This window comes from Telmatherina bonti, assembly GCF_933228915.1.
Source record: "Telmatherina bonti genome assembly, chromosome: 17".
Lineage (NCBI taxonomy): Eukaryota > Metazoa > Chordata > Actinopteri > Atheriniformes > Telmatherinidae > Telmatherina > Telmatherina bonti.
Window position 1 is genome coordinate 9,360,610 of NC_136615.1, and position 72,089 is coordinate 9,432,698.

Sequence of the window (72,089 nt, forward strand, 5' to 3'; positions counted from 1 at the left end):
AATGTTATTTCCAACTTCAAAAATATGAACAAAATGGACATCTACACTTTTTTTTAAAACTATGTTGTACATGTTTCTGATTAGTAAAAACAAACAAAAAACTAGACGATGTTATGTCTCATAATTTTGTAATGTATATTGGGCAACCAGCTCGATTAAAATCATTGCATTTACCTTTTTTTTTTTTATATTACGTCATTAGGTGTCAAAGTTTAGTCCAGAGATCTTTTCTCAGAAATGAAGAGCGATCACTCTTCGTTCATGGGAGTCATTCATTAGTACCATGATTTTGAGTTAGATATATACCATTCTAATAACAGAGATGTTCAATATTTACTACTCCTGAAATAATCTTTAATCTTTTTTTTTTTTTTTTTTACGCACAAATGAATTAATAATCAGTTGTTTCAGTACTTTTGACAGGGCAAAATGGCGACCAAGCGCATGTTTTGAGTTCATGTTACAGCAAAGCAGTAAGACATCATTTTGATAGACGATCTTTATTTTACAGACATGGCGTCGGACAACGGACTAGCCGCTCTGGTAGGATTTCAAACTGGATCTAAAACCATTTTGTTATGATTCAATATCATTTCTGTCAACAAGCACCTCAAATTAAGCGTCTGAAACGAGCCTAACACAACAAAATACACGAAAGTTGATGTTTTACGACAGCATGGCGGTAGTTAGCATATGCGGCTAACGGTAGCTAGCTGGAAAGATAAACACGTGGGGAGGCTGAAGCGTGGATAAACATCTGTGAAGAGTCACGTGTCCTTAATGTCATCCTCTAATATATTATATCAATACTTAGTGCTTATTTAAACCATTAACCGGTTTTGTTGTTTAGACTGTTGTAATGTAATCAGCTGTTTCCAGAACCTGAACTCATCTATTGTTGTTTTATTAATCACAATAAAGGTGACAATAGATCAGATTGATCACAGGTATATGAGGGAGTATATGTAAACATATGCTTGCTTAACCTCTGTTCTGATCACATAAATACAATGATTATACTTTATATATTTAGGTGCCAGTGAAGGAGGGCAAAAAAAAACAGTTTTTCCCCTCTGAACACTAATAATACCTGAGCTGGACATTTTGTAACTCCAATCACTTAAATAAGTCATGTCACATCACTTCATCTATTGCACTACTAATTTGCACGGTTGTTTGGATGCCACTGTTCATACTGTACATATCTGCATGTCTACATACAAAATTACTTTTACCTTTACTTTTATTATATATTTTTTAACAAAAAGTGTACGTGTATATGTTAATTTCTCTGCATGCCCTTACCTTATTTGTAAAATAGTTGTAAAATAGCTGTATTTCTACATTTATACTATTATTCAGTGTTTTTACTATTATTTTTTATCATTCACCAAAACAAGTTCCTAGTCTGTGAATTGTTCAAAGAAAATGGCAATAAAAGTCTTTCTGATTCTAAAACGAGGCTCCAGACGCTGCAGGTGTAAACATGTTGTGTTTGTGTGTTTACAGGGAGTGGAGGGAGCCTCAGCAGCTGCACATGCTCTGTCTCTGCCAGCAGAAGCTTATGGAAATGATGTAAGTGCACATCATCATCATCATCATCATCAGATGTTCAGCCTTATCAGAAGACAAAAAGAGAAGCTGCTGCACTCTGATAAAAGTGATGTTTTTCATCTCGGGCCATGTGTTGCATCATGTGATGTTCTGAATATTTCAACAGATATTTAATAAATTGGTTCAGCGCCGTTTTAATGAATCCAGACCTTTGTGTTTACTTTCAGCCCCGGCTTGAAGTCATGTGGGCGATGAAGGCCTATAACCACGCTGAGGTTTACTTCAATGTAATGTACCGGTTTGTTGTAGTTTACACACACACACACACACATGTCCACATCTGCGGGTTTTACGGTCAAGCGAGCCATGAAGGCACCTACCGTAAAGTAAACAATAGTTTATTCCATCCATGCATCATGAGTTGAGACATGGAGTGCTGCTACAGACAACATGCTGACATGTTAAACAACCGTATCAGAGAACCCAAAACATGGAGCAACAACATGTAAAAATACAATAGGTTGCCATAGAAACGTCTTTGCTTACCTGTTTGTGATGCAAGTATGGAGACAGCAGATCCGTTTAGGAAGCTCATGTCCATTTCACAAAGAGATGGTGCAGGACCTGCGTGTCTTTAAACAGGAGAATAACGACGACGCGGTGATTTGTACCCTGAGGCAACACTTTGTTGTGAAGTAGCATTGTATGAATAAAGTTGAATTTAATTGAAAAGTTACTCCAGGTCTCTTTTTTCCATTTTCTATTATGTGAGGCGCTGGAGCATCCCATAACACAACAACAAAAAAACTCCTTTTTTTGTCTAAATTGTTTCCAAAACAAACACTTGAACCAATCGCAGATGCACTAAGTACTACTGGAAGTTACCGTAGGCGCCTACATGGCGGCGGTGACCCTGATGCACAGTTGGTGACGTGAAATTCCCATTCCCTACAGGCCCATCAGTGGAAATGCTTTGAATCTCCTGAGCTGAAAGGGAAGTTTTGGTCTGATCCGTCTTCTTCTCCTCACACTCCGAACCCTCTCAGAGGAACTTTATCGTAGTTTCTTTTGGTGATCTTCAGGATTAATTCTCCAGGTTTCCTAAAAGACTTTCCAGAACGCTTCCATGGATGTTGGCTGCTTTGTGTCCGCTCTGCATCAGTCACATTCAGGTCCAGTCTCCCTCCATCAGACCTATTAGCACTGGTTTTCAGGCCGTTCTGGCTTCATGTGCCTTTTCTCCATGTTCCCCTTCCTTAAGAACGGCTTCTTGACAGCCACGTTTCCATGGAGACCATTTCAGATGAGGCTTCGGATCAACTGAATGCCCAGATGCATCTGTTAGGTCCTGGTTCAGGTCTTGGTTGCATTTGGATTTCTCAAGAACATCCTTTTCTGATGATTCAGGTCACTTCTTCTTTTGTCCTTCACTTGTCCAGTTTCTTCTCGCCATCCTGAGATGTGCCACGTTTTCAGCCAGCAGGTGTTTGGGAATCGCCTTGTTGCTGCTTTATTACGATTTTTCATAAATGCAGCGGATGAAATGGGAACAAACTATGTGTCCTTCTGACAGGCTGCTAAGAGAACAGAGCTTACAGGGGTGTTATTCTGGTATTTGGAGTTTTCTGAGCTTTCTACAGTGTTACAGTGTTGAATCCTCATCAGACATGTGAATGACACCGTTTTTTATCTGAACGCATGTTTAAGTTTGAGTTCCAGCACTCTCTCCGTTTGGTTTCCATGGCGACGGAAAACGCGTCGTTATAGAGAGTTTTTTCTACTTGGAAATCCTTGTGACGTCCCGGGGGATAAGGTTCGGTGATTGGTTACCTTCTACTGGTTAACAAGGGCATGTACAAATACATCAGGCGGGTGGAAAACGTGGGATAAAGTTATTTCCAACTATGGCTGGTGAGTTTACCAAAGAGAGACATCCTGCTGCATTCGTTGCTGTGGGTTGCTGTTTTCCACTTCGTTTTCAGGCTCTGATTCAGGTTCCAACATGTAGGGCTGCATGCTATGTGTTGACATTGTATTTTGTTTTTTTTTTATTGAGTTCATATGAGCCTAATCCTTCTGTTTATGAGATGTTACAATGACGGCGAAAGCAGGTGCGGTGCGCGCTCCCGATGTAGTGCAGTGGCGGGAGGCGGGGCTTAATGCGGAAGAGTCTCAATCCACTCGTTTTGCCCGCAGGCTGATCTGACAGCCTACGGAGAGGGTCGGTCTGAAGTAAATAAAGCCATTTGTGACAATAACTCGATCAATCCCAGCCCTTCTGGTCTCAGAAATAAAAATAAATTAGCCTGAAATGCACATAATAGTTCCACTTTAAAAAACCAGTTTAAAATGGGTTGGTTGTCGGTTCTACTAGCACAACACTTTAGTTTGGAGCCTTTTTATGAATGAATGACTCACAGGTCAGTGTTAAGTAGCTTAAACAACAGTTTATCACTCTGAAAATGATCAGGTACAAGAACTGGACTTGGACTGGAAAAAAAAAAAGGAGAAAATGACCAAAGAAAATGTGAAAGACCCCCAGAAAGCCTGAAGAACTATTGATCGAGACCACTTTAAAATCTAAGAAAGTCTGTCAACTTGAAAGGAAAATCTAAGGAAGACGAAGGCTGGATCAGGACTTGCTGTAAAACTAAAGAACCTTTGATCACCTTTCAGTCTTTTATTTAAAGCATCATTAAATAATAAGCAGCACGACTGCAGTACGTATTTCCCACAAGTCCCGTTAGCTTCAACAATCTGGAAGCAGGTAAATGATCCACAGATTTCTTTCTTCTTTATCATCAGTTGTTCCAACTTTTCATCATTTCAAGCTTTTCAAACTGATAAAATGAGTTTTCAGCAGTCGAATCAGGTTTTTTCTTCTAATTAATTTCCCTTTTATCTTCTCTGTTTAGCAGCTCGTCACCTTCATTAACTCAAAAGTAGCATTTCCGCCTTAAAAACGCCATTTCCTCAACACTTTATCTGTAATGATAATCTGCAGCCTGACTGGTGAGGATTCCCGTCTTTTCTACTTGCAGCTCATTTCATCCGTCGAACCAAAGTTCCTGAAGCTGACGAAGCTGGACGACAAAATCTACTCCAGCTTCAGGGAAACCTTTAAAGAGCTGGACGTGAAGCAGCTGAAAGAAGACGACCTGAAGTCCGACGAGGCCAAAGAGGTCAGTTTGTTCCAGATTAACCCCAAACGTTGTGACGCAACAATAAAACTGAACTGCGCCTGCTTGTGTGTGCAGCGGTGGCGTCCGTTCTGCAACCAGTTTGAGGGCCTGGTGGAGGATTTTAACTACGGCACTCTGCTGCGCCTGGACTGTGAGAAGGACTACACCGAGGAGAACACCATATTTGGTGAGTCTGACCTTCAGATTGGAGGTTAACTTTGTTAGAAACGGTGATTAGATGTAGCTTCATTGTTGTTTTCAGCCACCAGGGTCCAGTTCTTCGCCATCGAGATCGCTCGCAACAGAGAAGGCTACAACGACGTCGTCTTCACATCTAAACGGTCAAAGAGCTAGTCTTCATAGAAAACCAGTAAAACCCCATCCAGCTGCAATCACCAGCAGCCAGAAGTCCCATTCTGCCAGTCCTGACGGTTCGTCTGTCATAAATCAAAGAGTCGAAGCATCCGAGAAAGAAAAAAGGCACAGAACCGCTCACAAAGCCGCTTTTTTGTATTTACTGTAAATTTCCCTTGTGCCTATTTTCAATGCTCGTGTATTTTAAGTTGCAATTTTTTTTGTGTTTACAGAAGGAATAAAAAGTCTTCTTCAAATCCCTTTTAATGTTTTCGTGTTTGAGTTGAACGTCGTCCTTGTAGCTGGTTTTTCCTCTGCCGTAACGGTACAGAAACAACTCAGAACAGGTTAGAAAAAAATCAACTCATCCGCCGTAAGAACGAAGCGTCTGCTGGACTGGAAGGGTTGTTTGTTGGTGTTTACAGACACGTATCTGGTGGAACAACACCTGCTCCTGCCAAGAGAAAACTGCATCAAATGTAGAAATGGGTAAAAGCTGCATGTAATACCACTAATGACCACTAGAGGTCATCAAAACATCCATCTGCTCAAACTGAGCGCTGCTGTCCTGCAGGGTTTCAATGTATCCCTGCTCCAACACACCTGGCTTTCTTTAAATGGATCCAACAGCCAATGAAGTTCTGCATAGTGAGTTATTAGTCTGAGTCGGGTGTGCTGGAAGAGGGATCCATGGAAAACCTGCAGGATTGTGGCCCTTGAGGACCAGAGCTGGACACCACTGCTCAAATATTTTCTCAGGTATAAATTAATGCAGGGTGGGCAACTCCCGTCGTCAAGGGCTGCAGTGCTGCATGTGCTTGCAGTTTCTTTGCTGCAGCACACCCAGCTCTTATCAATGACTAATTAGCAGACTAGTGCAGTTTAATGTCAAGCTCTGCTAATTAAGTCTGAATGTGTCAGGTGTGTTGCAGAAGAAACTCCGGACACTTGCAGGCTGTCATATGAGGCTCGCCCACATCTGCAATCTATTTAATCTATTTATGCTGAGCTGTACGTACGACTCTATATACATGTGTATACATATACACACATATGCATGTATATACTTACACAGTATAGATGCATGCATGTTTAAATCTATACATTATATCTATTTGTAATAAATGTACATGCATATGGAAGTATATAAGTTGACGTGTGTTCTTATGCATGCTCATTTGCATAAACTTGTTTATCAAAGGATGAAATAATTTAACTTTGTAAACATGTCTTGTCAAATGCATCAACATTTTTTTGGGAAAATAAAGTATATATTAGAAGTTCTGCACACATTTATCTAAAACCACTTCTAAGTAAAAGATGTGAAATAATCCACACTCTTTAAAACTAAATGTCTTCCATGCATCAGCTCATGCTTACATTAAAGCTGTGGCATGTTGCAGAGCGAACACGCGACAGAATAAAGAGCATGAGGAGATTGGCGCTGTAAAAATCAATGAGGTTTATTTGCAGTCACAATGCTTACACTATATGTAGCAGACATCCAAACAACTCAAACAGCTATTCACTCTATGGACCCAAAACATTCACATCAGGGACACAAACCAAAACTTAGGAACATCCGTGAGTGCTGACATGGTTAGAGATGAGCTAGTTGTCACAAACAGTTAGCAGCAACATCGTAGAGGAACACGTTGCTTAAAGACTCCTTTACACCGTCCGCTTCCGCCGAGGTTCTTCCCGGGTTTCACGCCCAACCGGACTCCTTCAGGCGATCCAAAGTCTCCATGCTGGTTTCCCTTCATGACTATTCTGAGTCTGTCCTGAATTCTGGCGCACACACACACACACACACACACCTTGGCTGTTTGAGCTCCATCGCAGGTTCACCATGAGACACCACCCACCCACACACACACACCAGGCAACAGAGAGCCACTCTACACACACACACACACACACACACACAAACAAACACAACAACGCACACACCAAAGGACTCCGCTGCAGGACCTAAAAGGGGGGGCCATCCCAAAACTGGTCCCAGGAATCCAGAGTGTAAACAAGATGGTGGAAACTGCACCGAGCCTACCAGAGGGGAAAATGTAGCCACGACCATGTTGCTTACACGTCGAGCGAGCAGCGGGCGCGCGCCGACCAGCGTGTTAAAGGAAAGTTCTGCTGTTTCTCCCCCCCCCCCCCAGCTGCAGGTCAAACCCACCCAGACAGAGATATGTGCATAATCACTGATCAATAAAAACAAAAACAAAACAGGGGAATCTTTAAGAAATAAACGTTGCATTTTTTATTTGTCTGGTTTTAGTCCTTCAGCTGCTCCTGGAGCACTTTGAAGACTTCATTCCTCCTCTGGAGCGGCGAGTCGGATGCATCAGCAGCAGCCAGAAACTTTAGATCTGCAGCTTGAAAGCAGCCGTTTTTATGCAAATGATCAGATATTGTAGAATTACTTAAAGATGTTGGACTGGTTGGTAGAAAAAGGTCAAATAAATCTGAACTTTAGGCGCATTAGATGTGTAAAAGTTTCATCTTAAATGTGTTTCTGCATCAGTCAGAAGTCTGGGAACATATTAGCTCCTGTGTGTCGGTAAACCTGATCCTTCCTGAATGTTTCTGTCACTTCTGGAATCCACTAATCAGTCTCATATGACTTTATAAGCCTTAAATATAAAGACGTTTATCCGACGCTTTTGAGACAGACGAGTGTTTCTGTGAAGGAGAAGAAAACGTGTTTTCTAACCTTCAGATGTAAGAATCTTTGACATGTGTGTGTGATCTGCCGTTTCTTAGATAAATAACAAGTTGAATAAATTGTGAATATCTGACCACATCAAGTTGACCTTTGCTGGTTTTTACGGGTTTTATTTAGTTTTACCGATTATTCTGTGTATTTGCTGATAACTGGTTTAATCAGGAAACATGCAACTCAGAACTAGTTATTAATCATGTGAAGAAGCTCAGATTAGTATTTATTTGACCTTTTACCTTTAAAAAAAACAAAAACAAAAAAACGATGAGTTTCTATTGGCTTTTTCTGGCTACATCTTGGCAGGCTGATATTTTAGGACCCACATTGCGACCCGGCGGGAGGAAACGCAGCAGAATTGTCCGTGAGAAGCGCCGCCAGCCTGCAGCTGCGGGACTATTTACATCACTTCAAGCAGAGACTTAGAAAAATGTACAACATGGGCGCTCGGACTCTCCCTTTCTGTTAGTGTGTGTACCTCTGCTTCCTGTTAACGGCGGCAGCTCTGCAGCAGGAGCGCTCACCCCCTTTCACCCCCCCCCCCCCCCCCCCCTTTGTTTTCCTCCCGTGGAAAGCTCGCTCCCCACGCAGACAGACAGTTTCCACTAACTCACTACACTGTAAAAAGCTCAATCACACGTGTTTTTTGTTTGTTTTCGTTTGTTTTTCTTCAACTCATCTTGGTGTTTTAAATTCCATCATTATAAACATTGTTCAAAATGTTACGAAAAGAAATGTACACTTGGTTTTTTTTTTCTGTGTGTGTTTTCTATACAAGGCAGGCAGAAGCGGATTACTACGTTTACCGGCGTTTGTCCCCCGTCGGCCTCCGTTTACAGCCGCAGCACTCGCGCCTTCTTCTTCTTCAGTGATTTTGAGTGCGTAGACATGCAACCCCCCCCTCCCCTCCTCCCCCCTCCTGTTAAAACAGCCAGACGAGTCACTCCAACGCAGACTGGCTTTAAAATAGATCTGTATATATTTATATATGCTTATATCAAAAAAGGAGGCGGGGAGTTGAACCAATGTTGTGTCGGGGTGGGGAGATGATCCCTAGGCATCCGGGCCCAAGGAGGGAGGGAGGGAAGGAGGGGGTTGGCGGATGCAGAGAAGGTGGAGGCTGTGAGACAGCGAAGGAGGGGTGAGGGAATGGGTGAGCTCCGTCTGCAGCTGGGTGAGACTCTGCTGTGTGGAATGTCAGCTCATCATGTCGTTGCTGTTGACGCCATACGTCGAGTTCTTCATGCTGTCGTTCACTTCCCTCCTGAACACCGACAGATTCTGCGTGAACCTGCGCACACACACACACACACACACACACACACACACACACACACACACAGCAGTTCACAGGTGAAGCATCGAGTGTGGAAACTCAAAGTCTACATCAGCACTGAAACGTGCTGAAACGAGGAGGCGGTGTGACTCCTCTGTGTGGGTCTCGGCTTCGATCATAAAGGAAATAAAACGAGACTTATTTGCATTTTCACAAACATAATAAATGTTTTACAAACCAGAAGCTGTGTAGTCATAGATTTTCATGCTCTGTAGAATAATTAAGTCAAGATTTCAACAGGAGAAATCTCGCTTTGGTCGCTGGGATAGGCTCCAGCTAATCGAAACAAACGGTTCAGAAAATGACCTGACCTGGTCTAAAGTGCCAAAAAGTTCCCATAAAACCATCTTTACTTGCATTTTTACAAACAGAATGAATGTTTTACAAATAAGAAGCTCATTCATTCATTCATTTTCTAAACCATTTAATCCAATTCAGGGTCGCGGGAAGCTGGAGCCTATCCCAGCCGGCTTTGGGCGACAGGCAGGGTACACCCTGGACAGCTCACCAGTCCATCGCAGGGCTTTATAGAATAAAGAAGCTAGAAATAAGAATATATAGAAATAAGAAGCTACGTATTAATAAATCTAGATCAGGGATCGTCATACCTGGTCCTTCAGGACCGGTGTTCTGCAGGTTTTCCATGTGACCCTGCTGCAACACACCTGACAAGCTCTGCACACGTCTGCTACACACACACTGATCTGAATCAGGTGTGTTGCAGCGGGGACGCTTGGAAAGCCTGCAGGACACCGACCCTGCGTTCCCTGTAGAATAACTCAGCCCAGATCTGAACCGTGATCTTGTGGTTTTTTAAGAGGACCGGGTCTGAAGTGTTCAAAGTTCCCCAAAAAACAGTGGAACGGCCCTTTGTGTAAATGACAAATCAGAAGCCAACTTCAGCTCCACCAAGCTGAACATTTCTTCCTCCCCTCCGTCAGTGTTCAAAAACTAAATGCTCTGCTCTATGCAGGGGCGGACTTCCCATTAGGCAGAACTAGGCGGTTGCCTAGGCTCCCAGTTCTTTAGGGCCCCATATAACTTGTCAAACACTTATGGTTATTTATTAATTAGTTACTTATTACTAACATAAATTATGTTTTTGATTAAAATGTATTTGCTAAACTGCCAGCAGAATGATTATTATATTATGTGGGCTGCATAAATGATGTTTTTCCACAAACTTATTATTTTAAATTAATTAATTTACTGTTGGGCAGTTGAAGCATTTCTTTTATATTTGCATCACTAGTTTTTCCTGTGACATGCAATTTGTTACATGATGCATTTTCCAGCAGGGCTTCCATGATACTAGAGTTTTGGCTTATAAATTCACTTTCAGTTTTATCACAAATATTACTACATATTATCATTATTTTGGGGACACTTGGTTTCCACTGAGCAGAAAGGGTCTGAAATATGTAACCAGCAATGAAAATAATATACATTAGTGGAGTAGAAAGTGCAATATTTACTGTAGGGCCCCATGCCTGCCTTTGCCTGGGGCCCCAAATCTCCTGAATCTGCCACTGGCTCTACGTGGACACGTTCTGCCGCGACGCGTGATGAGCAGCAGCACAGACGGCACGTCAGAAAATATGAGGCATCAAAGAAGCAGAACTATCTGCTTCTCCAAGACACTTAATCTGAACAAACGGTTCAGAAAATAAGAGGAAATCTTCAGCCAGACCAGGTCTAAAGTGCTCTGGATACCAAAAAGTTCCAATAAAACCATCTTTACTTGCATTTTCTCAAACAGAATGAATGTTTCACAAATAAGAAGCTACGTATGAACACTAACACCTTAATAAACATGTTTGATTGCAATATGCCCTCCCTACAGCTGACATAACTGATGTAACGTAGTCTACGTTTAGCATTTGTCAGTCATCTCTGCTCCAGCGTACCTGTGGTCTAGCCTTTTCCGAGGCCCGATCAACATCTGATTGGTTGATAATATGAGTGTGAACGCTGCGTTCCACTCGCCTCTCATACCATCAGTAGATAATTCAACATGACAACAGTCCGCATTAGCAACCTTTATTCCTTTAGCAAGCACTTTGCACACCGTAGCTCCTGAACAAGTTCTCAACCTTTTTATTTCTCTATTTCCTCTTTCATCAGCTGCTGTCTGTAGACGTGAACAGCGAGTTCACGTCCTGTCTGCAGCCTTGTTCAGGTCGCTTTTTAAACTGACCGCTGCTTGAAACAGACTTCAGAAAGTAGACAGAGGACTTCCAAGCATCAGGATTTAGTGAAACAACACAAACACTGAAGATAAAACCTCTAAAGATGTGTGTTTCTGATGGGAAGAGTTTTTTTTTAAGGTTCTGAAGTGGCTTCAGGATCAGTTCAGTCTGACTTGAAGATCTTGTTCCACACAGTCCAGACCAGCAGGTCAACTACAACCGTACCCAGCAGTGTGTGTTGTTGTAACACTGATCAAACAGTTAAACAGTAAAACTACGAGAAGAACGCCTGATAGAAGCAGGTCGTTTTAGTAAACGTTGTACTTAAAATCTGTTAACTGGAGAAGTAACAAAAAAACAGCCTTGCTAGTTTTAACTAGAGGATGATGATCGTTCAGTTTCTACCTGAGACACTCTCTTCCAGCTATTTTATAGTGATATTAATATGATGTCATATTTATATAATTTTCCATATTATATCCTATTAAATTTCCCTTTGGGGATTAATCAAGTGTTTTTTTTATTTAATTTATTATTATTTAATTTAATTTCATATCATATGATATTATTTAACATATTTTGATGCATTTAATTATCAAGTAATTATTAAGTTTGTCTTGGTGATGAAGAGTAAAAATGATGCAACTATATGGTTAAACAATACATTATATATAAATATGACAACATTTTGTATATATTATTAAGGAACAAGTTAAATAAATGGTCAAATATTATTAATATTAAAAGTAGTACAGCACGTCACTAAAAGTTAAATCATGTAAAAAAAAAATGTTTAAATGTTTTTTAATCACTAATAAAAATCCAAAACATGAAAAATTAACTATGTATTTAATTCAAAACAGCCATATTTTTGTTTTGTGTGTTTCTTGAAGCTGTAACCATGGTTACTGTGCAGAAAAACTCAACGTAACTACGTAAACCAATTTGTGGGCAGGGTCACTGGAGCTGACCAATCAGAGCACAGTGGGTCTCGTTGAGCTTCTCTAGTTTGTTTGACAGGAAACCGTAAAGACAGATAAAACAAATCCATCGATTCCTACAGAAAACTAGTAGACTAGTTGGGACGTGAAGGAATATAAGCAGGAATTACAGACGACACCATAAGGAATCAACGACCCACCTGTCCCGGTTTTTTGTGAGCAGATTTCTCTCTATCCCCTCCATCAAGTTCTCGAAACATAAGTGCATGGCTTGCTGCTTCTCAGGAGGCTGACTGTTGACGATGCTGTTTCTCAGGTCAGCAAAATACTGCAGACACACACAAACACACACACACACATTAACACGCAGGTAAGCGTTAGCCGTGAGCTGCGCCTGCAGGCCGGGTCTACCTTCTCGTTGAGCAGAATGAGGCCTAACAAAGGCCGCGACATCGACCACTGGTTCCTGCAGTCCTCGAAGATGATGATGTTCAACACGGTGGACAGCATCTGCGCCACACACACACACACACACACACACACAAAGCAGGTTTAGTCTCTGTTCTCTGCCTCCCACCCAGCACTAACGTCTAAGCTGAGTTCCACCTGCTGGATCATCTCCGGGTGCTGCTGCATGATGTGCAGGAAGCGGTCGTCCGTCGCCATGGGAGCCGGGCGCTTCTTGGTGGAGCGCGACAGCTGCTTGAACAGGTAGGTGACGATGTGGTCCAGACTGGAGCAGCAGCCTGTGCACACCATCGTGTCTGAAACACACACACACACACACACACACACACACACACAGAGATGTAGAAACCATGACAGGACACACAGACAAAAGTCGTCAACTGGCTTCCTGCTTTACCGAGCGCCGTGAGGCCTTCCGATATCGACGACAGGATGTACATGACCACGTGCGGCTCCAGGCTGGCGATGAAGTTCATGTGGTCCTGCGTCAGCACCTCCAGCAGGGAATAGAAGGACTGGCTGAGCTTCGGATAGTCCTGCAGACCAGAACCCACAAGTTACACCAACATCCAGCTTGTTGCGATTCCTCGGTGGGATTTCTGCGTTCCACCCGACGTTCTCGACAGATGCCAGATTTCCTGACACCTACATCCTTCCCAACGGGCTCTTTTCTGAAGCCTGCCATGCACAGTGGTCCGTATCTGCACACATCAGCCTTGCTTTGTGTCTGTTGCCATGTTTCATACAGGATATGTTTACTATTATGTGTCTGACTTTGTTTGTCCACTTATGTGTGACTGAACGGTAATTTTGTGTTTTAATTGATAAATAGTATTTTTGTTTTATCTTGTATCCTTAAAACTACATTTCACCCTCATGTACTTAAAATATTAAATGTAACTTTCACACTTTAAATCATGAACTTCACAGAAAATAAACTTCAACCAGTTTGTATTTTACCTCCCCTGCGCACCTTGTTTATTTATATGTTGAAATTATTTAAGTTATTTGAGACGGCAGATATGAATTAGCATCAGCGCTAACTGTGCAGGTTTACATTTTACATTTACAACTTATGTTCATTTATGTGCAGTACGTTCTGTGAATAATTATTTTTTAAAAAAATCCAATCTATACACTACCAATTAATTAATATGAATATATCATATTTTATAGTAATATTAATATAGTAATATTATGTCATATTTATATTATAATATTCCATATTATATCCAATTGAATTTCCCTTTGGGGATTAATCAAGTATCTTTTTTATTTAATTTATTATTATTTAATTTAATTTCATATCATATGATATTATTTAACATATTTTGATGCATTTAATTATCAAGTAATTATTAAGTTTGTCTTGGTGATGAAGAGTAAAAATGATGCAACTATATGGTTAAACAATACATTATATATAAATATGACAACATTTTGTATATATTATTAAGGAACAAGTTAAATAAATGGTCAAATATTATTAATATTAAAAGTAGTACAGCACGTCACTAAAAGTTAAATCATGTAAAAAAAAAATGTTTAAATGTTTTTTAATCACTAATAAAAATCCAAAACATGAAAAATTAACTATGTATTTAATTCAAAACAGCCATATTTTTGTTTTGTGTGTTTCTTGAAGCTGTAACCATGGTTACTGTGCAGAAAAACTCAACTTCAACGTAACTATGTAAACCAATTTGTGGGCGGGGCCACTGGAGCTGACCAATCAGAGCACAGTGGGTCTCGTCGAGCTTCTCTAGTTTGTTTGACAGGAAACCGTAAAGACAGATAAAACAAATCCATCGATTCCTGCTGAGCCTTGACGATTTCTGCTGCATTACCGGCAGGATTCAGCCTGAAGCGGGTCAGAAATCAGCTTTCAGCAGCACCACAAACCGCGGGGAGCAACGTACCAGTAAGTCGCTGTGAGGGATGGACAGCAGTAGTTTGATGAAGGTCTGCAAGGCGTTGTCCAGAGCATCGTCGCCGTACAGACGGAAGACCCCGAAGTTGACGTAGTTCCCGCTGAGCACCGCTTTCAACATGGCGAAGCACACGCTGACGCCCTTCAGCTTCACGCCGTACACCTGGTCCTTCGGCACTTCCCCAAGAGTCAGGATGCGATTACCTGGAAAAAATGACAAGTTTCACTTTAAGCTTCCAGGACAGGAGAAACAAAGTCTCAGAGGGTGAGAGGTGGGTTTCACGGGTCAGGTTAAGGTACCGTAGGTCGTGATCATCTTGCTGGTTTCTCTGAACAGCAGGATGCCGTTTGGTGATGACACGTCAAACTGAAGCCTCTGGGATCTGCCCAAACAGAAAGGAAGGACGTCGGAGGGACAAAGTGTTACATCTCTGCTACCAGAGAACACTGTGCTGGATTACAGTCTGATAGAGCCGTCCATTAACACCCTTTAACGCAGTAGTTCCCAAACTGGGGGGCCCAGGGTCATCACAAGGGGGGTTTTGGCACTGGACAAATTTGTAAATGTATCAATGATGAATGATGATAAATCAACAAGAGTAGAAAATATGAAGCAGCATATCTGCTCCTGCTTGACCAGGTAAAAGTCAAGTTATAGTAATAATCAATGAAGGGTAATGAAGAGACCACAGTCTTTAGCATGTATCAAAATAGTATATTCTAATATTATGAAGTATGAAGCCAAACAAGGTACAAGACCACTTGGGGATTTTTCATCATGAATACAAAGAAAATCCCGCAGGTTACTTTAGAAATAAACAATAAAATAAACTATCATAACTAGCAGAGCTGTTTTACTGAAGCAGCACCCGTCTCATTAAGAACTCTGCTCACCTGAAGGAGTTTAAAAGCAGAAGAATGGATCATAATACTGACACTGACGTGGTTTTAACTACAATACAGTCACTAAACCTCATGAAGTATTTCTTAGTACGTTTCTTTGGTTCATGTGACGGGATTGGGGGGGGGCTTGACAGTGTTGTCGTTGATGAAGTTTGGGAACCAGTGCTTTACCGGACGTTGTCAGATGTATTTATATCACCTGCTCTTTAGATCTTCCTTTGAACTGCAAGCAGAACTTCAGATTGGGGCATTAATCTTTAACAACACGCTGGAACAAAGAGCAACGCCGTGATCTGGCTCTACGGAAACTGTCTGGCTGTTCAGACATCACTTCATCAGCTGCAAAATGTTTAGGATCAGCTGAAGAGCAGGCAGGTCCACATGTTTGTTAAATCCTCTACTGTTGTGAATAAGCTGGGAAAAAGTCTGAGAGCGCCCTCTGCTGGAAGAGCAGGCAGACTGAAGCAAGCAGCGGCGTGGCGGAGCATGTCTACCTGTTATGAACGAGCTCAGCCATGAGTTTGAGGACAGGTGTGGTGCAGGCCGGGTCGTGGTACCAAAGCTCGATGGCTCGCTGCAGGATGGGCATGTATGCTGGATATCTACGGAGCAGGTTAAGGACACTTCTTCATGCATAATATCACAAATAAAACTTTTATTTATTGACATTTATTGACACATCAGAAGAAGGAGCGTCTGCTGAGGATACATCCAGTCGAACAGCATCATGAAGCTCGTCTTAGCGTTAAACGCGAACGCGATTCCTCGCAGGTCTCGGACCAAACCCACCAAAGTCCTCTGCAGGAGAAGAGAATGATTTAACTCGCTGGTGTGTGAGCACAACGTGTGTCAGTTTGAGCTTGTTAACGTGCATGTCTCACCTTTGCTTCCTGCTCGTTGAATGTGTTTGTACTCAGCATCTGAGCCACGGCTTCAAACGCAGCCGTCAGAGGCAGCATGAACTGTTCAAACTGGTCCTCGTCCTCACCTAAACGCAGGACGCACAATGGTTTTTACTGTATGGTTACTCCACCGGGGTTTTGTCACAGTGCGATCACATGAAGACATCACATGAAGACTACGTTGATGGCGTGGAGAGGTAACTGAACACTGTAAAGCTGTAAAACGTCCTTCTACGATACATTTAGACCGAGATGACATGAACCAAGCCAACCAGCTGCTGCCTTCATCACAAAAACACCTTCATCACACCTTCACCGGACGTTAGAAATGGCAGAACCTGAGCTGAATACTTAAACTGCAGGAGAGTACTGAGATGAATGCAGGTCTTGTCGGGACAACAAGCATTTATTACAGACTGAATGTGCACGGACTGGAGTAACACAGCTTGGATTAATCTTGATAAGAGCCAGTGTGGCAGCAGACTGGTGCCCTGCGTTTTCCTCTTCAGGGTTATGTTTTATGATGTGACCTCAGTCTTTTAGGGAAATGCGTCTAATTATGTGGTGGGTATTTAAACTTTTAAACATGCTACAGGAAAATATATTCCCCATTTTTTGGCTCTGAATGGTTTTATTGGACAGTTGCTTGAAAAGTAAGTAGGTCAGAGAAAGAGGGGGTGACCTTGAAACCTGAGCCAGCTGCATGGAAGACGTCTGGTCTTTGTGTACGAGCCGACTGCTCAACAAGCTGCAAACATCTGCCCTGTTTTGCTTTCTTTTAAATACACAATTGTGTCTCGTATCAGTAGTTTTTGGTAACAACAATGAAAGAATCTTGTTGAGGACAGCCTCCAGGTGCAGGTCAAACGCGGACGCCCTCGCTCTCTCGCTTCTCATTGGTCAGTAACTTTATTCTCAGCCTGATGCTTCTTCAGAAACAGATGCAGCTTTTTCTTTGGTTTTTAGAGCTGCACACATCTAAAAAAAAAAAAAAACTTTATTGATGCTTTATTCATCTTTAATCTGGCTCAGTGACCAGTAAACCCTTTAGCTGGACCCCACACACATATAAAGCAAATCCCCCCCCATATTACAAGTTTCACAACTGAATCAACTTCACTGTCAGATTCTGTGGTTGTGTTTCCTGCACCGAAACTAACAGTGAACAGCAGCAGCTATGGAGCAGAAGTTTTGTCCCGAGGCGTGATGATAAAAATCAATCAAAGCTGCAGCTCACCTACATCAGATTGCTCTTTAATGATCATCCTTCTTCAGGTTTATATTTACAATCTCTCCCGAGATGCAGCTGGGAGCAACAGACAAAGCTCCACCCTCTCCTGCTACCTCCTCTGTAAGATGTTCCCACCATGACGCCAGATGTTAATCTCAGAGCCATGTATTTATTAGAGCCATCTATTTTGATGTAAATTGTTTTATTATGTGAAGCACTTTCTGTTGTTTTTAAGCATGAAAAGTGCTATACAAATAAAGTTTGATTTGATGTAAAAGTTATGTTTATGTTGAACCATTTTTTATTTATATGTAATGTATTATTTATCCTGCTATGGAAACTTTTGCTAGGTTTTGTACAGTTTTAATGATATTTTTGTCTTTCTATGTCCTAGTTAAATTGCCTATTTTAAGCTCCTTTTAACGTCCTGCATTAGGACGGTGAAGAGAGCGTGCGCTGCAGTGCGTATGTTCAGTGGTTTTGTAAATGGAGCGGGACGAGGAGCTGCAGTTTTTCTGACCGTAAATAGAGGAAAAAATTTTTGTTTATATTTTGTTTGTTAAAGTAGTCGCCGTAGTTTTGTGGACGCAACACGTAAGGCTTTTTTTTTTTATTGCTTGTTTAATAAACGGAGATAATTTTTGTATCCGTTTGCTTAGTTTTTGTCACAAGTCAGAAACCTCACGTCCTGCAAGAACGGCCAGAACTGGTTCTGTTATGTTGAAGTTACGTTGCCACTATTCTAATAACTATGTAGACAACTGGAAGGTAACTGGGATATTTCATATCCGCAGTGTGTGTTCAGAAGAGTTTGGTTTAATTAAAAGGAGTTCCTTCAGCTGATCAGAGATCTGTTAGTTTGCATCAGTGAATGAATCCTCTGAGTCCCATTTACTTTGATTTTGACCCCTGATTTTATTTATTTGTATTATAGATTTTTTTAAATAAATCAGGTTAGGCTGAGCTTTATTCAGACTGGCTAGACATCAGCTTCTGCATTTACCTAAATCGACCATCAGCAGGCGTCCCAGTGCCGTGTAGAAGGTGGTCCGACACCTCATGTCGCTGAGGTTGGACTGGTTGTTTACTCCCAGGAAGGAGAAGTGTTCACTCTGTCAGACAAACAACAAAAACAACCATCTTACACAGATTGTCTTTCCAGCAAAAGCACAATTATCATAACCAGCTCAGATCTGGGTTATAATTAACAGCACAAGTGGAATTAAAGCTACATAAGTAATCTGGATTAAATGAGATGTTTGATGTTTAAATAAGGATGAAACGACACTGTAAATACTCACGGTGTGGTTGTTCAGCATGAACTGAACAGCACTGAGCTTCACCAGCTTCCTCACACTGCTGTACGTGCACAGATATGAAGTCAAGGAGAGTACGCGCACACCCACCAGCGAGCATCAGAAATACAAATGCATAATGAAAATGTTCTCCACCGTTTAGCATGTGATCAGCCCCTGCACACGACAAACTATTTAGATATTTACACCTTTTCCTTCAGGTGTTTCTGCCTTTTACAGCTATTTATCCTGCTATTCTTACAAAACCAACTTGTACATCAAAATCATCATTTTGCCATTATTCCAGCCATAAAGGACTATTTTATTCTTCATTTAAGACACAAAAGTGGTATTATCTTGCTTTCTGAGTCAAACTAGAGATCTCTTAGTAACATAGTAGCATAGTGTCATTTTTTACTATGAAAATAGTAAATGGCTGGATTGTAAAGTATCTGGTTGGGACATAAACACCTGGAAAACATTCACATATTACCCAAAAGACAAGTTAACCGTCACAATTTACCCCACAGAAATACACTTTACAGATCCTTAGAAACTGTTGATACTATAAGCGATAGCGAGCAGGGTTGCTGCTGATTTAGCAGCTTTTCAAGGGTTAAACTGCAGATGATGAAGAACAACATGAGGACACACAGACGACAAAAATCTAGGTCTTGAAACTTTATAAACTCTTCATCATTTTTATATTTTCAGTGTACAACTGATTAAAAATGTGTTTTTCAAACATTATCCACCACAAAAGCTCTGCTGCCTGTTTCAATTAAACTAAATCAACAAAGGATATCCTAGAGAGAGGTCATTCAGCAGCTGGAGTGTCTTGGAGGTGATTGGTTCACACTGGCCCCAGTACTTCAAGTTTGTAATGCTGAAAGAGGAAAATAAATAAATAAATCACTGATCTAAATGTGACCGTCTGAGTTGTAAATGATTAAAACTTGATTTTAGTCAAATTAAATGTAATTGTCGACATATTAATGTCCTCCTTTTCAAGAAAGAAATCGATTATCTATCTGCAGCCTCCCACTGGCTCCATCAGCAGCTGGAGTTTGATCCGTTACCATGGAGACCAGTAGCATCACATTCATCAAGACAGGCCCTTTGTCCAGATATGGTCCCATATTACCACTTCAACCAAATTTTAGTCATGTGACGGGGTTGTTGCCATGACAACAAGATCCATCAGCTGATGAAGATGAGCCGGACATTTTTTTATTCGATTAAATACACATTTTGTCTTTTTAAACTGAACTTTATTTTCTTGCATTTTGTCTGTTTTCAAACTCCAGATCACACCTACAGATTGTACAGTTTACAATCTCAAGTTAAAGTTTTGTTAATAAATCTTTTTTAACGAGATTAGTTTGGCCATTGATTACATCATCATTAGAAAACCAATATTTACCAATACAAGTAAATTAAGAGTTACTTGTCTCGTTATCATCATGTTAAAATCTTACCTGAAATGAAGACATAAGTAATCTGATTACTCACATTTTCCCTATAAAGACACTGAGTACCATCGTCTCGTCGTTCAGACCCAGCACTTCTGATAGTCGTCGATAAAGCTTAAAAACAAACATATAAACAATTTAAAAACAAATAAAAAAGGAAACAATTTACAAGATAAACATTACGAAACTTTTAATCAGAAACTTAATCATTTAAAGATCTCTAAAACGTCTGAATCAGACACAAGATGGACCCCGTTTAACTACGAGGAAGCCAACATCAGGAAATTCTGCCGACTTCCATCCTGGATGAGCCGAATAAAATCACAGCGTTTAGTTCTGTTTGTGAAAAACTGGTGGTCAGGGTTCAGAGGAGGACGTGATGTACAGTCACACACAACTACCGGGGTTATATTTCAGAGGGGATGAGCAGGACCACAAAGGGATAAGTTAATAGGAAGTAGGAACCACCCAACACGAACACGTCCAACAGCTCTGCTGATGCTGCTTTTTGTCTTTGGCTGAAATCACATTTCACCCGTACAGGCACAAACAGACTCTTTTGCTTCTGAGGTATGAAGCAACATCAGATTATCACCATGAAACGAAGCTTCGTGTCCCAATTTTAACTCAAAGGCTGCTTCAGTTCCACACGACCTCTTTTCAATTGAGCCAGACAGGCATGAAGTTCAACATGGAACGTGCTAACTGAGGCCTGGAGACGCTGAGCTGGAGCTCTTGGGTTTGTTGCAGTTTCTCTGATCCTGGACTAAACCTGCTGGGAATGGGATGTCCACTGGTTTACAGAGATGTTCACAGTGTTTACATGAAAAAATGTCTATTCTATTGAAATCCGTCTGACTAGAGATTCAGGGTTTGTGGACGGTAGATAAAGTGATCTGATCAGTTCATTTGCATGATGGACAGCTCTAATAATCCTTCTGACATGGCCAATGCTGACTAATGTGGAATAAAATTAAGATTTATGTTTTATTTTGAACATTTTGACCATCAAGAGGCTCGACGGTCCCTCAGTTCCCCATAAACATGTTTTATCTGACACAATCCATCATCATTTTCAAGCGCGCTGGAGCAGGTAAAGAGAATTTTCTGTCACCTGTGAGACTATTAAGGTCATCTTATCATTCATCTGCCACAGAAACAACTTCTTGCTGATCCGACTGGAAAAGATTTAAATCACTTGAAGCATTTTAATTCTGACTGGATGTTTGATAAGATCACAGGTGTCAAAGTCCAGTCCTAAGGACCAGTATCCTGCAGGTTTATGTTGTCTCCCTGCTCCAACATGCCTGACTGAAATGAATGAACAGGTTGGACCCATTTGATTTGAATCAGGTGTGTTGGTGCAAGGACACAACAAAAACCTGCAGGCTCTAGAGGACTGGAGTTTGACACTCCTGGATTAGATCTGATAATCAATCTGATTAGCGCCACCTGGCTGCTATTTAACCTCTGAACTCCTCTGGAAGCCACGAGGGTGGTCTTAAACTTGTTCCATCCTCCACGAGAAGTGAGAACTTTTTTCTTGTTCCCGAGGCTCTGAGAAGAAAATGACGTCATTTTCTTCTCGCGGACGTGTTTGAAGACAGTTCTCGATACATCGGGCTGGCAGAACTTTTTTCTTGCGGGGCTGCGAGAAGTATCGTGTGATTGGTCGGACATGTGGGGTGGGCGTGGTTAACACGGAGAAAGAATGAAGCAGAGTTGCTGTTTCCATGTTTTTGCTGTTGCAGGTAAAACGGATTGTTTTGATAAAACAGCTGATCGAGGTGGTGAGAAAGTACCAACATTTTTACATGTGGCATTAAAACACCCGCATGCACAATCTGCCCGACCGCGGACAAAGTTTCTTGTTAAATCTGAAACTAGAACTAGTAACTTTAGCAGCTTAGACATGCCTTTCTTTTCTCGCTCTCTTTTTCTCCCTTCATCTTCTTTTTTTTTCCCCTCTTCCCCTGCCAGGTCCAGCACGGCCATATTAAGACTGATGAAGATTGCAAAATAAAATAAAAAAATTTATAATAATAATAAAAATATTCAGACTATCAAGGGCAGCTATATACATGAGATGTCTCCCTTGACACAGCAAATCTGTCTGGCAAAAATATGGCACGCAGATTGCTGTTCTGTATGCTGAGATGCTGGAAAGGACAGGTTAAAAAAAACAAAGAAAAAAAAAACCTAGAAAAGCACTCAGAGAGCGGAAACCTCCACCAAGCACAATGTTAACGAATCCTTTTAAAACATTCCCGGATCCAAACGGTGATCCGGATCAGCACCAAAGTTTAATCAGTTCTTCATTTTTACATTTGCAACAACTCTTGAAACGTTTTATAAAAATCCGTCCGTAAACTTTTGAGTTATCTTGAGCACAAAGACGGCGGGAAAAACATAACCTGGCGCCAGAGGTAACAACCATTGCACATAAAGCAGACATCGCCCCCCGCACTGATCCCTCCCCACTGCAGACCTGCTTCTCCTGGAGGATGGATGGACCTGACGAAGAAGACGTTTTTTCTTGTTCTTGCAGCCTCGAGACTTCTCGTGGAGGATGGAACAAGCTTTAGTTGTCCGAATACAGATCATCATTCAGCTCAGTTTTGTCCAGTAAGTAATGAGATGGATGATATATCAAATGCTGCTCTGCTGAGGCTGTTTGTACCTTAGTTTAAGACCTGATAAAATTGTAATTATTATTATTATTTTATTATGTCCTGATAAGTAAAACCTACAAACTGAAAGAGGGAACTTTTCTTTCCACACAGACATTTATTTAGGCTTCAACTCTTCCACATGAATCCAAACTAAGTCGAACCTTTGAAGACTTCTCAGTGACTTTTCGTCTTAACTTAACCTCCTGCATTTGTGCTGTTGGACTGGTGGTAACTATGGTGGCCTATTTGGTACCGACTGACAGGTAATCGGGTTGTTTCTGTACTGAATCTACCAAACAACCGACACAGTTTCTACTTCACTCCACTTATCTGAGATGATCACATTTTGCAGCTTTGACCCCAAAGAAAGAGACACAAATCAGTCAGCGTGAACCACCCGACAGCACCGGCGATGCGTCTCTGAAAAAACTGCAGCATCAGCAGAAACTGAAGACAAAAGACCTGCTCGCTCGCATCAACTGGCCCCCCGTTGGCAGCAGACTGTGCAGGGTTACTGAGGGAGGGCGGAGCCCGCTCGGGGGCTTACCTTTGATGATTTCTGCACCTGGTCGCCAATGTAGATCTTTCTGAACTGTTCAAAGAAGCTGAGCATGGCGAGCTCCAGCCTCTCGTTGCCGGCCTGAGCGAGCCGAGAGTCTGTCAGGTTCATCAGCTGGAGCACCCTGAAGTAAACAAAATAAACTAATGTGAGTTACAGCCTCGTCTTTTTAGAGATTTTCAGGGAGTCTAATGGACAGTTTCTTACCGACAGACTAATTCTCCGTCCATGGCGTCCTGCTCGTCCGTACTGGCAAACGACACCCGTCCACCGATTACCGCCCCGATGATATAAACCAGCCATGTTAACCGACCTGCACGCAGAACAGAAGAAAACTGAGCCCTGCAACTCGTCCGTCGTTCCTCAACAACACATGACCGATGAGGAGACTTTACTCCTGGCGTACCTTCCTGCACAGTGATGTCAGCAGCGCTTGAGTTGGTGGACTGTAGCAGCTCCTGGTACGTCTGCGCTGCCTGGTCGAACAGCTGGACGAGCAGAGCGCACGTCTTCTCGTACTCGCACCTGCCGATGGTGGATAGCTGGTCTAACTGCTGCTGGACGAGGCCGGCGTCGTCCAGAGGGTCTTCTAACCCGTCTCTGCGGAGACAAAACAGACATTTGGTTTCCTCCCATCCGGTTCTTTATTTTCAGACTAACATAAAAAAAAAAAAAGAACAAGAATTACACATTTTAAAGTTTTCTGTATGTCCATATGTTTGTTACATAATTCCCTTATAGAGGTACGACACCGCTAACAGCTCAACCAGTTCCATGTTCCTGCCCAAACAGATGCAAAACGCAGATATCGAGTAGGGCTGCTCGATTATGACAAAAATTATAATCACGATTATTTTCACTGAATTTGAGATCTCGATTATTTAACACAATTATCCAATATTTATAAACAACGCTGCGCGTCGTGGTGTTCTAGACTCCGTGTCGTGCATTATAACCGTCTAATGCACGGTTCAGAGTTGTTTAATCCGCTTTAACTGCTTATATAGGAACTATTTTACGTTGGCCTGGATGTACGTTTTATACCAAACAACCGCTGTCAGGCTGCAGCACGTTTCTCTCATTCACCTGTTAAAATACAGCTGATCTGAACCAGCTGGTTAACGCCGGAGCCGACTGAGACTGGCCGCCTGGGAGTGCTTTAGGACGGGAGAGGCTCCCGCTGCTCCTTCCTTACAGTAACTGCAGAACAATATGTGCCTTCAAGTCAGTCGCCAAAACACCAGAAAAGTCTCTAATAACTCCAGTAAAAGCTGCTAGATTTGTCGTTTTTAACACAAAAAGTCTCCAGATTTAGCGAGAAAGTCTCCAAGTTGGCAACAGTGTCTGAATGAAAGCAAAGCGGCTGTGGGAGGAGTTTACAGCACAGCGCTGCAACGCCAGAGACGCTCGATTAGCAGCTGAAGACAGCAGGAGAGGAAACTGCAGAGAGAAAAATAATCACACCCTTTTATTTTTATGATTGTTGAAAACCCAGATCGTAGTTGAGATGAAAATCCGAATAATTGTCCAGCCCTAATATCGAACATTTCGTCCATGTTTTCATGCTTAACTAGGTCCCTGAAACAGACACAGTCCTCGTCCCAGTATAACTGCACAAGAGGGGAATTCACTTTTTGGTCAACATACGTTTGATTTTAATATCAAAAGTGGTGAAAACCTTTTAGTTAGTTAGAATTCAGCTCCTTCCAGCACTCAGAATACATCACAGACAAGAACGTCAGTCAAGCTAGCAGCAAACTGGCACTTTACTCTCTCTGTAACAGGTTGAACTGGTGTGTCTGAAGCTCCAGTGGGTCTTACCTGAGGATTACATGGACTGACTCGAGCCGCGACGTGATGTAGGCCTTGGTTACTTCTGGGGTGTAGGTCTCTAGCAGATGAGGCTCTGTGGCTTTCACGTAAGGGACCGACGCTGCTAGACGCTGCCACAGACTCAGCAGGTAGTGGACGCTGTTGGGAGCAAATTCCCAGTGCTGGAAAACACACAAATGACGATTAAACTCATGTGACATTGAGATAAGTTGATGTAAAGGGCACACACCCACCTGCAGACTGGTGACGGTGAAGTTGGCTATGAGCCGAATCACCTCCGGGTAGTTCTCCACCTTGACCAGTTCACCCAGCTGGTAGTTGCTCTTGAGTCTCGCCAGCAGACGGCAGAACTCGTGGTAGTTGTTGGGATCTGGCAAACACTGCAGCACAGACACACATTTCACATAAGACACACACACACACACCTGCAGGAAGGTGATGTGTGCAGCAGATGTGAAAGTTACCTGTGGGTTCGCTAATATCCTCTTCACCCCATCCACCAGATGCGAGAGGAACTTTGCGCGCTCCGCGTTGTTAAAGAGAGACCTCCTTACAGAGGCGATCTGAACTAGACACGACAACACCTGCACAGGTACGTAAACACATCAGACTCACGCACGAAGCTTCACGGCTTATTCTGAATGCTGCATAACCAGAAAAGTCTCACTTACCAACGGGGAAAGGGATGGAGGGATGGAATGATATAAATTGAAAAACAGCTGCAGGGTGGAGGAATCAAGAAATGCTGCGGGAGAGAATTAAAGTCAGATTTTACTATAAAGACAGTAACAGCGGACCGAAGGGACCAGGCAGCATCTCAACCACACCGCCACATTTACAGACCTGGGATTGGACCGGGTAATACTGCAGTTTGACACAGATTATATAAAACAATCCCGGTTTAGACAAAGCCAAATACAGCTAACACTAACATGAGCTTTTCCACTGAGGAGGTTCCAGTTCTTCTCCTAAAGGAAAACCCATTTCCTTCCCTCACCTGCAGAACAGTGGCAGTGTGACTGCTGCCAGATGAACATGTCAGCCCCTTCACCACCGCATGTGTGTTTTAGTTTTGCAGGTGCTGAGACCGAAGCAGCTCCATGAGCTACACCTGCTTGAGTGATCTGCTGGTTTGCACTGGCAGGCTCAGCATTTTTATTGTTTCGTGCACTACTTACATTCTCATTCGCCCACTAGCAGCTCATATTACTGATACTGACTTCTTCATGTTTTATGTTAAAGTAAATATATTGTGTTTTGTTAGAACATTACCTCAAGTCTGCCTCCTTCTTTTGTTGCAGCTTTTGAGTCAGGCTGTAACAAACTTTACTTCAAAACTAAACTCATGGGGGAAAAAAGGTTGAGCTCAAGTGAGAAAAACTAAATCTGTTGTTCTGAAAAGGTCCTATCTGATAAAAAGGGCCTTCATGGTTTGTTTACATTGTTTACATGGGAGCAAGGCTACGAGACTTCATGGTGCATTCAAGGACAACTTGTAACTGTAGAAATCTACATCTAAATGGCAAAAAGTCTTAATTAAATCTTTTTTATTGAAACAATCAGTTGTTTTCAGCCCGATCTCATTCAATCTGTTTGTTAACTCTCCATTTCTGCTGCAGATGTCAACCAATTAATTCATCAGATTTTTAGCTTTTCTTACAATAATCTACGGTAATTCCTCAGCACCCAAACCTGATCAATGCTGCCATTACGATGCTGGATTAACCATTTTACAGGTGCTTGAAGCTCACCGGCTGCACTCTTCATCCTGAATTCAGTGCTGACAGCCGTACATTCACAGCACTAACAACAGACAGGCGTGTGCCTTTGGAAAATGCTTTGTGTGCCAATCAAAAGACCATCCTCCCAGCTCGCTTTGAGACTACAGCAGGTTTAAATGTCAAACCTAACAAAAATAGAAAAACATGTCACAGATGCTGGATGTTCACCTGATCTCCACGACGTGGGGATCTGTACAGTGCAGAGGTCGTCTGACGACTCGTCTGTGGAAGTTCCTATAAAGTCGAAGTTGAGGCAATTGTAGCTGAGTTTTAGGAGCTGCATCAGCAAGCCGTGCTGGGACTCATCGTTCAGATTCAGGTTCTTCCCCGACGCCTGAAATCACACACACAAACATGAACCTCAGTGCTGCCCTCTGCTGTCTCTCTGATGAATGAACACTTTATGTTCCTCCATCTGTGGCAACATAACACGCAGAGGCAGTCCGAGTTTCCCCACTGGGCCCCTGCCCTCTGTTGTCAGGGCTACTGTGCCCTTTTTCTGCAGCAGGACGAAGGCAGTGGATTGATAATTTCAAGCAAACACAACTCCATGAAATGAACATAAATAAGACAGTAGTTCCACAAACTTATAATTTTATTCTTTAAATAAAGTTATTTTGCTCAGGGGAGTTTGACTTTCTACATTTTATATTTCCACCTCTTACTTCATCCTATAGTGGTCAACTTGGTTTGGTTAGTCAACTCAGCCTTCATCATGCAATCAGCTGATCTGCAAATATGATGTCAGCAGGTCTCTGAAGCTCCTGTGTAAACCCAGACCATCATTACAGAGGCAGACACGCTGAAGCTGAGGTGACTGATTGGGGACGTTGCATCGCTCTGAGTCGGCACATCTCTGCTGAGAGACACAAGCTGAAGCTTTTAAACTCTGGTTAAGACTAAACAACCAATAAGGAGCAACAGGACAGACAGAAGCTTAGACTCTGCTTTTTCTCAGAAAACATGCTGCTGGAAACTGCAGATGCTTGCCGAGTCTCATCAGGTAAACGAGGCTCAGGACTGATTCGCTATAAAAACCTCTGACCGTGTCTGCGATCTGTCCTGAGCACGTTCAGGTGTATTTAGCGCCGTTAGCTGCCCCTCAGTCTGGTAACTGTGATCCTTCTGGAACCACTCTGACACTGAGACGCCCCTCAGTGTCAAAACAATTTTCTCAACACATTTCTGTCGTTGATGGCAAATTAAATCCGGAGACGTTTGCTTACCAGGCCGGGGGGAGAGTGGGGGGCTGTAATGTTGTGACGACAGCGTCGGAGGTCTAAACATATCAAGGTCTGAAGAACTGCAGTGATTTTAGACAGAAAAGTAACTGGGAAAGTCAAAATACGGAGATTATTGTGAAGCGAGGACAGCAGTCAGCTTACTAAGTCGTTTCTGTGTAACTTTATTTTTTTTGTTGGTTTCACAAATTTTCTGTGAGACACAGAACAAAGCAGTTTGTGTCAACGATTACCGAGCTAAACTCTGGGAGAATCAGGTGATTTTAGAAACTTAATCAACTCATTCAAAAGGTTTTTTTTTCCCTTAAACTGCCTTTCCTTAACATCTTCTTTAGCAACAAGCTCTAAATAAAAATAATTTAGTGTTAAACTTGAGTTCACATGACAAGTTACGGACCTTCCCTTCATGTTTTTTTTAATGGATAAATTCATGTTACAGTGGAGAAGAATCCATTTAAACATTTATCTCTTCTGTAGTGAAGACCTTAAAAGCTGGTGTTTTTAAACTTCTTTTTAGCACTTTAAATCATACATAAAGCTTTGGCCCGTGGCAAAGCTTGTGTTTGTGTCGTGTATCTTTAAACCATCATCTCCATGGTGGGACTGGTGTGTTTCTGGAACGCAAATAAGCCTCTCTGGGATCAATAAAGTTTACTGAATTTATTTGGATAAATAATCAACAGAAATAAATGATTCATTATGAAATGGAGGTCCACTAAAATTTCTTGAGAAATGAAAAAAAAAAAAAAAAGTAAAATCTTTTTTTTTTTATTTATTGAATTACTTCTTCCATATCGACTTGGATGGCATTCCTTACTGCTGAGCCTCTAGTGTTAAACTAGCTGCGTGTCTTTTACAGTTTTTCACAAAATAAAAGCAGTATGTAAAATTTTGACAAACTACATTTCTAATGTGATTTTCTTCAACAGTGTTTAGCAGAAAAGTTGCAGTTCTGGTAAAATCTCGTCGTCCAGACGAGATTGTATAATTGCACCGTATGCAAGTTAGCCATGTAGAGTTATTCTTGGGCTTTGACACAGCTTTTCTCTTTCTAATTTATTGTTTAACTGTATTTTGCAGTAGTTTGCTTCATGCCGCGCCATCTTTACTGGAAATGAACTGGTCACATGACTCCATACGTCATGTCAGGGGACATGGAAATGAAAAAAAAAAAAAAAAATGTTTTCATTACACTATTGCAATATATTTCTATATTAAAACCTCTGAAAAACCACATCATGAGTGTAAAACTCTTCAGTGATATTTGGACGGATTTTTTTTTTTAAATTAGGTGGGGGTTTTTTTTTTAAAAAATGTGATATTTGGGATTTGCAGAGTTTTAATGGAAACACAGCTATGAACGGCATGTCCATCATGGGAACACACAGATAAACAGCCTGTATCCACAATCATTGTCGTCCTTTCTGAGTCGTATTTCGGCTTAAAATGGATCCAGTACTCTTTGGATGTTTTATTAACATCAACATGTTATCAGAGATCGAAACTTTGGGAATATTTGAAGCGATTTCAGGCAGTAAAAACGTTTTCATCAGATTCAAAATCCATGGCAAAATTGTTGGTAATGAGATTTGAAAATGCAACATGAATTTACAGCTGAGTGTAGCTCTCACATGATGGTTAAATGGTTTTCTCGACATGTGTCATGTTATGCTGTCATGCAGGGATGTCATACTGTAGTTCCTTTACTGCTCCACACCTGATTCAGATCAAATGGATCCGACAGCTACTTGTCCATTTCTGCACCATGATCCTTTCATTTCAGTCAGGTGTGTTGGAGCAGGGAAAGTTTTAAATCCTACAGGACTGTGAGCGTCCAGAGGTTGACACCCCGGCTGTAATGTGCAGGTTATCTGTTACAGTTCATGAAAACATGACTCATCAGAGCTGATTTTACAGTTGCTGATATTTACATGTAGTTTATTAAGCCTGTATGTAAGTTACACGTATTAAACTAACACTGAGGAGTTGAAATAAAGTATTATTATGCATGAGGCCATGTATCTTCAGGAACAAACCTGTTTGAGGAGGTTGCAGGACAGTGTGAAGATGTCGAAGAGGGAGGAATCTCTGAATGATGAAGCTATCTTCCTATGTTTGGTCAGCGGATGCGTCGTGTCCGCCTGAGGAGGAGAAACCAGGAAGTTAAACATTTTCAGCATGCAGAGAGGATGGGACCGGCTCATAGACTGTATATAAAGAGATGGACAGAGCCTCCGTGATGTCACCGATCTGTTTCTGAAGAGCTGAATTGACGCTCGGTGGGCGGTTCCTACCATCGCCATCTTGGCAGGGGCATGCCTGTCGTCTCGCACAGAAAATACAAATATCTGCAAAGAGGTGGAGCTGAGAGGGGGGCTGTGAGCGTCATGGTGGATGATTGACATCGAGCGAACTTCGATCTTTCTGTAGCTAAGAGCTAACCGAGCTAACCCGGAGATAACAGGAGCTAACCAGCTAACAGAGGTAAGCGGGCTAAAGCTAAGTCACGTTGATAACCGGCTAAAAACCGCGTTCTTCTTACTTGAAGCATCGGGTACCTGTCAATCAAAGGGACACGCCCCTAAATATGCCGAATTTCGAGAGTAAATTACTTTTAAACCTGACCTATTAAACCTAAAATGGATTTTTGAACCAGGCTGTAAACATGTTTATTTCTGCTGTGAAGTTGGTCTTTTTAACATGGGAGTCTATGGGGATTTGCTCTGTTTTGCAGCCCCTAGTGGATGAAGGGGGAACTGCAGTTTTATGCACTTCTGCATAGGCTTCACTTTTCACCGCCGGAGGCTCCGTCCATCTTTCATATACGGTTATTGATCGGCACCGTTTGTGGTGTTTTGGTTCACAGCTGGAAGGTTCATGCAGATACAGTGATGAAGAAAAATCTTGTTGGAATATTTCAGAAAAGATTGTTTGTTTTTCTATAAAACACAACATCAAATTGCTTAAGCATACTCTGAATGTTAAACTTATTTCTGACCCCGAGGGTTTATGATCTTTATAATCTTATTATTACTTTATTATTGTGATATGCAAACCAGTAATGACGGCATCTGTGGTCCGCTGCCAATTATACAGCTTCATTATTTTGCAGCAGCACCCAAAGGCAACATCAGACAATACTGACAAACATGCCCTCTCTGATCTGATATTAAAATAGCTAAAAACAGCTAAAAACATTAACGATCACACACATAATCAGCAACCGTGAGCTTTGCTTCACTGCTTTATTTGAAGCTGTTTGAGGGAACATTTAAAATCACGGTGATGATACTTTTGCATAATAACTTCTTTGTTGTGACCCCTTAATTAAAACATCACTGAAACCGGTGTGTCTGCAGATGTTGGATGTTTCAGACTATCCAGAGTTACAGAAGATTTTCAAATGTGCGTTTAAGTCATTTAAACAAATCTAGAAATTAAACATCCTCAAAGCACCACTTGTTCGCAGTTATGATACAATGACTATCGAAATGAACTTTTCTGCTGTTTGGCCACATTTAGAAAACGAGCCGCCAGAAAGAGAAAACGGACAGATAACATCTTCCATGGAAGAGAGGACCACAGAAGGTAAATGATCCGATCGTCTGGGAATAAACTGGTTCATATCACAGGTGAAGGAAAATATCTGCAGCGTCCTGTGTGTCCTGACTGCAGCTGCTTCATATCAAAGATGTTTTAACGTTGTGAAGTGGTGAAATTACCAAGCGGTGAACATGATTTCCAACCTTAAAACATCATTTTGACAACAATGAGCACCATGTCAAGTCAGCGCCATGCCACAAAGTCCAACACAGCTGTTTCCCAGTGAAGATAAAAATGTCAACTGGAAGATAACTGCATCTCAACACCATGAAGGCATCATTTCAGTCACTAGCTGTGCATTTCCCATCATTTCACAGAAATCATTAGTTATTCTTATCAAGTCCTTAAAATACATCTAGTGTGCCATTTTCTATCTATAGTCACATCTTTAGTTGAAAAAGGTTCACCTAGTCACCACTGTGCAGTATTTTTAGTTCTTTTATAAAGCTTTGGAAGTGGAGAAGAGATACCATAAAAGTATGAAGGACTTGAGTGAAGGCAGAACAAAACATGGTGTTACATGTCCATCCTTCCAGCCGTTGGACGGCGTGATGTGTCATCAGTCACCAGATCGGCTAACAGGAATGCAGAATTCAGCAAAAGAAGAAACCAAACAAGTATCCCCCACTGCCCCTTCCATCCCCAGTCTTGTTCTGAAGTGATGCTTTACAATTAAAGTTGAATTGAATCCATTCAATGGAAGCCAGGTGTGTTGGAGCAGGGATACATGGAAAATCTGCAGGACAGCAGCACTCCAGGACCAACTTCGGTCACCACTGTCTTACATGATTTGCTCAGTCTGCATATATTTTTCAGCCGATTGATTCTGCCTCATTGGGAAAAAAAAAAAAAAAGACTCCAAAAAAACATCTAAAAATTTTCCACAAGTTGCTCTTTAATATCTATTACGTAAAAGTATCAGGTGTGTGAGAAAAGTTACAGTGTTTCTACTATGAAAGAATTAAAAAAAACAACAATGAAAACAAACAAAAAACGTGTTTTAAAATGTATTTTCTAAAAGTCAAAGAGTGTAAACTTCACAACAGTCCTCAGTCTGCATATATTGTTCAGCCGATTGCCTCATTAAATTAAAAAAAAAAAATAAGACTCCAAAAAAACATCTAAAAATTTTCCACAAGTTGCTCTTTAATATCTATTACGTAAAAGTATCAGGTGTGTGAGAAAAGTTACAGTGTTTCTACTATGAAAGAATTAAAAAAAAAAAACAAAACAATGAAAACAAACAAACAAAAAAAAAGTGTTTAAAATGTATTTTCTAAACTAAAACTAAACATACCCTGAATGACATAGTGGAGACATGCAGCTTCAGTCTGGTTTCAGTCCAAAACCACACTGTAAATAGCAACATATCAGAGACCGAAAGGTTTCTGTGCACCAAATGTGACACAGCCAGAAGACGGATGGACACAAGTTTGTCTGTTTTTCCTCGTTTTCTGATCAATAACTCCCCCTCCTCCTTCTGGCCCTTTAAATGCGAACATAGTTGCTCCACAGAAAATTTTATTCCATTTTTTAATAATGTAAAATGATTAACCTACCTACTGTCAACAACATAACACACAGAAGGTGTCACGAGGCTCCGCCCACCTGCTCATCCACAACACCGAAAGCTTTTTGTCACATGTACCCATCAATGTTTCTCTGATTAATAACTCCTTTGCTGCCAAATACATCTTTTTGTTTTGCTGTTGTAGCTCTCTGCTACAACAATGCCTGTCAGTCAATGAGTTAATAGCTGATCAGGAGAGCTAAAGTTAACCGTTTGATCCCCTTCTCATTCGCACATTCAATAACTAACCTAAAGTGTTGCTAAATTTCCAAAAGTCATGATCAGTCAGGATCGAAGCAGCTTAGAAACCAGATCACACCTTTCACTGAGCTTCTGTGTTGATGCAACTTACCTGATTGATCTCATTGGTCAGCTGGGACAGGATGGTAACGCCGATGATGCAGTGCTCTACGCTGTCCTGTAAACACACCGCTTACACATTAGCAACACACACGTACACAAAGTTTTACTGAAATGATTCTGTTAACTCGCTCTGAGTCCCCAAACAGCAGGTTGATGGAGATTCTTGGAGCAGGAGAGTAAAAATGTGGACTTTCCAACATGCAGCGAGGAAACGGATTCAATTCTGTTAATTCAATTCAGGAAACCATCATTTCTTCTGCTCTGAAGACCTAAATCATTTATTGAAATTTACGTGCTTCATAGTTTCTGTTTTATGTCCTACAAGCGCGGTCTAGAACTTGCCCCGTCTACATTGTAAATATGAATTTGTTCCTTATGTTTTCCCTGCAATAAGAGCCAAAAAACATCAAATCTGGCAGCTTTCATGTGAAATCATCTCAGACTCTGACCTGTAGGAAGCGCGTCACATCAGCGATGACGTTTCTGAAGACGTAGTCATCTTTCTGACAGTCGAACCAGCCCAGTTTGGTGATTCTGGCGTACAGCTGGATCAATGCCTGGGTCACAAACGCCGCCAACTTTGGCCGCGTTGCCAGATAATTCAGTACATAATTTCCTGTAGAACATAAACAATAACTCCATGAGACATAAACATGTTTTAACGCTTCAGCATCACATGATTGATGTAAATTTAGAAGCAGACGCATCTGTTTTTACAACAGAATAGATTGTGTGGATCGGATTGAAGGCCACTTCCTTGTTTGAGCAACTTTTGAGGTTAAACATGGCACTTCTCTTTCTAACATCCTAACAGCTCATGGTGCAGATGCTTCTCCTCACCTCGGTGCTTTTTTACAAAAACAACAACAAAAAAAAAATCATTCCTGCAGATTTTATGAATTACAGTGGATATGAGCATGATACTGGAAAAAAAGGCAGAAAGATGCAGAGTTGTGTTCACCGCTGCATCCCTACCCTGCAGGTTATAGGTGAGATCCAAAGTACTGCTAAAGTACTTCTACACTAACAATAAAAAGATTTCTATCCATGAATCTGAGTCATTTGCATGCAGAAGCATTATGTTTAATGGGTTTTTTTTTTTGTTTTCTTTTTTGGTCGGGAAGTTTAATATGTTTTTAGGTAAAGAAAATAAAAGCAAATCTATTAAATTCAGCTTCAGTATGAAAACGTAGCCCACATTGCCCAGCCTAGCTAGTTCTAAAACTCTTTAGTTCCTTGTGCCTGCATGAAATTTGTGAAACTAACTTTAAAAACAAAAATACTCACGGATGTCGATCCGTTGTTCGAGGGGTAGGGGGTTACTGGTCCGAGACACCAGTTTAGATAAACAGGTTGCAGCAAGGAGCTGAGAATATGAAGACTGGAATGACAGCGGGGGGATCAATGTAAATTAATTATTTCAATGGTAAGTTATGCACACAGAGATTTAATATGTCTTTTTTATAAGACTTAAAAACAGACAACAGTAACACTGAGTGAGTCTTCATAAACTGAAATATACCGTTTTTACTTGAGTGCAACTTATTTCCCAACATTCAGTTCATGCAAAATGTAGAAAGCTCCTTAAAAGTTAAAGTTAACAGAATAAAGACTTAGAAATGTAACATGATCAGCTAAAAGGAAAAAAAAAAAACAGAGGGGGAGAAATGGAGAAGTCTAGAAAGTCTTCCAAGCTTTTCCGATTATTCTTCTCATGTCCAATGATTGGACATGTTTATTGTGCAGAAGCAGAAACAGCTGATTGGTCATGTGATCGGTCATGCAAATCACCTAATCAGAGTCAATTAGCACAAGCTGTTTTCATCTTTTTGATCCTCATCAGCTTTTTTTTTTTTTTTTATTTAAGAGAAAAAAAAACCCTGATTTTGGACAATTCAGTCGAGCTTTATACATGTAAAGTTAAAAGACAGCTGACTGGAAATGACCATGTGATCAAACTGCTGTTTGTCCCAGTTAACAAAGCCAAGGTACTGTGGTAGGAAACCTTAAGCCCAGTCACAAAGACAGTCCCAGTTCTAAAAGCATTCAACTTATCCAGGGATCTTAAAAAGAAGCTACAAGGATCAAATATGCAACTTTTCGTCTGGAGGATTAAATAACTCCCGTTTTCGGGGTTTTAATTCACTTTAATCAAACTTTATTTGTTTTATACCAATTCACAACAAAGTAACCTAAACACATCACCCTAGTTTATTGTCATCCAGTTAAGACAAATCAATATTAGTCCATCAGTGTTCATGAAAGCCATTTCACAAAAAATAATTGCCTTTCTAATAAATATTGCCTTCGTGCACGATGCTCTACTGATGACAGATGAGTTGATCAGGTGAATCAGAGCTACTTAATTTTACCAAGTTAGTTGTGAGTTAATCTAAGTACGTGTTGATTATGATGTTATTATTGTGCCTCGTTACTGGCTGCTTTGCTGCATCATGATAAAGGTGGAAAAGATCATTTCTAAGAGGAGTTGTTCGTTTTGAACTGAACTACATCAGGTTTTCAATTAGAATAACATCTATTTTCAGTATTATTACATTAATTATTGCTTTATTTATTGACAGGAAGCACTGTGGTGTTATGTTCACCATGTTGATAGACGCGTCGGGGAAAAGGTCTTTGTTTAACTCATTGGCTGCCAGCCACTACTGTAGCAGAAAGCCTTGTGCTGCCGGCGTTTTGCCGCATTTTGGCTCATCTTCCAGGACCGTGAAATGTTGACTTCTTGGACTGCTGATATGGAGGACTGATTTAGCCGGGTGCGTGTGTCGGAGCTCCTTTGGGATGTATGTTTTGGTGCACGTTGACAATGTGTTGTGTGTCCGCTCAGAGAGCACATTTTAGGGACGTTTTTATGCACGCACACTGCAAAAACTCAGCCTTAAAAAACAAGAAAAAAATATACAAAAATGAGGTAAATGTTGCTTAAAATAAGATAAATTATCTGCCAACAGAACAAGAAAATTTGGCTTGTCAAGACTTCCCAAAACAAGTAAAAACACTCTTAAAACAAGAGGAATTCTCTGGCATAAAAACTAAGAATTATCTCACCTTTAAAAAAATAAGCATATGTGTACTCGATTTAAGATTTTTAATCTTACTTAGATTTCAGTTTTTGCAGTGCACCTGTCCAAAATTGGCGTTTCATATACAGAAAGCCCAAAAGACGTCGTTGGCAGTGAACATTTGGATTCAGAAAAATGTCTTTGGCAGCCAATTAGTTAATTTTACTAGGCTAGCCAGGCTAACAGTAGGTAGGCAAATTAAACAGACATTTAAATCAACAATAACATCATATGTCAGTCATGCAGAAAATATATTTACTTTGGACACATGGAAATATAATTTTAACCCAAAACGTCATATAAAGTTGAAACAAACTACTCTTGACTTAGAAACCAGCTTTTCCTGCGTGACTTTGTCCAAGGCTGTGATTGGTGGAAACTGTGGCACATTTATGTTGCTGGAAGTGTGAGTGCACAGGTGTGTGTCAGCAAGCAGAGGAGAGAACAGTGAAGAAGAGGGTGACTAAAACCGATGGAAAGTTGTATCACTGTGCAACTATACAGATAGATCCAAACAGGAAAAATCCTTTTGCGGACGCAGAATTCACTTGTTTGCTCAGGTTTTACGTGTAATTTTTTCCTGCTCCAAATGCAACTAATGCACCTGCAAAAGTAATTTGTTTGCGCTCAGAATGAACCTCTACTTGTTCAGGAATGAGACACAATAAAAACCCCATTGTAAACAGAACCAGCTCAGGTGACACAAGGTAAAGTACTGAGCAGTATGTCTGTGTACTTATGATGTATTTCTGTAAACTGGCATGACTTTAACTCAAGTAAAAGATGCTCCAGGTGAGAGCAACACTCACGCTGCCTCTCTCCAGCAGCAGCTGACATTTGCTAAGACAGTCGGGGCTGTTGGTGAACTCCACAAGAGCTTTCTCTGCCTGGTGTCGGACGGCGGTGTCGGTAGTCTCGTACAGCTGCTTACACAGGATCTCCAGCTGGGCAAGGCCCTAGAAAGACACAAACATGGGAGACATAGGGCGTATCAAAAAACTTTCAATAAAAAAAGCCTTTTTTTTTTTTCCTTCAGGTGACGAAGTGAAGAACAGTCCGCTGTACATTAATGATATCAAATTGCATTAAGATGGCAGACAGGCAGGCAGAATGCTGAGTCATGCGCGCTCGCAGCGAGATGCTGATCACTGATAAATTCAAAATGGTGGTGCGGTCAGGTTAGAGAGCATCACCGGAGCGGGGGGAGGTGGCGGACTTCTCATCGTGTCCGAGTGGTGGTGCATTCACTGCTCACACCTGAGAGCAAGGAGACTGCAGCGCATCATGTGTGGTCACTCTGCAGGGCGCAGATAAGGCTCGAGCACCAAACCCTGCCTGCAAATGTGACATCTGCCGCATGAGATGAGCACAAACGCATTTAATTTACACTGATAAAGTTCCAGATTAATTAATATCAGGGGAGTGACAGTGAGTGTGTTCCCCAAGCGCTGATGGGACAAGATGTTCAGCTCAAATTGAATCTTTCATGATTCAAAAACGTCTAATTTGGAGACATCGTGTTGTTGGATATAAAGCAGGAAAGAAAAACACATCAAAGCTGAAATGAAATATGAAAAATAAAAATGTGTTATCATCATACAAGCAGCCTCAGTCTGAAGCCCAAACACCCACAAAGTCCTGCAGTAGACGAACACCACCGATGTTTTCTACAAGAATTTCTATTTGAATAAAAACAACAACAAAAAAAAAAAAGCTACATCCTTACACAGTTTATCATAGAAGTCCTGATACAGAGATGCATCTGGACTTCAGTTGATCCTCTGCAACTTTTAATCTAATTATTTAGTTTATTCAAGCACAAATTATTCTTGTAATCAATGTTTCATTTTTTACAAGATAAATAAAAATTAAAACGTTCCGTCTGTACAATCTACTTCTGTTATTACCTGCTGCTAAGTAAGAAGCGGACTTGTTTGTTTGATAACAACATTAAATTGTGGAATAAATAGAGAAAATCTACAGAGTGGAGGAATATATGGAGCGAGCCAGAAAAAAATGTCAAATAGTGGGATCAATTCAGACTAAAACCAAAATGAAAAGTCTGTAAAACCAATCTGGCATGTCGTAGCATCTCTGCAGAAAGCTCCGGACACTTCAGACTCTAGTTCATAGGGCTGTGACAATATGCTTTTGTCCCGATTTGATTCCAATTTTTTGGGTGCCGGCACGATTTAAATTGCGATTCTCACAATTCTTCAATATTGCCGATATTTGTAGATTAAAAACAAAAAAGAAATGTACAAAACTTTTTTTTGCTAGTCATTTTTCTTGATTTCAATGTGGAATTGCAGACCATCATTCTGCTGCTATAATGCCCAAGATACAAGTAAAAAGATCAATAAAAATGACAACATTTTTTATAATGGATTATTTTTATTTATTTGAATAAATAAAATCGATTTTTTAAACAAAAAAAAGTTAAAATTGTGAAGCAAAAAAATCCCGATATTCAAATTTTCAATTCGATTTTCCCACCCGTAGTAGTTCAGGTACGTGATTCAGAGCGGAAATGAAGACAAAAAGGGAAGGGGTGACTATGAATTAAAGATTTAAAGACCACATGGTTGCTAATGGTAACAGCAAGCCAATATTTTATTTTCCTTCGTGGCCTGTTGTGTGTTAAAGGTAGTGCTAATTTTACAGTGTCATGTTACATAAACAGTAAACATTAAACATTTTACATTTGGACAACATCATTTATCACTTTAAAGCCTGCATGTCTCATCCAAAATATTATTCATTCTTTGAAAAACTGAAATTCTTCAACCATTTACACCAGGGGTGTCAAACTGCAGTCCTGGAGGGCCGGTATCCTGCAGGTTTTTGTTGTCTCTGTGCTCCAACACACACCTGACCTACACTCAAACAGGTTGATAAGAAGCTGCTGGATCCATTGATTTGAATCAGCTGTGTTGGTGGAGGGAAACGACAAAAACCTGCCGGATTCCGGCCCTCGAGGACTAGATTCTGACACCCCTTATTTACACCATTATGGCCGCGGCACTGCTGCCACCGCAGCCTAGTCTGGTTTTAAAGGGTTTTCATTTGCTTACAAAATAAATAAAAATAGATAAAACATTGATCTTTTGTGTTGCAAGATAAAGAGCAGCAAGATCAGGCTGAGGTTCCAGTCTAAAACACAGTTCAGATATTTATGGAATATGACTGTTCCAAGTTAAAAATATACTTTAATTCTCTTTAAAGAGAATTAAATATATTCGCAATATTTTAAATACCTCGCTGTTTTTATTTATTAGGCCTTTTGAAGTTTCATCTGTTAAAGACAAAAAAATTCAACTTTATTTTATATGTTGGTTGTATTTATTTGATTTTCTCATAATTAGGAACAATTCAAGGTTGTCGTATTTTATTCTGTAATTATGATGACAAGTTAATGTCATAACGGTTTTGTTGCCTTGTTTAAAGTCAGAACACAGCGCAGCAGCTGCAAATGAAGTTAAAATGAATTTGACCTTACTGTGGTATATAAATATGTAACTTACTGACTGTACAGTTACAACTCTGTTGCATTCCAGTCACAAGATGGTCAAAAGGAAAAAAGCTGATCTAATCAATCAATTATAGTGCCATATTAATCGATTATTAAAATAAACGATTGATGCAGCCCTACATCCAAACAGCATTTAAAGCCCAACCTAAGAACAACTGAGGAGAAAAGTCCAATTTTTCAAACTAAAATTTTTATTTCTTGATTATTTCCATTGGGGCTGCGCGATATGATGATATATATCATCTGGACAATAGAAAATGTCTTTTGTTTCATATGTGTGTTTTACGTCAACATGCACTTAAACCATGAAGTGGTTCGAAATGTCTCCGAAAGTGTATGCATCAAATATGATATACTTGGCTAAATAAGGTTTACTAAAACAGAACTGGTCTCCATGGAAGGATGACTGTCAAGATGTCATCCTTACGGGAAATAATGGGGGGAAAAAATCCTTAGTTACACCAAATTATACAAGAACGGAACTAAAGATCAGTGGCAATAGACCTGGTTGAGGGATAGATCCTCTCCAGAGGCCAGACCTCAACATTACTGAAGAAGTGTGGGATCATTTGGACAGTGAACTTTAACAAAAAGGAATGAAAACATCTAGGCAAGAGCTTTGAAAAGTCATTCAAGTCTGAAGAACTGTTCCTGAAAATTACTTGCAGAAATGATGGGTAAGCTTATTTAAGAGGGATCAGGGCTGTGTTAGAGAATAAAGGTGCTCAGATCATACAGAGAACTCTGCTTTAGGGCGCATTTACATCACGATAGTCCGCTAGACTTGGTCTGATTGGGGACTCGACTCAGTTGTAGGGGGTTGAACGATTGCATGGACTTTGGTCAAACAAACCAAACCTTTACAATAATATAACCCCATTCCCATCAAAGGTCACGCTGCACTAGTATTTAGTAAATGAGAGGACAAGACCCGCGTAAAGAAGAAAATTCCTTTGTTTTAGGATCACTGTTTAGGGTTTTTCTATTGTGTCTTATGCAAGTATACTGCAGAAATACAATGGACGCAGTATGAACAGATGAGGCAGAGGACCCTAAAAGCAATCGCCATGTATTTTCCCACAATGCAATGCTATGCCTAAAGCAGGAAGTGACTTTTTTTTGTAGTCCGCTTCCTGTATTTGGTCCACTTGAAACAGACCGAGACCTGAGTTTGTAGGCGGACCGAGTCTGGTTATTTGATCCGATTCAGAATTTGTTTGGTGCATTCACATTTCCCCAAACGAAGCGGACTTTCCGAGCAAAAGGAATCGGATACAAATCAAAAAGGCTAACGTGAAAGTGCCTTTATACTGCATTTCCATTTCAGTTAACCAATCACTGCACCCATTTCCCCAAAAGGAATAACAGATTGTTCAGGACTTCTTCAGATTACTATATAGTGCAAAAATCTAGAAACAATAAATGACCCTGTATGAATGGATGGATGGATGGATGGACTTCCAAACACTGTGGAAACTATATAAACTTTGAAGATGCCATACATATGAAGGTCATGTCTACTATTTAAAAGCCCTTAAGTTCATCCATCAGCCAATAAAGAGTGATGTTTCAAAGCTGGTTTGACAAATGTGTGTTTCATTTACAGAAAAACCAGACACAATGTCAAGCATCTAATGAGACCACAATGACGTGTGTAAAACTGATTTGGTTACTCAAAGAGAAAGTTCATATTTTTTTTCTTCGACTCTTGGACTTTAAGCATTGGCTAAAGGATCGATGGTGCAGCGGATGACTTCATCAATCATTTATACAGCCTGTGTGACATGAACAAAGCTTAAATAACAGTCTCTCTCTCTCTCTCTCTCTCTCTCTCTCTCCCCAACACTTTTCCATCCAAAAAAAAGAAACAGCAAGGTCATTCAGTGACAGTTTCCTACAACTGGCATGAGAATTTTAGTTCACTGGCTGCTGAAATAAACACGTGCTACTAATTCTTTAGTTGAAACATGAGACAACTGCAGACAAAAACAAGATAAGGAGTCTCCAGTTGAGGCTCAAAATAGTGAAAACTGGAAGAAAATCTGAATTTTGTGCAACTTTGCTGATTTCACACCTTTCTGGGCAATAAAGTGTAAGAAATTTGCTAAATTAAATAAACATCCTGATACTCTGTGGCAGGTTTAACAGTACAAAGCAAGATGTAGTCTGAGGTAAACAATGAGCTCATGGCCAGTTCTTATTTGAGCAATGTTTATATCCTGACACACACACCCCCATACAGCATGTACAAACCGACAGATGCTTCTGGGTTTCCACTTGTAAATCAAACCTCTCCTATTTTCATTAGTTGTCTATGAATTCTGACAGCAGGCAGATGTTTTCATTGATGGGATGTAAACACATACTGTTTTTTGTGGATTTTTCAGGGAGGGGTTTTACTGATTCAATGCAAGAAGACGAGACGTTTGTGTATCCGCTCTGTTGAGTCAGATTAATGGTAATGAATCTGTCAGAAGTGAGGTGAACCAGTGATGTTCTGAGTATTAACTTGTTTCTGAACATCTGTTCCAGCTGAAAAGCTGTTGTTAGCAGCTGGACTTGCGTTAGCTACAGTTAATCTTAACTAATTTATATCATCATGAAATGAAATGGTAGCCATTGGGCCACATATCGAGGGTCATTCAACTTGCCATTTTCCAGTGAAATGGAGGAGCACACACCCTTTATCCTGCATAAGGAGTAAGAAATAGTCAAGAAAAGTAAAAGAAATAATAACTGGGATAAAATGAGGGTCAACATGAATGTAGCATTTACCAGATGGAGACAGTTTATGAGAACTTCAGAACTGAGCTTTCTGCTGGACAGCTAAGTTCATTCAGTTAACTGAAGCTTTTTCTGGCATTATGTATTAAACAGGGCAGCTAGTCTTTTATCCTCCTGTTTTTCATTTAGTGTTACTTGCTATTAAAAAAAACAGCAGAAATGCTTATTTGTTAGTTAACCTACAGTGGAAAAGCTTCATTGTAGAGCTGTGAATCTAAAGACAACTCACAATTCAATTTGATTCCGATTTTTGGGGTGACAATTTGATTCAGAATCAATTCAAACAGATTTTCAATTAATAATCATTACACTTAAGCAACAAAAGATGCACATTTCCCAAGAAACTTCATTCTTCTATAAGATAGAAAGAACAAAGAAATTATTCGGGCCGATTCGATTTAAATTGTGACATGTACAAAACCTTTTTTGCTTATCATTTTTCGAAATTTTAATTTGGAAAAAACGCCACAGTAGCCAGACCATCATTCTGCTGCTATAATGCCAAAGAAGACAAGTAAAAAGATCAATAAAAACAATAATATAAAAATGACAAAAATTAATTTAATCATTTATATTTAAATTTTTTTTTAACAAAAATATCTATTTTAAAATTGTGAAGCAAAACAAAAATCTATCATCTATTCCATCTTCTGCCGCTTATCCGGTGTTGGGTCGCGGGGGCAGCAGCCTAAGCAGGGAAGCCCAGACTTCCCTCTCCCCAGCCACATTTGCCAACTCTGTGGGGGGGATCCCGAGGCGTTCCCAGGCCAGCCGAGAGATATAATCAAAACAAAAATCAACAAAAATCTAGATTTTCAATTTTTCCAATGTGACTCCCCACCCCTATACTTTAGTGCAACAGTTTTCAGTTGCTGTTACTCTTCACAAAAACCAGCAGGCAACAGCACGCACTTTATCACCTGATGAGACACTCCAACTTGTGCAAGATGTTGACTTTTTCACATTTTTGACTCTCCACGGCTTTTGGTAGTGATAAGAACATGCTTAAACGGCGAGGTGCCAGAGAGCGCTACTCGGTTGTTGCATTCAATTAGCAAACAACTAGAAATAATCACACACTGTCACTTTATTTAAACTGGCTTCAACTTGACACCAAGTCTAAATGTTCAAGAAACTTGACATCATTTTTAAATTTGGGGGGAAAAAATGATAATTTAGAGAATGATGATTTAATTTAAATAAATAGAAGTCCACATTAAACTTTCACACTCCAAAATAGTTGGAGTACCACATCAGATCTTTAAATATACCGAAAAGAACTAATCTATAAGCTAAACTTTCCTTTAAAATAACAAAAGCAATTTGTCCAAACTTTAAATATCAGTACTGACATTAAGATTAGATAAACTAATACATTGCTCTGGTGTCTCGGTGGTAGTTTTAGGAAGCAAATATCTTTAGGGATTCTGTATGAAACAACCTAAATGCTGAGTCATGGCAGCTGGTTTTACAGTTTCGTAACAAGTCCCATTGTTGGATTACAACTTAGAAACTTTTCAGAAAGCCTTACACACACATCCCTTACTACTTCCACTCACTACCAGACGTTTACACACAGCTGCATTAAAGTCACACAGAAGTGTTTAAAAAAGTCAACTAAATCTGAGTTCCTGATAAAAGTAACTACAGCTGTACCTTTCCAAAGGAATTAAACAAGCTGGTCAACAAGTATCAGGAAAATTAACCTTCAATTCTTGCAAGTAAAAAAAAAAAAAAAAATTTAAAAAAAAAAAAAGAGCCAAAGACATGTTTATCTTAAACTTTGGGAGAATTGGTTGGACAGTGCGTGCCTCATAAAAATATTCACAATGTCTTTTTTTCTTCCATCAATCACATTTACAAGCACATATCAGAGGATGAAATGACAAGAGATTTAGCTAACAGGTTACAAAGATAAAGATGAAACTTTAATTAAGTTGTGCTGTATCTAATTAAAAAAAAAAAAAAAAAACATTTTTTTTTTTAAAAAACTCTCAAAGTCATAAAATGTCTTTTTATTGGATAAGCAGAGTCCAAAAGCAGAAACTGTATCTCCTGACAAATAAAATAACTAAAACTTTACTCATGCTAGGATAGCCAATGCCACAAATAGTTCCTTTTACAGGTTTCATCTGCAGAAAATACAGAAAGACCTGTTTAAAAAGTTTAAACTCATAGTAAAGTATAAAATCACTTTATATTTTGTTTTTAAGTAGCATATTTGTACACAGAAAACTTTCTTTATAATGTTATTAAGAAATCATCAATTATTGGAGCTTTTCAGAAGCCAAAAACTAACTTTTATCACCATTTGATCATTTTTCTTCATCATCTGATTTTTCCACAGAAAATGCTGATATTTAGACATCTCAAACAGCCGCAGATCTGAATGCACATCGGCTATCTGTATGCGACATCTGCGTTACACCCAGCAAAGCACCAACCTCAACTGACTAAGAAACTTCAGCGTTTCTGCAGGCTCACAGACTGGATGAAAAACAGCAAACAAATATTAATGCTGAGTCGATTCACAGATGAAGAGGAGCTGCTGTTTAACCTGCACGGTCAAAACAATGAAGATTCAATCTACACCGTTACATAAATTCATTAACTTTAACGTGGCCAGTAGTTTACCTGGTAATCTACTAATGTTCCTATTTATAGAACGCCAGAAAACAAAGCAAAAGCCGTCCCCTATTCAGAGTGAAGCCTTTAAATGTCTTTAAAAAAAAACAACCCAAATACAGCTTACATAGTAAAAAGCTAAAAATCTGAGTAGCCGTGACTGTGTCTTAGTTTGTTACAAACAACAAAGAAAAACTGACATCAATAAAAAATCTGTTTCTATAAATAATTAGTCACTTTGCAAAATGAATTATGATTTAATGAGCTTAGAATAAACCATGCATGTCTATTTGTTCGGCAAACCGTCCATTCAGATGAGCAGCTACATCACAGCCAGAAAAGGTTAAAAAAAACGTGAATCAACTTAGTCAAAGAAGAGAAAAACATTGAAGAGGATTCAGAATAGATGAAGGCAGAAAACACTAGCGTGTCTTTTCTCACATGGAAATCACTGATGAGGAACTTCAACCTATGACAGTTTGTTGTTTATCATGTGACATCTGAGATGATCTCCAATGGCGTTGGCCGATTCACTATCTATTCATCTCAATGTAGCATATGTCAATTCAATTATGACTCATAAATGTTCAAAAGGTTTATTTTTCATAATAATGACAAGACAGAAACGCAGCTGCAAAGCGTTGCAGGAAGTCCTCCAATCCCATGACTGAATCTCACGATCTGTCCGGGCTGCAAACAGTGAACACGAGAGCTAGCAGGACGCTAGCAGCTACTGTTACTGAGCATGACATTTACTCATCAGGTTTCATTTTTTATGTACATGAGAACAGACTATATTTATTCCATTTGCAAGGTGTTCAAAGCCTAAATAAAATCTAATAATAACACTTCAAATATGTCAGCAGCTCCGTCCCAGCCCTGGTTAGAGGAAGTTGATGCTCCTAACTATTGCTAACACATTTTTCCTGAATATTCCAGGTAAACATCTAAAGACAACGTGAAAAATATGTTGGATTTATTCATAGTTTTACATAAATAATACAGAAGAGATAAATTTATTTGGTTACTTCAATTAATGAACACTGAATGGAGTATAAAGTAGTATACATGTAGCAACAAATAATCATTTAATAATCGAATTTTAACATCCTGAATCGAAACTGGCTCTAATCACAAAGTACCCAAAACTGCACACTTCTAACTTGACCACTAGATATAAAATTACGTTACACACTGTTCCTTTAAAAATGGTTTCAACTAAATTTCCTTTTTTAAAAAAACATTTTCTCGACCAGACCTGGTTTTTCTGCTTCCTGTTTGATATGACGTACAAAACATCCCAATAATGACTGACTCTACAAACTTGGTCTCAATAGAAAGCAGACATTTGAGGTTACCACATAAAGTAAGTATCATGATCAACTTACTCTAACAAATGATATTCACCATTTAAAAATTGAAATGGTCATCACCTCCCTAAAAGAAAAACACATTACTTTAAATGAAAAGCAAAGGCAACAGTTCAGTTTATCTAGCAAAGAGAAAAGCAAAGTCTGGTAAGAAAGTGCAAAATTAGAGGCTAAAGATGTGAACCTGAGCAGTTTTACAGGTGTTTTTAAGAAAGGTGTCACACAGGTAAATATCTTCAGGAAGCTATTGGCCAACATTAATAATAATTTAAAAAAACAAACAAACAAAAAAAAAACCTATCAACGGTCAGAGTCAGGAGATTTGAGGGATCGCCCCCAAATTCACCTCAGGGTCCATTCACATCAGGATAGTCCGCTAGACTCGGTCTGACTGGGGACTCGGCTCCGTTGTAGGGGGTCGAACTATGTGGACCGAGATAGTGTTCATGCTGGACTTTAATCAAACAAACCAAACCATTAGACTAATATATCCCCATTCCCACCAAAGGTGGCGCTGCACTGGTATTTAGCAAAAGAGAGGACAATACTCCTGGGAAGAAGAAAACTGTTTCCTCCACCTGCGAGTTAAAATGGAGATGAAACTATGGCTGTTTTGGGTTTTTATTGTGTCTTATGCAAGTATACTGCAGAAATACACTGCAATGATGGACGCAGTATGAACACCAGACGAGGTAGAGGACTCTTAAAGCAATCGCTATGTATTTACCCACAATGCAATGCTACACCAAATGCAGAAAGTGACTTTGTTTAGTAGTCCGCTTCCTGTATTCTGTCCGCTTGATACGAGGCAAGACCTGCGTTTGTAGGTGGACTGAGTCTTGTTATTTGATCCAAATCAGAATTTGTTTGGCGCGTTCACATTTCCCCAAACGAAACGGACTTTCCGAGCAAACAGACTCTGATCCGAATCAAAAAGGCTGATGTTAATGTACTCCTAGAAACACCGTGAGGATCCAGAAAAGAGTGAAGCCAAAGGATACTGTACGATGTGAATCTCTTTCATCCTTATGGAAACTAACAACACCTACATGAATCATTTCAAACGAAGGAAAAGTCATAAGAGACACATTAGCAGAGGTTTTTTTTAAAGAGCTAGAATAAAACTTTGGATCACCATACAGCAAAACACAGACATGATTTATAACTGTGGCTGCTAGCTCAGCGAGAGTTTGTCCCACAGAGATGAGACAGACATGTTTATAACCGGCAAAGTCTTTGCTTTCATTTGGCACATTGTTTGTGTGGTTTGCTTGAAATAAATAAATTAGCAGAAGCTCTAAAATGGACAGTGCTATTCTCACGTTGTTGTTATATTCCCATATAACTGCTTGGGGTTTGGATTAGTCCTTCCTAGCATGTGCACTGCACGTAGCTCCTGCTGACATGAGTGTGAAGTTTCTGGATGGATGAATAGCGAAGGACAAGAAGAAAAGTGAACAAAGCGATGCTCACAAACTACGTGACTTCAGTAAAAGTTTAAAAAACAAAACTGGAGACACTGTCATGGATTTGTGACGTTAAAAAAAAAAAAAAAAGTGATTCCTTAAAAGAAAAATAATCTGAGTTTCATTATTAAACTCCCAATAACTCCCAGAAATCAATAATAAAATAAATATATGTAGGGCCACAAATTTATCATAATAATCATCCTTGATCATTTAACTATTTAGTAGCTGATTACGTATTGAAAATACTACAAATTTAAGAAAGAAGACAAATTATAAAATGTGGAAATGGATTAGAAATGGCCAATTCATCTGGATGATGTGTTGATCAATTCAATTAAAAGAAAAAAAAAAAAAAAAACACTTTTGTTTAAAAGACGGTTTATATCTTCACCACACTTATATCATATACCAAAAGTGTAGCCATTATAACCATTTACTTATTTACATCCACTAAAGCATGTCAGTTAAGCAGAAAGTGACCCTGTGATCACAAAAAGGATGCATCACACTGAAAGACATATCAAACCGGTTTCTAATAATCATAACTTAGACTAGTTTATTCATTTTGACTGGACCGTTAGCCCACACAGAAAAACTGAAAGTGAGCTACAGATAATAAATATCAATCACACTTCTTTTTTGCGTTGTTTCAATCTCCATGTGAGACATTACAGTTGCTAAATATGTGTCTAGACAGAAAAAGTTGCTTGTGTTCACTCATGTAGTGGCCTGAGCAGAGTGTGTTTATTGAAAACTGGACGATGTACCTGGGTGTTGCATTCCCATCTAAGCTGAAGCTGAAATAAAACCATGACCGCAACAGTCATTTCATCCAGACTAAATGTTTTTCCGGTGCTCTCAAAAACCAGCTAATAGCAGGTGTTATTGGGCTTATTGATCTGTGGAAAAGGTCTTCATACAAGATACTCCAACATCTGCAGTGTGATGTCAAAGAAGTATAATTAAAATATACTATTATTCTGCGAGAGAGTGAAAAGATCTTACTACCCAACATATATTACTAAATTATCACCATTTTCTGTCATTTAAAGGGCAAACAAGTACTTAAAGAGAATAATTGGCCTTTTATATAATAAGTTAAAAGACATGACTCAACAGTAGCAGTCACTTATCAGAATGAAAATGAAACTATGAGAAATAATTAATAAATCAGTCAACAATTTAATAATAGTCTCATTTGTAAATTTTTAAAAAAAAAAGCAAATAATTAGTAAAAGCTGGTAGTATTTTCAGTATTTTAAAACCTGACACTAAATCTGATGTCATTCTTAGAGTCTTTTTTTAAGTAGTAGTAAAAGGTGATTATATTGGAAAAACTTATTCTTATAACTTGGAACCACTGATTTGTGTCAAAGGGAAATGGAAGGAGGAACTTGAAATTGTAACCGCTGAAGATGTTTGGAAAACTGTAATAAATAATACAGTTGTGCTCATATGTATTCATCCCCTTTCATTAAAGAAAAGGCTGAATTTACAACATTTACTCAAATAACTGGTGACTTTAAAAGGAACAATAACTAAAAATTTGCAAAAATATAATTTAGTAATATAAGACACTGTTTTTCCATTTAACTGAGTTGAAGAAAACAAACAAACAAACAAATGTGTCCTGGACAAATTAGAGCACTTTTCTGTTGAACAGTGGGACAAAATACCTGTCAACAGGTGCAGAAGTCTGACTGAGAGGAACAGAAAACACCTGACTGGAGCGGAAACATTAAAGGATTGTTCAACTAAATATTACTTTATGAGTGATGCAATATGTAATAAATTATCTTATTTGTTTGCTTTGTAAAAAAAATATTTCTAAAAGACCAGAATTAGAAAATAATGCAATGATTTTCATAACATTTTTATTTATTATTACTTTAGTCAATCTCAGCTGATTTTACAGGCACCTGTTTTTTTCCTTCTTTAATGGAAGGATATGAATAAATATGAGCACAACTGTATCTTCTTATCTTCAATCTGTTTAAGACACAGGGTAATCCAACTTAAAGTTGTTCATAGATTTAAACCAGATTTGGATTTTAACTGTGATCGTTGTGAAATTGAACCTGGAACACTATCTCATATGTTTTGGTCCTGTTCAAAACTGGCACAATTTTGGCAGTCCATTTTCAAATTTCTATCTGATGCATTTGGGATTAATATTGTAGCTGAGGCCAAGACTGCAATATTCGGCATTACACCACAAATTTTCAGCAGTCAAAAATATAAAGTAGTAATTGCCTTTGCCACACTTATTGCTCCCAGGCTTGTACTGCTTAAATGGAAGGAAAAGCATCTTTTATTTATGGTTTGTTGATCTTTTCCATCATTTAACTCTGGAGAAAATAAGGTACTCTCTAAGAGGCTGCGTTAATAAGTTCTTCAATATCTGGCAACCTATTTTGGATCAGATTATAAAGGTGGATCCATCACTTATCTTAGTAACTTAATCTTTAAATTGTTATTGTTTCTGTCATTTTTTTTCCCTTATGGTGCAACAGCGTGGGTTTGTTCCAGGGAGTTATATATGAATTATATTACTTTGAGAAAAAAAAAAAAAAAATTCTTGTAAAACGTACTCCTCATTCAGATCACATCCTTTTGGAAAGTGTCTTTCAAACAAATGATGAAGCTTGGACTGAATCCCAGAGGAAGGCAGTGATGCAGCTCCTCCATGCTGCTTCTAGCACTGAAGCTAACTCATCAGAGTAAAGGCTGCTTTTCACATGTTCTACTAAAAATCCCTGCTTTGTTTGGAGTGAGAGTTAATATAAAATACTTAACAGAAACTATCGTAGCTTTTGCATTTAAACTTATAAAAACACAGCCTGCCAGTGCAGCAGGAATCCCGCACAGCAAGGTCTTTCTTAGGACATTATGGAGGACTTGGAAACTGAAAGTTAAACCCTGCTATTTCCACACGTGTCCCGATCAGACCACGAAGCAGTGGATCTAGCCTCGGTCAGGCAGCTCCATTACCTGCCCAAACCAACAACACAGCAGTAAAATCTCCCAGTGCTCTCACTCCAGTGTTCCCAGTTTCTCCGTCAAACAGTTAAACACATGTTTTCAAACGGGGCTCGAGCGGGAGAAGCTGACGTCTGGGCTCGTGCTAGCGTTAGTCTAGCTTCGGCTAACTGTAACCAAACAAGAGCTATAAATAAATATTTACACCTCCAGGGACACACACAGCATCACAGAAAGAGTCAGACTCTCAGGTCCTGATGTGATAAATGTCTATCATGTGTTTCACACTGGCGCCAACTGAGAGTAAAGCTGCTGTGTGTGTTAGCTTTAGTGCTACTTGTCCGCCGTCAGCCATTTGTGTTTTTATTGTTTACATTAAGTAACACGCTTATAAAATAAAATAGGTTATTATGTCGGCTTCAAACCGATATGGATCACATAGTCTGAAAGCTCCAGGGCTTATCAGTGTCTTGTTTGCGTTCCCTCCCGCAGCTAACGCAAGCTAACGTAGTGACAGCAGGCCACGAGTCAACACATCCTTTCTTTCACCGCCGACAGCCCGCGTGCCGCCGCCTGCTGCAGCCAGGCGCTGCACACCAGCTCCGCATCGACAACCCCGCACCCAGAAGCGCGTTCAGCCTCATCTCCGCGCTCCTGGGCGAACTGTCGGTAACAAAAACATGAAACCTCTGCTTACCTGCACATGATCCGCCATTTTTCTCCATTTCATGCACCTCTCACTCCCCCGCTTATGGGTATAGGAAGAGGCAAGAGCGCCCCTAGTGGTGGCGACTGGAAGTACTCCTTATCAATATCAGCCACCAGCTGCAGAACAACGCAACAAAACAGCTACAAGAAACTCATCTGAACACTGTTTTCCCTCCTTTGTTGTGTCTAATCTATTTGTTGGTTGTTTCTACTGTGTTTGCTCAGTTTTATTGGCTTAAGTTGTCTTTAGGTGTGATGGAACATTGAATACAGGATCTGCTGTAAAATATTTATGTAAAATATCTGTATAAATATATGTAAATATATATTTTTAAATAAAAAAAATTGTGTAAAAAAGATACATTTTTGTAGATTTAATCTTATATTTATAAGATATTTACTTTTCCACTTGAATTCTTATTTAATCTTTTGCTTTAATTGATTTTCCAATTATTTTTCAAATGTTTGTTTCTCTATTGTATTTACTTTGAGTTTTCATCCTTCCTAAACGTATATTTCAGCACTTTACAATCATTGAGAAATATCTTTTTTTTTTAATAAAAAAAAAGATACATTTTTTTGTGCTTTATTGTCTACATAATTCTGAATATAATCATAGTACATAATCATCAAGTACAGAAAAATAATATAATAAAGTTTAATATTTCCTTCATAGTTTATTGTTTTAAACATTGATCATTTATTTTTGTGGAATGTATTATCATAAGTGATTTGAGGCATTTATATTTTCTTTTTCCTTTCATATTTCATTTGGTTTTGGATTACTTTTGTCCTTTTATAGCATTACAAAGGTTCACTGGCTATAAAAACTCCACGTATGAACATAATATTTAGGAAAAATGGACCCCAGATGAAAACAAAGCCTTTATACTGTGGAAAAGTAGTTTAGTTGTACAGACCCTAGTGGCAGCGACTGGAAGTACTCCTTATCAATATCAGCCACCAGCTTCACAACAACACAACAAAACACGGCTACAAGGAACTCATCTGAACACTGCAGATACCAGCATTACACAACTAAATACAGCAGATCCCGTCGTTCCCTTTAGGATACACTCCATATTTATATCAGTCAACAATTTTCCATCACATCTAAAGACAACGTAAGCCAATAAAACTGAGCAAACACAGCAGAAACAACCAACAAATAGAATAGACACAAGAAAAGAGGAAAAAAACAAACAGCATATAACAGTAACCATCACTGCAAAGATAACTCTTAAAACTTAAAGGGTCTCATGTAAGTTTTTCTGTTGGCTTATCAGCGATGTTAATAAGCCAACATGGTGTGTCACCACCTTTAACTTAAACAAAACCAAGAATTTTTCTGCAGTAAGAAATAGATTTTTTTGTTCTTGAAATTTTGTCTGACAAGACACTTTTTTAAGCAACCTGACTGTCACATCATAGTTCTGAGATTTCCTTGTATGATCATATTCTCCAGCTTGAGCATGTGAAGTATCCACTGCAAGCATTTTGAAGGTGGATCATTTTTACACTGGTTTAACACTGGATAAGTTTGCACAAAGCCCCTGTTTACTGAATAGGAAAACAGACATGATTTTGGACTACTAATGCATTTTTTATTTTCTTACTTGTGTAAAAAAAGAATCTGAGACCAAAAGAGTTTATCTGGTCAGCAGGTTAAGAGAGGAATCGTTTAAAATCCAGAGTCCCAAAAGTGCTCCTGAGGTGTTAAATGGTAATGTAGAAACAGCATTTGCCACAGGCCTGCAGCAGATAGGTGCAGACAAGGATGGAGGCTCCTGTTATCGCCCAGTTCCATTGTAGTAATCCAGTTATGCCGATGCAAGCTGGGATGGATTCAGAGGATGTTAATCTGGAAGTGCAGCTTGAAACCCAGAACCATGAGGCTGAGCTCATACATCCCTACATAAAAGTAGTGAAGATGAATCTTCAACTACTCCTATAAATCTGCACACTTACACTCCTTCTGAGCAGTTTGCCAGCAGATATATTGCTCTGGTTCTGCCTTGCAGAGAAAGTGACATTGACTCTTACTGGAATACTTTTGAGGGCATTGCAGTGATGTTAGGACTGGATCCTGCCAAGTCTGCTGACAGAAGATGTCATCCACCTGGACGAGGCTGTGTGAGCAAGGAGATGACAGCAGCCACTGGTGTTCAGAGTGCTCAACCAGTCAGCCCAGTTTAAGTAGACCAAAGCTACTCTGCAGGCTAAACAGGCCGACTCCAGCTGTTAATCCCCATGAGTACATCTGGCTGAGAGACAGGGTACGAGCTCCACAACATCATATATTTCTGATTATTTATGCATTTGTAGATTTAATCTTACATTAACAAATTATTTACTTCAGATTTAAATTTTCCACCTGAATTCTTATTTAACCATTTGCTTTAATTGATTTTTCTAATTATTTTTCAACTCTGTTTCTTTATTGTATTTACTTTGAATTTTCATTCTTCCTAAACATGTTTGTATCAGCGCTTTACAATCATTGTGAAATATCTTTTTAAATAAAAAATTGTATAAAAAGATACATTTTTTGTGCTTTATTGTCTACATAATTCTGAATATAATCATATAAGTACAGAAAAATAATATAATAAAGTTTCATATTTCCTTTATAGTTTATTGTTTTAAACATTGATAATTTATTTTTGTGGAATGTATTATCATAAGTGATTTGAGGCATTTATGTTTTCTTTTTCCTTTCATATTTAATTAGTTACTTGGATTACTTTCGTCCTTTTATAGCATTACAAAGGTTCACTGGCTATAAAAACTCCAAGTATGAACATAATATTTTGGGAAAAATGGACCCCAGATGAAAACAAAGCATTTATACAGTGAAAAAGTAGTTCAGTTGTACAACAAACTGAGTCAAATTGTGCTGCTGAATGAGCAAAGATAATATGCTCAAAAGAGACTCAAAATAAAAAAAGATGCACAGAAGATTATACAAAGTATCACCTGAGACATAGATTATGACCTCAAAATGAACAAAATGAGACCCAAATGATCATTAAAAGTAATACATGGCAATAAAGAGGCATAAAAATGAGTACAGGCACATTAAAAACAGAAAAAAGAATCCCAAAGGAAAAAAAAGCTTCAGTTCAGTTTTACATGAATTTACAGCAGACATTGACATTTTGTCTTAAAAAATCCAAAAGATTAAAACATGACAAAAATCCAAGTTGAAGTTTATTTAAATAGCACATTTAGTACAATCCCAGCTTCTTAAAGAGCTGAACAATAAAAACAACTACATGATAAAACAATAAAATATGTAAAAACAAACAATACAAGACCAAAATAGAAAGCAAAAATGAACAAAATGAATGCTACAAACTGCAGATATTCTCTGAATGTTTGCCCTTTAGTGTTATAGTTTATTCAAACACGTGCAATCAGAAAATACAATAGAATTGTTATTTTACACGACAACAGAATTGCTATTATTGGAGAATGTTGTGAATGAAAGCACTCTCAATTGTCCTCTGATCCTTTATTATCTTTCTTTTGACCTCATTTTGCATTACACTTTTAACAAATACACTGCAGCTAAATGTGTTTCATATTCTAAAAGTGTGTCATTTTTTCCACTATTAATTAATTTACATACAACTCATAAAATTATTTTTAGATTTTCTTTTTTTTTTCATTAAAAGTTTGCCAGCATGTGCTGAAAATCAAAACTCTGTGTAACTTGTGGCTCCAAACTGAAAGTCTCTTCCCTCTAACGACCATGATAATCTCAGATTTATGTTTAGGATGAAACTGACTTATTCTTATCATGTTAATGTAAATTGCTTCCATCAAGCTGCTAATAAAAGTCCGATCATGCTGAAACCATTAAATTGTTGTAATTCTTGCTGTGGCCACTGGAGGGCAGCAAACACGCATAAATCTGAGTTTATGTCGCGAACACGACAAATGCAACAACCATAATAAACCATAGACATCATATAATGCATATATGATGTCTATGTAATAAACTGTGATGGTGAAAATAAACCACAGAAGAAGAAGTGTTCAAGATCAAGTTGGTTTCAAAACAAATCCATATATTAAACAAATAACTCCCTTTGTGTTTCATTAAGACTACCATCAGTCATTGTCTTTATAAGTACTTATATTACTTGGGGGCAGAATTATAACAGGGGAGAGTCCAGCTAGAAGCTAAATAAAATGTTTTTAGCAGAAGAAAAAAAAAAGACAATAGCAAATAGAAGTGCATTTCTGCAAATGTTTCACTGAAAAGCTGCAAAGCTTGAGGGATGGGGTAACTTGACATTAATGAAAATGGGGCGCTGCAGGAGCAACTGGGAACAACTGGGGTAATTGGTGATTATAAATTGACCCTGTAGGACTGAATGTGAATGTGACAGGTTGTTTTTCCTGTCTGTCTCTGTTGCAGCACCAGGGATGGTCACAAATGATACTCTGGAATCAATACTTTGATATCTGCCAGTCCAAATGTAGGCTTCAATACTGCAGTAGCATTTGCACCATTATACTAATGAAAAACATGCAGCTTTTTTCACCTTTGAGAGTTGAAAGTAATAAAAAAATTATGAGTGAAAACCAGTCGTGTTGTATTCCTTCGATGTGTTCTGTTGGTGGTGTGATGCCATAATGACTGCTTTAAAGCAGACTTTTGAGCACTGTTTGTTTTTTTCCTTTTAAATCTAAACAATTTATTTGAAGTAAATAATTTGGATTCATTAAAAAAAAAAATCATTCTCATTTCATTCTTATTTAATTTGCTCATTGACACATTTTCCTACTTTTTATGCATTTATTTTGAGCTACATATGTTCATGAGTTTTATTTAACCTTATAATAAAGATATTAGATGCACTAACATGGGAATTTCATTTTTCATGAAAAAGTACTTTAACCTCACAGTCTGGTATAAAAAGGGAAACATGAAGGTATCAGCTGTTCCCAGTTGGCCCTGTGACAGACAGGTAACCTGTTCAGGTTCTACCCCTCCTCCCACCGGATGGCTGCTGGGATACTCTCCAGCCTCCCTGTGAACCTGACAGGATTAAAGAACATGAATGTTAAATTCAATGTTTTGCTTCTGTATTTTCTTACTATCTTGTTTTTTTTTTTTTATATTCATTCTCTTTTTCTTTTTTTTTTATTCAATCAATCAATGTTTATTGATAGAGCTCTTTTCCTGCCTGTTAAAGGCAACACAAAGTGCTTTACAGGATAAAAACAATTTAGAGTAAAAAACAGGACTTCACACAACAAAGTAAACAACAACAGGAAAAGGAAAACGGTCGATTCCCGCTCATCATCATTGTCTCTTACATGCAGACACCCATACATCCACATACATGCACGTACAGAGCATGTATGTAATTCATTTATTCTGTATTCTTTAAAAAGGAATAGTTGGATGGATGGATGGATGGATGGATGGAAGGATGGATCGATAAATAGATAGATAGATAGATAGATAGCTAGATAGATAGATAGATAGATAGATAGATAGATAGATAGATAGATAGATAGATAGATAGATAGATAGATAGATAGATAGATAGATAGATAGATAGATAGATAGATAGATAGATATTAAAAATGATGAAAAAAAGTAATAAGCATCTGGCTTGACATTTCTGATCCTGGGGATCCACGCACATCAGGATCCAACCCACCCATGTCCTTGGAGACTGCCACCACCCTGACTTTAGGCAGGCACAGACCACCGGTGTAATGCTGCAGTGCAGAACCACAACTTTCCCAACAACGGCAATCAGCCTGGCAGCAACCCCCAGAATGAGCAGCCAGAGCTCCTGGCATGAAGGATCCCCAGGAGTAAAACACTGGAGGTAAACAAAACATAAAGTGAAAACTAAAAATCAAATAACCCTACAAGCAGTATTGAGAGATAACAGCATACACTACCAGTCTAAATTTTTAGACACGCTTTCCCATTGGATTTACTAGGAAAGTGTGTCCAAACTTTTGACTGACAGTGAACATATCTATCTATCTATCTATCTATCTATCTATCTATCTATCTATCTATCTATCTATCTATCTATCTATCTATCTATATATATATATATATATACATATATATAATATTCACTACCAGTCAAAAGTTTGGTTTCTAGGTTTTTTTGTTATGTCTGTTATGTTTGTATAATCCTGCCATGGTCCCACTGTTTTCACACTCCAACTGCAGCTCCTGAACCGTCACACAAACAGCTTTATGTCGAGAAGCTTCAGCTGATCCCACATCAGTCAGACGCTGTGTGGATCCTCTCTTCCAGCTGACTGGACCAACCGTCTCCTGCTGTGTTTTGTTGCTCCGACGTGTTAAACATTTCATCATCACAAAGAGGCTCTTCTCTGATCTCCATCTCTGTTTGAGGGGAAGCTGCATCTAAATTTGCTCTTTGATGTCTCACTACTCCACCGCTCTATTTTAGCACAGAACCTCTTGAAAACACACGTGTACAGCGCAGAGACACAACCACTCAACACACACTTTCATTAACCTCAAAGTCAACCAGCAGCAGATAAGAAGAGGTTGCAGGGAAATATAAACATGTCAGCAGTTGTAGGAGCATCAGTCGAGGTAGCTGTCTGACTGCAACCAAATCTGTACATATTTGGAGACTTGATGGTGTGTGTAGTACAGTAGACAGATGCAGGTACCAAATCTGACTCCAATGATAATTAATAATTAATACTTAACACTAACAAGGAGTTGCAATCACATGGACATGGTTTTACTTATGTAAATGTGTCTGAATGATCTGACATGGACTGAAACAGGACAGTACCTTGGCTGACCCGACCCTCTTTAATCATGTTAGGATGATATCACCGACCCACTAAGTTTATTTTATGTTTTAGTTTGTTAATCTTCCTCTTTTGTCTTTGCATTTTTGTTTTATTGCCTATTGATTAGGAAATGTAAAAGCTGTTAAAGATCAAGTAGAAAAAAAAAGAGAAAAGTTGAGGCTGCAGGGGGCAGTGCTGCTTCAGAGATCAGTGTTTCAAATGACACACACACACACACACACACACACACACACACACACACACACACACACACACACACACACACACACACACACACACACAGTTACATGGCAAAAACAGGAAAAAAAAAGGAGCACACGTTGAGGCTGACGCCAGTCTGTTCCTGTCTCATGTTCCAAACACAGATGCATGGTGGCCACCTTGTGAGAGCACAGGTGTGTGTTGGCGCTCACACACCTGCTGAGTAATTCATTAAAGAACAGAGGCGCTCTGCAGGATGCCGCAGAGAGGAGAGCGGGAGGACACATTGACATAACGGCGCCTGAAGATGAAAGTCAGCGGTTTGCTCCACATATATGAAAAAAAAACCTGTTCATGGTGTTAGTGTGCAGACATGATGATGTGGAATGAGAAAGAGAAAGGTCGCTGTGGGCAGCTGAGAGAAAATGAAGAGTAAATAGAAGGAGAAAATGGAAGTGAATGAGGTTAAGAGGAAATCATAAGTGGAAGGGGGAGGAAGGGGGGAGGCCACAGGTGGCTCCTCAGACTCTATCAGGGGGAGCAGATTGTGATGGAGGAGGAAGATAGCAGCCCTCCTGTGTCTCTTCCTCCTCTAGCAGGAGCAATATTTGTTCCTCTTCCTCATCTGCTCAGAAAACATGAGTTCATTGACAAAACTGCAAAAAATGAAGAAGTTGGGATGTAACCGCAATGAGCTGCCGAACACACAGCAACAGCTACACATAAACTCACTGCAAACTCAAAGTTACAAGTAAGGGGAGTGAAATGAACACAAGAAACACAAAGCTGAAACTGACAAAATTACTTACAGGAAATAAAAACTGGCACAAAATAACTACAAAGAGACAAAAAAGAAGAATAAACTACCAAAATTACCTCAAAATGATCAAAAAGATACAAAAATTACTGCATAATACTCCCAAATCAGCAAAAGAGAAAAATGAAAGACAACGCACAAAACAACTGTGTGAAAATACGTCACACTTATCAAATCTATTTAACACATTCAGTGTTAAATAGCCATTTCTTGGTATGTCTGTTTAACCTGGGACGTTTTACCTCACATCAGACTCTTCCCATTAAAAATCTAAAAAAAAAAAAAAAAAGAGTCTACAGTTTAGCATTTCAGTAGAATTTCAAACAAAATGTGAATATAGCTGCAAATGTTTCGTATTTAGTTGCTTTGCAGAGTAAATCCTGCAGACATCACATTCTCTGGGATTCAGGTGTAAACAGAGACTGAGGTCAGTTCAGTTTCTCCGCATCATTAACATAAAAACATGTTTTAGATTGATGTATTTCCTCTAGATTTAATATTTAATGCTAATGTGTTTTATGAATGTCTTTTATGGAGCCATGTTAGTAACGTTGTTGATGACGTTGCTGAATGACAAACCTAAATTTGTATTAATTCATCTTTTATAGGTGGCACACAAAAACCCAAACTGGAAATGTGTTTTAAAGTCCAGACATAAGGCGGTAAAACAGTTTCCTCCGAGTAGAAAAGGGCACAAAAGCAAATGACTACTAAAGTAGGAGAACTTGAATATTTCAAGCATTGTGTTGGGTTGTGGTGTTCCTCAGGGTTCTGTTCATGGCCCAGTTCTGTTCAGTTTTCTCCAGTTAAATGATGAAGCATTTACCCCTTAGAGCCCTGAAAGCTGGGGCTGTTTCTTCAACAATAATACTGTGTTTTACACACTTTGTCTGACCCCACAAGTGTTTCCTTTAATATGACATCAAAAGTATTCAAGTATACCTTGAGGTTGTAGAGATAATATCGTCATTTTCCTGAAAAAAAAACAAAACAAAACAAAACAGTTTTGAGTAAAACAGGTTCAGGGTTCAAAGGGTTAATACCAAAATGCATTAAAGAAAATCTATACAAAAATGACAAAGAAAAAGACTAAAATAAAGAAAATACAATAAAATATAAAACTTATTTGACAGTTATTAAATAAAGATGAAAACCCAAATAATTATTATTGAAAATATAATAAATAAACATGATAAATACATAAATAACAGTGGAAGCAAATAGATTATCCAAGCCAGATGTTCATTCATTTAACTTTTATTAATTATTTATTTTTAATTTGTTTAAAGCGACAGAAGATGACTGTAGAGTTTTACTATGCAACTTGGGATTGGGGAATTTGTTCTGTTTATGTGTCCATAGATCTGTTTTCTTTGTTGTTTTAAAGCACTTTACGCTGCTTCATGTATGAAAGGTGGTGTACAAATAAATTTTGATTTGACTTAAATTAAATGAATCAGTTTGGTAAATACAAATAAAATGAAGAAGTGGTGTCAAGTTGTTTGAATAAATAAATAAATCTGTTGTATTTCATCCTGTAAATACAACAAAGCCACCTCAAATATAACAACTATAAAGCACTTTTCTATGCATCATCTTTATTTATTTTATTTTTTCTATTATCTCATTATTTTTCTTTTAATTTGTCTTTCAAAAATTAATTTATTTTTTAATTTTTTTTCACTCTGAAGATGAGGAATATCTTCCCCCGTCTGAAACTGAGCCAAAGTCGCCTCTTTTAACCAGCATATAAATTGCCGGTATTATTGCCGTTCTTGCCAGCTGAGGAACCTCGCATGTGCATCTCCTCCCACTGCGACTGCTGTTTCAGCTCCCTGCTAGAAAACAAAAGCTGCTCCTGGAGGTTTTATGTGGTTTCTGAACACTGACTTCCTGTCAGAGTCTGCTGCATCCTCAGAGTTGACAGAGCTGCTGCAGCAGATCAGAGACCTGATGGCTTCTTCGCTTCAGGCTACAGACAAAGAGAAGATGCAGCTCTTCCATGTTGCATCTGTCTCTGACTGGACTGGATCTGTGGATACTTGTGTGTGTGTGTGTGTGTGTGTGTTTAACATTTCTTGAAAGCTGACTGGTTTCATTCTTCCAGAAATGTAAAGACGCTGCTCAGAGGCAGCATGAAACATTCTTTTCCAGGCAAAGATGACTTCAGTCATTGTTCTCTCTGCTGCGCTGCAGCTGGAGGGAACTCGCGAACGTGTGTGCTGAGTGTTACATGTCTCAGAATGAGTCTTGCAGAGGTGATACACACAGGACTCAACATGCAGCTGCTAATAGTGTTTTCCATCCTGCTGTGGGAGTTCAGAGTGTACTCAGTCAGTTTTCCACACCTCGGGAATTCACGAAATACTCAGTAGACAAGGTGTTTTTTTTAAAAAACAGTACCAAAGTATTATTTCAGAAAATGACTAAAGCTGAATTTCTCTCAGTGGAAATTAAAATCAGGCAAATGTAAATGATGACAGGCTCACATATCAGAAGAAAAGAAATCTATTTTCTGACAAAAGGGACAACAAAGGAGACAAAAAAACAAAAGAGGAAGAAAACAATGTTGAGAAGAAACAGCAACAGATAGACACGTCATTTCTTCAGCAATTATTTCAAGGAACATAAAACTATCACAAAGAGACAAATAACAACACTGAAAACCCTTCTGCAGACACAGATTGGCCACAAAACGGGAACAAAAGGTCAAAGATTACCCCTGCACACACAGCTCAGGTTACATGCTATTCATGCTCTTCACTGCAGGTAAATGAACTTTTTTTTTTTCATAGTAGCAATTCACAGCAAAAAGCCACATGCGGGGAGTAAAAGAAACACAGCAATTCCATCTGAGCATCACATTATCGCAGCGGGTCACTGCTGTAACTCACTGTTACTGCAGAAGGACTGCAGCATGCACACACAAACATCCAAACTACAGCACAACACAAGACCAAACAAGACCCACATTTTCTTTTTGGATCATTCTCTATCTCAGCCTCTAATATGTGTACATCACATTTTTGCTGTGGTATACTCCTTACACTCATCTGCAACATATTGCCAAACTAAGCTCAACTGCTGAGATACTGAACTGGAAATGATTCATGCTTTTGTTTCATCGTGACTGGATTATTGCGACGCACTTTACACACCGAACGGTTGCAAGCTGCTCAAAACGCTGCCGCCAGGCTTCTGATAAAACCTTCCAAGTTTCCTTGTGATTCCAGTGTTGATGCAACTGCACCAGTTTATTTCAGATCCTTTCATCGACGTGCAGAGCTCTTCACAGACAGGCACCGGTTACATGAGAGGTGTTGCGCGTGCCATGGTCAGCTGTTTTAACTTACCGTTTCCGGTTGCTGTTGGTTTCTTTAATAAACATTGTTTAAATGTTGATTGTTGGCGGTGGTCTCTCTCATATGTTCTGGTCCCTATTCATGAGCCGTATTATTGTTTTGTTTAGGGACCGTAACAAGAGGGCTTCTGCAGCCATATCTCCCTGCAGGTCCCTGAGGTCCTGCTGAGCCTTTTGTTTGTTCCACTTTCTTCCTTTGGACATTAGACTGGTGTACTCTGTCATGACTTAAAAGTCAGTTTAAAACTTTTACTTTTAAATCTGCATTTTATTGATTTCTATTGTTTTTGTGAAGCACCTTGTGATTTTATATCTGGAAAGTTGCCATTTAAATGATGTTTTACTATATTATTATTGTTATCCATTGAATCATGAAATGTGGAACAGAATGGGACAAGAGGAAGGAACACAACTGTGGGGAAAGTGTGTGTCATGTTGTCTGGGATTGGCTTCACACTCATGGGAGAATTAGAAACCATTCCAACTTTTAGCAGTGATGAGTTTCAACTCCCTCCTTTTCTCCTCCGTTTTGCACAAACTCCTCAGTTAGAAGGCCTGAAGGGAAGGTTCATGTTTAGGATTGTCAGCTTGGGAAAGTAGCTGTTCAGGAGTTTTATGTCTGAGTATCTAGTAAAACATGCAGAAATGTAAAATGTTCATTCACAGACAAACTACAAAAAAAAAAAAAAAAAAAAAAAATCCATTTTCATCTTGGTGATGATGCGTGGGAAGCTCAGTGACACGCCAAGCTGCAGAGCAGAGGGCTGCAAGCATGTGTGTGCTTATACATATATTTATGACTTTACTGTTTGCTGCATGGTGGTTGTTGGATGTAGAGTTATTTCCTTCGGTGCTTTAACATGGTTTCTTTGTTCCACAGCATGTGTGCATTAATACTATGACAAAGAATGTTAACACTTGTTTTTCTCAATGGAGCTTCTTCTAGGAGTCCGTCTTGTTATTGTAAAGTTGTTACAGACACAACACGCTGAGTTAGCATGTTCTCCCCGCGTGTGTGTGTGTTCTCTAGGGGTACTCTGGCTTCGCCCACCGTCCAAAGGCATGCATGGTTATTTACACTAAATTCCTCATAGGAGTGAATGGGTGTACCTGCCTCTCTCCCAGTGATTGTTGGGATTGGCTCCAGCTGCCCCGTGACCCTGAACTGGACTAATTGGTAGAAAATGAATGAATGCTTTGTAAAGGGACAAACCCTGAACAAAAAGACACAATGAGGTATTCACCACACCGAAAATGGACTGAATGCCACATTATTTTATATATTTTTTATATATGAATTCAGTAAACATGCTAAGAGATCAGTGGAATTAAGGTCCACGGGCCTAGGTAAGACCTTTGTCATTTACGGTAAAAATGATTTAAATAAATAAAATGTAATTAAGTAACAAGTATGTACAGTGGCCCTGAAGTGCAAACCACAACAACAAAACAAAAAAACGCAACAACAAATTAAGAAACAGCAACAAATTGAAAATGACAACAATTAAAAAATACACAATGACAAATTAAAAAACACGACAAATTTAATTAACACTACAAAAAAATTCTAAAAAACACAACAAATAAAAAAAAAACACAAAAAAATGATAAAACACAATGACAAATAAAAAACGACAAGGAACTTAGAAGAAGCACAACAACATTAACATACGGGAAGAGGTAGGTACCAGCGGGCAACAAGAGAAATGGCTGATTGGACGATGGTGCCAGACGGCTCTTGACCCAGAAGTTGTACTTTTGTACCTCGTTCAGTTTGGAGTAGAGGAAAGGCTGAAGTAGTACTAAATTTGTTGTGTTAAATACTACAGAAGTGTTCAAAGTAGTTTTAGTGTGCTGATTAAGACACATCTTGTGTAAAGTGTGTAACAATCAAAATATTCTTGGATAGCAGCAGCTATGTTTGGGCTCCGGGTTACGTTCATGTTTTGAAAACTGCGCTACGTACACAACAACTTCCGGTTCAAAAGCCGTCTGGCACCGTCGTCCAATCGGCGATTTCTCTTGTTGCCCGCTGGTACCTACCTCTTCCCGTATGTTAATGTCGTTGTGCTTTTTATAAGTTTGTAGTCGTTTTTTATTTGTCATCGTGTTTTATAATTTTCTTCATGTTTTTTTTATTTGTTGTGCTTTTTAGAATGTTTTGGTAGTGCTAATTTAATTGATTGTGTTTTTTAATTTGTCATTGTGCATTTTTTTAAATTTTGTTTTCATTTTCAATTTGTTGCCGTTTTTTTTTATTTTGTGTTGCGCTTTTTGTTTTGTAATTGTGGTTTGCACTTCAGGGCATAGTGAATCAACATAAAAGTAAAAAAAAAAAAAATTTTTTTATAAAATACATTAAAATGAAACCAAACAAAAGAATAAAAATGTAATAAAGCAACAAGTTAAAAATATAGAATCAGAATAAAAAGTATTAAAATACAAAAGCAGAAAAAATGACATGAAAAACATACAGAAGAGGTTAAAAAGGACCAGTGCAGCAGTCAGCAGAAACCTCTGCAGAAGGTTAACAGCGATAACGGAGGAAAGCTTCCACGCAGCCGGCAGTCCTTCAGGTGTGGGCTCTTCTCAGCTGGATAAATAATGCAAACATCTTTTTTCATCTCTAGTTTGTCTCCAGAGTGATGGAGCAGGTTGCTTCTTTTGTTTACAACAGCAATTGTTTCCCAGCTACAGGAGCATCATCGTCATCACCCGTGCTGGGACTTCAGTGCACAGCTGGTCTGCACAGCTGTTCGGCTTCCTTTGAAAAGGGACAATGGCGCCTCCTGCTGGCATGTTGACACGAAGAAACAACATTAGAACAGCTTTTTGTGTTCTCGCTCGCTTCACTGTGCGATTGGTCATCTGTGTGGAGGTGACAGAAGATCTTTCAGCATGTTTTCTAATTTTCTTTTTTCATTCTTGCCATCGCTCATCCAGCTGTTTCCATTCCTAAAATGCGTTTATTTTCCCTGACCTGAGCATCCCAGGACGACGGATGCTGTTTGATGCCGGGCAGCGGCTTGAGGCAAATGTACTATTTGTGATCCTGAGCCATGTAAAAAGAACAGATTTGATTCAACATATTTAAACTTCCTCCCCGTCTGACCCAGGAGGACCCCACACTGGAGGGTTTATGAATAACCAATCTCAGCTCAGCCATGAGAGCAGTGTGACTAATGCATATTTAAATGACTGAGAGCTCAGATCTTCCCTGTCAGCATTAGTGGCTGATCAACAGGTTGTTACATTTACTTTTGTCTTGTTTTCTTTGCTGTTATTAGCAGCCTGGAGGAAGTAGTTACCATTCATGCCATCTTTGTCAGTGGATCAAACCTAATTGTATAAATGAACAGGAGGTTTGTCCAGAGAGTATCTGTTCCCTCACATCTCTCATCTCCTCATTACCTCTGAGTTCCCTACACCGTCAACTCTGTCCTCACACTCTTTTCTAATGGTCTTCTTGTCTGTTACATTTTAAGATAACCAGTTTGATCCACATATATATTAAAAAAAAACACGTTATTTTTCCATCACACTCCCTCCAGGCTCACCTCCTCCCATCTCCTCCTCTTCCTCAGACACAGGAGGGTTTCTGACAACAGATTGTTACATTTCTAAGAGACATGTACTTTTATACATGAAATATATTGAGATTTTATTCACTTAATTCATAGAATTTACTGAGAGAATCAACCTTGTAAGCAATCATGACAAGATGCTTGCAAAAGATGAGAAACCAGAGAGGAGAAAGATCACGAGTCTGAATTCAATCTTACTGAATGACACGCTGATGTAACATTATTTCAAATTTGACCTTTTTCATCAAACACATACAAACTGATATTATTCCCATTCTCCAAGGTCTAAATAAACTAAATATATCATTTACTTTGATCTTGGACCTTGGCTATGCCTGCCTCATGAGCCATGTTGTTTTATTTTTGACGTTTTTCAAAAACAATGCAAAATTTGGGATATTATGTCCTTGTTTTCATTGTAGCTTCCCGGAGGTTGATGCTTTAGCACTGAAAGTTGTACCAAATGAAAGCTAATAAAATGGTCTTGCATATGGTTGTAAACACATTAACAACTGTGTAAATTTGAACTAATTTTATTTAGGTGTCAGCAAGAGTAGTGAGCCAGTCACATTTCACTCCAAGAGCATCAAACAAAGTGAGACTCTGGGGCTACCAGGTCTGTAGCTGTGTTGAGGACAGGAGGTCCTCAACAGGAGGTTCATAAGCTGGAGGTCATGGACAGCTGTCAGCAGATGTGATGGTTACACAGTGGCTGGTGGAGAATAGCTTTCATTTGGTACAACTGTATATATATATATATATATATATATATATATATATATATATATATATATATATATATATATATATATATATATATATATATATATGTATATATATATATATATATATATATATATATATATATATATATATATATATATATATATATATATATATATATATATGTATATATATATATATATATATATATATATATATATATATATATATATATATATATATATATATATATATATATAAAACTTGTTTTCAGTTCCCATTTGCTGGTTGTCGTTGTAGTTTTCCCCGTTGTCCTTTTTCTCAAATTCTCAGCATTTATTTGTCCCCTGCCTCTCCCGCCTACGTTTGTTTGTTTATATATTGTATATTTATATATATATATATATATATATATATATGCATATTCCTGATGTATATATATATATATATATACATATATATACACATATCAGGAATATGTGTATATATATATATATATATATATATATATATATATATATATATATATATATATATATATATATATATATATATATATATATATATATATATATATAATTATACAATGTATAAACTATTTACAGACCAGCCCAGTCCCTTATGACTACTCATAAGTACAGTCCCCGTACAGTCAGTTTAATACCTGCATCTTTTCATTTACATGTTTCTGTTCAACCTTTTGAACCCATTTGTTTGTACCATTGCTCCAAACCACACAGTCACGTGGCTTTCTCCTCACTTTAACTGGGTTGGTCGGAATAGTTTCACATTGGTCAAATTACACGATTACATGAAGTTGTTTTCACCCAAAAAAATCAAACTGGATCAAGTTTCTGAGGCAAGGTTGGATGCAGTTTAACTGAGTTGGCTGAAATGAGCACAAATAACAAAACAGTCAAAATGTCACTCTTACTGAAGGTTGATCCAAGTCAATACAATGTTTATGCTATTCCTACCAATGTAAAAGTAGTTAAACCCAAGTAAACTGAATCCAAGTCAATAATAATAAAGAAGCAGAAGAAACTCTAAAACATCACATCAACACACACATTATTGATCAGTCTATCCGGCAAGCACATATGGTTTAATAAAACTTGTGTAAATATTCTAGATATATCTGCTCCAGGTGGCGTGATTTTTACATGTGCATTTAGAGCAGGTGTTTTCTCTAACAGCTGGTTTAGTGACTGGTTGGAACAGCTGCCGGACTGGACTTTTACTTTATGGTACCTGGATTATACACCTTTGTTTTAACTCCAAGGTGCAGAAAAGTTCACATCCAGTTGACTGTGTTGCAAAGAAGTGATGTTTATTCTTCACAAGATTACATTTCAGTCATTTTGGCTCACTTCAGTTTGACTTTTTACATGTATTATTACTCATGTAGTTTAAAGGTACAGTGTGTAAAAATTACCGACATTTGGCGGGAAAGATGAGCAAAAAAATTGCTTCAAATGACAAGAGTACAAGAGTGATGGACAGTGGCTGTCAGTAGCCAAAATTCTTCCAGACATAAACATTAAAATCAGCATGGATCGAGCGATGATTGCAGGTAATTACTTCAACACTGTGTACATGTCTGGTATGGTTCTTTCACAGTGTTACTGATCCTGAATGGTGCTCCAGCTTCTATTGAGTGAGTAAAACTGAGTGAGTACTCCAGTTTTAAAGGTTCTCACTTCATACACAGAGTTTTTTGACCATTCAGAGACACCGTAGTAAAAATAGTGGCACAAATATGGCACCTACCATGTGGATCCACAGCAATTAGATGGATATTCTCATTATAAGAGAATAAAAACACAACATTTATTTTAGAAAAGTAATTAAAAACCAAAAGAAAAACATTTAGAAGTTTTTTTTATTTAATTGATAATTGATTGATTTTGTTATAATAACCATAATTTTCAAGACTTTATAAACTAAATTCTCTCATATTGTTACAGAAAAACTTGTAATATCAAAGTTAATGAATAATCAAAACTAAAACACTGACTAGCTTTGTTATACATGAGGTAACCAATTAAATGCACCAAGGATGATCTAAATTTGTTTTAGCTCCAGATTATGAAGTCGAAATCATCTCCTAATGTTGTTTTTTTTTGAGTCTTTCCGGGTCTGTCTTATCTGTTTAACATATGCTGTTGTGTTTATGTTGATCTGTAGCTGCTGGTGAACACTACATTCCCTTCATGATAGATTTGGATGATTATATGTCCATCTTCTAAGTCACACTGGGAGTAAAAGGCTTTTTAATTTGAGTTGAATTACTTTATTCTTATTTTTTTAATCAGCTGCCTCTAACAAACACCACACTCAAAGTCTGTTTTACCTGCTTAAATGTCTTAAATTCAATTAACATCTGCATTAAACCCATATTTATGATGTAACTAACAATGTTCTCACAGACACTGGTTTGTTCTTTTCTCTGTGTGTGCTCTGAAAAAATGCACAGTAAATAATTAATGGTGAATCAGGTGAGCTGGACTTTCAGGCTCTGTCTTTTACAGTCTGATTAATAATGGATTTGTTTAAATTGGAGAACATATAAACAGACTGTTGTGTTTGCATGTTGATGGTAAATTTGTTTGACGTGTTCACTGGCTGAGTGTGTGGATCTATACTGAGGAAAGATGTTCTCAGGTGAAGAGCAGAACCTGCAGAAAAAGCTCCACTTTGCACAAATGTTTGAGGAGAAGACTCGTACACAACTTACCAGATTTACATCTACGATTTTCAGGAAAAAGTACTTAAATATGATCATTTTGGTCTGAAATGTTTTGAGCATTGAGATGATTTAGTTTGGTTGGTGTGGCAGTGGCTCAGGAGGTGGAGCTGGTTGTCCACTGGCCTGAAGGTCAGAGGTTTGCTTCGACCCCCCCCCTCACGATGCAGCCCTGAAGGGAAAAAAAACTGTGTTTTGGGCCGGTACCGAGCCCGGATAAATGGGCTGCATCAGGAAGGGCATGTGGTGTAAAACATGTCAATGTAAACTTGCAAATACGGCTTTTGTACCGGATCGGTAGGTGGGATCAGGTTGTGGTGACCTCTTGATAAAAGGGACAAAGGTGAAAGGGAAGGAGGAAGACGAGATTATTTAATTTGGTTGAACATTTTTCAATGAAAAATGAGGAGGGGTAAGTTTGTTTGTATACAGGAATTTAGTAACAGGAGAAGAATAACTCGGGAGAAGTATTTTTGCATATTCAGTGTTTTCATATCGTTCCTCCAAAACGTGGAAAACTACATTGACTGATACATCCCTACCTTCAGAACATTTCCTATACATCACAAAACAGTTAAACAATTAAAATTGTTCCCATAATCTAATAAAACTCCTCAGAGGCATGTACGACCATAGACTGTATATAAAGAGATGGACGTAGTCTACGTGACGTCACCCGTAGGTTTCTGAAGAGCTGAATTGAAGCTCAGTGGGCGGTTCCTACCATCGCCATCTTGGCAGGGGCATGCACGTCATCTTGCCCGGAAAATACAAATATGGGCAAAGAGGTGGAGCTGAGAGGGGGGCCGTGAGCGTCATGGTGGATGATTGACATCGAGCGAACTCCGAGCTTTCTGTAGCTAAAAGCTAACCGAGCTAACCCCAAGATAACGGGAGATACCCAGCTAACGGAGGTAAGCGAGCTAAAGCTAAGTCACGTTGTTAAAAACTGCGGTTGTTCTACGTTCTTCTTACTTGAAGCCAGAGACTGGTACCTGTCAATCAAAAGGAGACGCCCCTACATTTTCCAAACTTCGAGAATAAATTACTTTAAAACGTGCGAGTTAAAGAAAATTCACTCCCCCCACAGTTGTCATGAAGGTAAACCTGACCTATTAAACCTAAAATGGATTTTTGAACCAGGCTGTAAACATGTTTATTTC

The 72,089-nt window shown here is 39.0% G+C and overlaps 2 protein-coding genes across 2 annotated transcripts; one reads left to right on the forward strand and one right to left on the reverse strand.

The window, feature by feature from the left end:
* Window positions 1-504: 504 nt before the first annotated feature.
* Window positions 505-5,349, forward strand: pbdc1 (polysaccharide biosynthesis domain containing 1). Its single transcript, XM_079256757.1, has 6 exons — window positions 505-543; window positions 1,510-1,575; window positions 1,782-1,841; window positions 4,596-4,736; window positions 4,812-4,923; window positions 4,999-5,349. The coding sequence occupies exons 1-6, from the start codon at window positions 514-516 to the stop codon at window positions 5,088-5,090; spliced, it is 501 nt and encodes a 166-aa protein (XP_079112883.1). The 5' UTR covers window positions 505-513; the 3' UTR covers window positions 5,091-5,349.
* A 3,099-nt stretch (window positions 5,350-8,448) lies between these two features.
* xpo7 (exportin 7) lies at window positions 8,449-52,697 on the reverse strand. The gene is made up of 28 exons (XM_079256467.1): window positions 52,644-52,697; window positions 37,997-38,143; window positions 35,392-35,485; window positions 34,554-34,720; window positions 34,094-34,159; window positions 30,605-30,709; window positions 27,496-27,661; window positions 26,218-26,291; window positions 26,011-26,130; window positions 25,780-25,926; window positions 25,535-25,707; window positions 24,120-24,313; window positions 23,921-24,026; window positions 23,702-23,837; window positions 20,523-20,596; window positions 19,816-19,896; window positions 19,017-19,080; window positions 18,719-18,827; window positions 16,464-16,570; window positions 16,292-16,380; window positions 16,077-16,184; window positions 14,980-15,062; window positions 14,669-14,883; window positions 13,147-13,285; window positions 12,888-13,045; window positions 12,693-12,791; window positions 12,482-12,609; window positions 8,449-9,106 (listed from the first exon to the last, which is right to left on the reverse strand). Exons 1-28 carry the CDS (start codon window positions 52,674-52,676, stop codon window positions 9,013-9,015), a joined length of 3,276 nt encoding a protein of 1,091 aa, XP_079112593.1. The 5' UTR covers window positions 52,677-52,697; the 3' UTR covers window positions 8,449-9,012.
* Window positions 52,698-72,089: the final 19,392 nt, after the last annotated feature.

Coding starts and splice junctions, on each gene's coding strand:
- pbdc1 (XM_079256757.1), top strand. CDS start 514: ATGGCGTCGGACAACGGACTAGCCGCTCTG. Junction 544..1,509: donor ACAACGGACTAGCCGCTCTG/GTAGGATTTCAA, acceptor GTGTGTTTACAG/GGAGTGGAGGGAGCCTCAGC. Junction 1,842..4,595: donor ACGCTGAGGTTTACTTCAAT/GTAATGTACCGG, acceptor TTCTACTTGCAG/CTCATTTCATCCGTCGAACC.
- xpo7 (XM_079256467.1), bottom strand. CDS start 52,676: ATGAAATGGAGAAAAATGGCGGATCATGTGCAG. Junction 38,144..52,643: donor AAATGGCGGATCATGTGCAG/GTAAGCAGAGGT, acceptor GTGTCTTTCTAG/GGCCTTGCCCAGCTGGAGAT. Junction 34,721..35,391: donor CGAACAACGGATCGACATCC/GTGAGTATTTTT, acceptor TATGTTCTACAG/GAAATTATGTACTGAATTAT.